This window comes from Salvia splendens, chromosome 11 (assembly GCF_004379255.2).
Source record: "Salvia splendens isolate huo1 chromosome 11, SspV2, whole genome shotgun sequence".
Lineage (NCBI taxonomy): Eukaryota > Viridiplantae > Streptophyta > Magnoliopsida > Lamiales > Lamiaceae > Salvia > Salvia splendens.
In genome coordinates, this window is record NC_056042.1 from 22,984,702 (window position 1) to 23,055,586 (window position 70,885).

The 70,885-nt window shown below is 41.2% G+C and overlaps 7 protein-coding genes across 8 annotated transcripts; 4 read left to right on the plus strand and 3 right to left on the minus strand.

Annotated features, from left to right (window-relative positions):
- Positions 1-3,612: 3,612 nt before the first annotated feature.
- LOC121754610 (MAP7 domain-containing protein 1-like) lies at positions 3,613-4,512 on the minus strand. Its single transcript, XM_042149939.1, has one exon. It carries the CDS (start codon positions 4,510-4,512, stop codon positions 3,613-3,615), a length of 900 nt encoding a protein of 299 aa, XP_042005873.1.
- A 9,119-nt stretch (positions 4,513-13,631) lies between these two features.
- Positions 13,632-21,583, plus strand: LOC121756077. The gene is made up of 4 exons (XM_042151535.1): positions 13,632-13,869; positions 17,910-18,064; positions 18,839-19,027; positions 21,125-21,583. Exons 2-4 carry the CDS (start codon positions 18,002-18,004, stop codon positions 21,335-21,337), a joined length of 465 nt encoding a protein of 154 aa, XP_042007469.1. The 5' UTR covers positions 13,632-13,869; positions 17,910-18,001; the 3' UTR covers positions 21,338-21,583.
- A 13,473-nt stretch (positions 21,584-35,056) lies between these two features.
- Positions 35,057-40,600, plus strand: LOC121754179 (26S proteasome non-ATPase regulatory subunit 13 homolog B-like). Its single transcript, XM_042149534.1, has 6 exons — positions 35,057-35,398; positions 37,502-37,948; positions 38,650-38,730; positions 39,522-39,718; positions 39,822-39,921; positions 40,171-40,600. Exons 1-6 carry the CDS (start codon positions 35,249-35,251, stop codon positions 40,354-40,356), a joined length of 1,161 nt encoding a protein of 386 aa, XP_042005468.1. The 5' UTR covers positions 35,057-35,248; the 3' UTR covers positions 40,357-40,600.
- Positions 40,601-40,749: 149 nt separating this feature from the next.
- On the minus strand, positions 40,750-47,530 carry LOC121754178. Its single transcript, XM_042149533.1, has 7 exons — positions 47,374-47,530; positions 45,654-46,210; positions 45,086-45,249; positions 44,287-44,382; positions 43,031-43,287; positions 41,702-41,922; positions 40,750-41,317 (listed from the first exon to the last, which is right to left on the minus strand). Exons 2-7 carry the CDS (start codon positions 45,957-45,959, stop codon positions 40,940-40,942), a joined length of 1,422 nt encoding a protein of 473 aa, XP_042005467.1. The 5' UTR covers positions 45,960-46,210; positions 47,374-47,530; the 3' UTR covers positions 40,750-40,939.
- Positions 47,531-49,925: 2,395 nt separating this feature from the next.
- On the minus strand, positions 49,926-54,494 carry LOC121756550 (protein IWS1 homolog 1-like). 2 transcript variants are annotated; one of them, XM_042152118.1, is made up of 11 exons: positions 54,358-54,494; positions 53,699-54,176; positions 53,148-53,264; positions 52,733-52,953; positions 52,467-52,596; positions 52,313-52,375; positions 51,933-52,010; positions 50,968-51,056; positions 50,822-50,878; positions 50,540-50,693; positions 49,926-50,329 (listed from the first exon to the last, which is right to left on the minus strand). In XM_042152118.1, the coding sequence occupies exons 1-11, from the start codon at positions 54,372-54,374 to the stop codon at positions 50,231-50,233; spliced, it is 1,503 nt and encodes a 500-aa protein (XP_042008052.1). In that variant the 5' UTR covers positions 54,375-54,494; the 3' UTR covers positions 49,926-50,230. The 2 variants fall into 2 exon arrangements, with proteins under 2 accessions (XP_042008052.1, XP_042008053.1); XM_042152119.1 differs by having other exon boundaries at positions 50,540-50,704.
- Positions 54,495-64,569: 10,075 nt separating this feature from the next.
- On the plus strand, positions 64,570-65,820 carry LOC121754611. Its single transcript, XM_042149940.1, has one exon. The coding sequence runs from the start codon at positions 64,570-64,572 to the stop codon at positions 65,818-65,820; it is 1,251 nt and encodes a 416-aa protein (XP_042005874.1).
- Positions 65,821-68,065: 2,245 nt separating this feature from the next.
- On the plus strand, positions 68,066-68,518 carry LOC121754612. The gene has a single exon (XM_042149941.1). The coding sequence runs from the start codon at positions 68,066-68,068 to the stop codon at positions 68,516-68,518; it is 453 nt and encodes a 150-aa protein (XP_042005875.1).
- Positions 68,519-70,885: the final 2,367 nt, after the last annotated feature.

The window sequence follows — 70,885 nt, forward strand, 5'->3', positions numbered from 1 at the left end:
AGTGTCAAAAATCCGCTAGGTCAAGGAGAATTATCAGGAGACCAGGAGCGTGAAAAATCTGCCGAACCCAGGAACGCACACAATTACCAGGAGCAGGGAAAATGGAGCAGAATAGATTTAAAAGATCCTATTTTAAGGGTACAAACGTCAAATCATGAAGAGCATACCCTAGGGATTCGAGCTTGAAGCCTCCCTATATAAAGGGACCAACATGAATGAAGAAAGGGAACGCTTAACGCTATGGTAGTTTAGGTAGAGAGCTCTCGGTAGCGCTTAACGCTACCGTTCTCGTAGTTTAGGTAGGAAACTCTCATAGGCGCATAACGCCACTGCTCTCTTAGCTTAGTTTAGTTTGGTTGCTGATTTCTTAGCTTAGTTCAATGGTTTCGACGGTGGAATTGACGCCTCCGACGTTGGATCCTTGCTTTCTTTAGCGTTTTTGAGACGATGTAGTAAGATCTCGAGTTTTATCGGAGGAATTGACGACTCCGCCTTTGGATCTCGACCTATTTCTGGTTTTATGAAGCTTTGGTGTTTATTTTCATGTTGATGATGCTATTTACTCATGTTTCTTGGATGCTTTTCGCAATTGGTGGCTTAAATGTTTAGATCCATGATGTTTACATGATTTCCAGTAGTTTAGAGGTTGAGATCTAGTTATTCACGTGCTCGATTTCTGAGATCTGTTAGTTTAGGTGATGCATGCAAGGTTAATTTGTGTTTATTCCGCTTTCTGCTTGATCCAGGAGAGTAGATCTGGTAGTTCTAGCTTGAATTTCGTGTTTACGTTTCGTTTTCGATGTTGGATTGTGGTGGATCTGAATCTGTGTTGGTGGATCTGAAGTTCTCTGTTTCTATTCTGCATGATTATGGCTGTTTACAGTTCGATCTCGCATCTGCTAGACCCAGTAGCGTAGATCTTTTAGTTTAGGCTTTAATTTCATGTTTAAATTTAGATCTGAGATTGCTATGTTTTCATGGTGTTTAATGCTCTGTTTTGTTCTGTATTTCCCGTTGGATTCATGAAGAAGATGAAGTTTGTTGGTAGCTAGAATCAAATCTGCTTTAGTTTGTTAGATTGCAGCTTTCTTGTCAGTAGCTATTTAGGGAAATCTGTTCTGTTGCTTTTCTTACGCTCTGCTGTCTGGCTGGTTTAGGAATCTTATTTGCTTGACCCGGGAAATTTGGTGAATGATCTAAAGTTAATTTTCAGTTTCAAATCATGATTGCAATTACATTTGAAGCATCTTCAGTTCTCTGGATCCAGTAGATAGAATAGATTAGGTTTAAATTCCTAGGTCTAGTAGTTAAAACTCAACCCTTAATGAATGCGTGGCAGCAGCCGATCACTTTTCTGAATGTGTCGTAGAAACAATCTCGAGTAGGTCCCTAGTCTCAGTGGTTCGACCCCGCTCTTGCCGCTTATACTTCGTAATATTTGTTGCATTAGTGGGAAAATTATAAATCTTGTTGAAAGGGGGAACAAGTGCACACGACACACGTGCAAAAATCCTCTCTTCAAATAGGCTAAGTGTTATGAATGGGGTTTGCTCACATACTACACAGCTTATACTACCTAAAAGCACTTAGAAAAACAAATAAAATACGAAAACTAAAACTGAAAAGAAAAAGAAAACTAACTGGTCAGGTGGGGGTGGTGGTTATATGTTTTTCCTGCTCCTCCGCGGGGCAGGGGCTGGTGCAGGTGATTCTTCTGACTCCTCCCTCTCGGATTCGGATTCGCTTCCCTCGGATACTGCCTGTTCCCCGACACCTTCCTCCTCTGCTGCTTCTTCTTTTGTCTCGGCTACCCTTGGTTCATCAGTCTGGCCTCCGTGGACACTCGTTCCAACTCCTCGTACTAACTTCCCTGCCGCTAACTCCTTCAGAATTCCTTCCATTAGACTTGTCAGGCGAGTCAACTCCGCCCTAGCTTGCCGATTTTCCTCCCCTAGCTCTTCCACTGCTTTCTCCAATCTCTCTTGCCTCTGTGCTTGAGCTTGTGTTCCCTGGCTTGTTGTCGCCCGTCCGGTAGGAATAGCTTCTTCTCCCATAGCGTAGAAACGCGATACTCCCTGCCTCATGTAAACAGTATTTGTTCGGACGAAGAATGGTGTATTAAACAGACCAGGAGGGTCGACCATATTCAAGGGAGAAAGCTCGCCAGCCTCCACAACGATGATATTGTTCCTCACAAAAGCTCCCAGCAGGTGGCACAGGGTGAAATTTCTAGCAGGATGTGTAGCGATGAGATGGCACTGATAGGCGATCCAAAATCCCAAATGGACTCTTTTCTTGCACTTGGCGCACCAAAGGAGGTACAATTCTGTTGGCCGAATTCGATTGCCCTAGCAGGTTGAAATCAAGATAAAGCTGAACTAGGTGCAGGACGGGGTTGTTAAAGTGGATGGAGCGGGATATGGTGGATGCAAATTGCCCTGCATCCAGGTGAGTCAGTTCCACCCAAGCCTCCTGGGGTTCAAAGTCGACATGGCGTCTAGGAATTCCCCTTTCTCTATTCCTCCAGTCCGGCCCTATGGCCTCTTCCAAACTACACATCCCCAATCGGACCGTCCACTCAATCAAATTCATGCTTATCTCCCATCCGAACAACCTAAAGCTTATTGACTCCATGTCCAAATCGGTAGTAACCTTGAATTTGAAAGTTGTGAAAAATTCCTTCGCTAGCCGAACAGAGATATTCAGATCTCTATTCTCCAATAACCAATCAAATCCCAATGCACGCACATAAGATAGAAAAGGTTCACGGGCATCCAACTCATCGAGGAAAGGAAAATGGAGTACCTTTCCACACTTAACTTGCTTGCTCTCGTCATCCTTATTATCGAAAGCATCTTGGAGCTTTTGGGAGTCGAACAACTTCATCTCCTCCACCAGCTCATCAGTGAGTTCCACTGACCAGCGCCTGTATCTCAGCCTGTCCACCGGAGGGTGTGTTAACTCCTGATGGTCATGTGGGAGATGCCTCTCGCTAAGTTCCTCGTCTTCTAACAAGATGTCGATTTCTGACCCTGACTCCTTGCTGGCTATGTACTCGCTGTCACTTGTATCTTGACGGTGTGGTGGGATCACTTGCTCTGGCTCTCTGATCTCAATGCCGGTGTTACTTGTGCGCTGTTTCTTACTTCTTGGCCTGGTTGTCACAAGGGCTTTCCCCTTCCTTTTCCTTTCTTTACGGTATCTCTCCTCATCACGATTATCCTCGTCTTCCGGTTTCTTCTCAGCTTGTGTTGAAGGCTGGTCCTGGGCATGAAGGTTGGTCTCTAAGCGGATGCGGGTACTTTCCTCTCCTGGCTCGTCGTGACCGACTGGAGCAGATGCGAGGTCCAGCCCCTCAGCCATCTGCTCAGTCTCTTCGCCCTGGTCACTCGGCGTTGGGGAGACCACTTCGGTTGCCATCGCAGTATCCTCCAAGTCAGTAGCGGATAAGGACTCCTCCCTAGGTTTTGTGAGAGTGGTCCGTTCCTCTTCACTTAAAACCTCCACTGGATCTGCTGCCGTGTTCGCCTTCGCCTTGCTAGATGCCCACCTTCCTAGACATCTTAGCGATACCCTTTCCGGCTTCGGCCGTTCCGCCCTAGGGTCGCTCTTCTACACCAACTTCTGCTTGACGGCCTTCGGTTTTATCACTGGAGGTGCCACTGGTTCTGGTACCTCTGTTCTTGCTACTGCTTTCTCTTCCTCAATCTGCGCATCACTTCCCCTCGCCTCTGTCTGGGGAGTTATTGACTCTGTCTCTTCTTCTCTCTCATCTTCTGGTTGGTTGACTTGGTCTTCCGAGCTATTTCCTGTATTCGCTCCTCCACCCTCTCCTACTGCCCCTGATGCGAGGTCCAGACCCTCAGCCATCGTGGCAGTGTCATCGTCCATCCGAGTCACTTGGCTTAAAAGCGCTTCAAATTCCTCATCGGTCATAAGGCCTTGCTTTCTGGCCGTTTCATTCAGATCTATTTCTTCCCTCTCCATTTCTTGAGGAGTAGACTCCGCTACCGACATTCTTTCTAGTTCATCTCCTCCCTCTTGACTCTTCTGCTCCTCTCTTCTTCTCGCTTCCCTTTCCCCTGGGTCAGAATCATAGTAGGCGGAGATGGGGTCAATATCCATCGAGTCGCTTTGTTGTGGAGTTTGGGTGGGTTCCGAGGGCTCTGGCGGTGTGGTCGCCGAGGGAGATTCCCTTTCTGGTGGAATTGTTGAGGAAGTCGGAATGGAAGTGGGTGGTACTGCCGGGGCTTCTCCGGTCATGCTTGCTCCACCTCCGATTTGGCTAAACCCTGCCAACGCAGCCGCCCAATCCTTGTTCAGGTCCTGCTGTCTGAGGAACTCTGTTAGTGCATTCAAAGAGACCATCGCCGGAGCCTGAGGACTTGGCTCTTGTGGTTGCGAGTTCGACGGCCGCTCTTCTGTTGGCTGTTGCGATTCTGGGGTTTCTTCCCTGCGGGTTGAAGGGGTTTTCTCACCGGTTTGTTTCTTTGCCCATTTCTTTTTTCCCATGGCTTAAATCGACGATTTCGGGTGGTAATATGGGTGTTGGTTTCGGTGGATGACGGCGAAAATTTTTGGAAGAAAGGGATGGAGGTAAGGGTTTGTGAAGTGAAATAGGAGAGACAGTTTGGTTATTAGGATGGAAAAAGGGCAGTTGAGGGTTTGTAACCAGCTACAGGCGGTTTCCAAGTCGCGGCGATTCGTGTGGGAGACGGTTGAGAGCTCTGCCTCCTGATTGGACGTCGTCTATCTTTTTCTGTCCGCCTGCAAAGCTGCAACAAGCCCCCAAATTCAAATTTCGTCTCTTAATGATTTCCCCCTATATTTTCCTAGATTAGTAACAAAGTAAAGAGGGCACTTAAATAAAATTGGGAGTTTCACCAAATTGGCATTCTGGTGATCAGTACGTGCTCCAAATTAATATTTGAGGTCCGAAAATTTTTTTGGGTTTTAAAAAATTAACTTGCATGAAAAGATTAACTACCACGTATTTACAATATTTACATCTTCCTTTAGGAAAATTGGAATTCTACTAGGCCAGCATATGTAAATTACGCTAAAAGAGGCGAGCCCAGTGGAACTCCAAATTCCTATCTACCGGTCAGTATGCATCCCCAGTATGTGGTTGTAGTGGAATCTCATCTACTACACCCACCTTACTATTCTCCATAAACACCTTCAGCCTATGTCCATTTACGATAAAAGGTTCAGAGTTAGAAAGACTCCCTGAAATCTCCACTGCTCCATTAGAGCGGATTGCGGTTATTACATAAGGTCCCGTCCATTTCGACTTGAGTTTCCCAGGCATTAGCTTCAATCTCGACTGGAAAAGGAGGACTTTCTAGCCGACATGGAGGTCTTTGGTCCTCAGATTTCTTTCATGCCACAGTTTAGTTCTCTCTTTATACCACATGGCGGAATCAAATGACTCCAATCTGAGTTCCTCTAACTCCTGTAGCTGCAGCTTCCGTTCCTCTTCACAGGCCTTAGCATTCATATTTACTTGCTGTACTGCCCAGTATGCTCGGTGCTCGATCCCAACGGGTAAGCGGCACATCTTTCCGAAAACGATTCGATACGGGAACATTCCTATAGGAGTTTTGTAGGCTGTCCGATATGCCCATAGAGCATCCTCTAACCTCACACTTCAGTCCTTCCTAGAAGGGTTGACGGTTTTCTCCAGAATGTTCTTTATCTCTCGATTAGAGATTTTCGCTCGACCGTTTGCATGTGGGTGGTAGGGGCTAGATAATCTGTGGTGTACACCGTACTTCTTCATCAAGGCTTCGATAGTGCGGTTACAGAAGTGTGTTCCCTGGTCGGATATGATGGCCCTTGGTACTCCGAACCGGCTGAAGATATTGCTCTTGAGGAACTTGGCCACCTCTTTTGCTTCACACGTGCTCGTGGCCTTGGCTTCTACCCACTTAGAGACGTAGTCAACTGCAACTAAGATATACAAGTTTCCATATGACGAGGGAAAAGGACCCATGAAGTCCATCCCCCATATGTCGAACAGCTCATAAACAATGACCGGGACTTGTGGCATTTCATCTCGTGCAGAGATCCCACCGGTCAGTTGACAACTTCTACAGAATTCATAGGCATCTTTGTTGAGGGTTGGCCAATAAAATCCGCTATCCAAGATCTTCCTTGCCGTTTTCTTGGGACCGAAGTGTCCTCCACAGGTCAAGGAGTGGCAATGTATTAGTACGTCCCTTTGCTCTCAGTCAGGAACGCATCTTCTTATCACTTGATCTGCTCCTACTTTCCAAAGATATGGGTCGTCCCAAAAGTAGTATTTTGCTTCACTCTTGATCTTCATTCTTTGAGCTTTGGTGATGTTTGGCACTTCTGAAAGCTCTCCCGAAACTAGGTAGTTGGCTAGGTCCGCATACCATGGCTCCTGCCCTACTTTTTCTTTCCCTCTCTCTGTCACATTCTGGCCAGTAAGCTTCATTACTTCATCCCAATCAAATTTTCTAGCGGAAAAAATCACTTCACGTAGGTGTTCTTCCGGAAATCGGTCGTGTACCTCCTCGCTGCTCCCATCGTGCACTATCTTGCTCAAATGATCTGCGACCTTATTCTCGACCCCTTTCTTGTCTTCCACCTCCCAATCGAACTCTTGTAACAGAAGTACCCACCGGATCAATCGTGGTTTGGATTCTTTCTTGGTAATCAGGTACTTAATGGCTGCATGATCAGTATAGACGATGACCTTGGATCCCAACAAGTACTGCCTAAACTTCTCGAACGAATACACCACGGCCAGCATCTCCTTCTCAGTGGTGTCATAATTCCTTTGAGCTTGATTTAAAGTTTTAGACGCATAAAAGATCACATACCTTTTTCCCTCGATTTTCTGGCCTAGAACAGCGCCCACTGCGTAATCACTGGCATCGCACATAATTTTGAAAGGATGCTCCCAGTCAGGAGCCCGGATAATTGGTGCAGATACCAACTTTTCTTTGAGAAGGTTGAAAGCAGCCTTGCACTGTTCATCAAAATTGAACTCCACCTCGTTTTGAAGAAGTCTGGTAAGAGGTTGGACGATTTTGGCGAAGTCCTTTATAAATCGTCGATAAAATCCTGCATGCCCCAGAAAACCCCTTATTTCCTTCTGGTCAGTAGGGAAAGGTAGTTTGGAAATGACGTCCACTTTGGCTTGATCCACCTGGATACCTCTCTCTGACACCACGTGCCCTAGGACGATACCTTCTGTGACCATGAAATGACACTTCTCAAAATTCAAGACTAGGCTCTTCGCTTGACATATCTCCAAGACTATATCCAAATGATGAAGGCATGAGTCGAAAGAGTCTCCGTACTCTGTGAAGTCATCCATGAATATCTCTATGCATTCCTCAATTAGATCAGAAAATATGCTCATCATGCATCGCTGAAATGTTCCCGGAGCGTTGCAAAGACCGAACGACATGCGTCTGTACGCGTAGGTTCCAAATGGGCAAGTGAAGGTGGTCTTATCCTGATCTTCAGTGTCCACGTAGATTTGAAAATACCCGTTGTACACATCTAAAAAACAAAAGTACTTCTTCCAAGCCAGTCGCTCCAACATCTGATCGATGAACGGTAGGGAGAAGTGGTCTTTCCTGGTTGCGGCGTTCAGCTTGCGGTAGTCTATGCAGATCCACCAACCAGTGACTAGCCACCTGAATCCCGGACTTCTTGGGAACCATATGGACAGGGCTGACCCACTCGCTATCGGGCACCGAGTAGATAATCCCTAATGACAACAACTTTAAGATTTCTTTCAATATTTCCTCCCGCATGTTGGGGTTCACCTTCCTCTGCGAATCTCGATGTGCTTTCGCTCCTTCTTCTAGCCTGATATGATGCATACAGACATCGAGGCTTATTCCCACCAAATCTGTAAGGCTTCATCCAATTACTTTTTTGTTCTTGCCTAGAACGATCAGTAGCCTTGCCTCTTGTTCTTTCGTCAAGCTGCTGCTAATAATCACTGGGTATGAGTTTTCCTTCCCTAAGAAAGCATACTTCAGTGTTGCTGGTAATTTCTTCAACTCAACTTGTGGGGGAAGTGTGTCTGCTGGTAGAGGCTTCCTTGCAGCATCCCCTTCCTTCTATAACTCTCCATCTGAAAATTCATCTGTACTGACTGGTAGCTTAGCCCCTGCGACTCCAATAAATTCTGATTTCTGGCAGAAGTCCTTAATTGCTCATTCTATCTCTTCGTCAGTTAACCCTTGGCTACTGATCAGATCACACCATGCAGCTGCCTCTACATCAGCCTGTCCATACACATCCAATGCTTGTAGCTTTTCCTGCAATAATTCGGTCTCAAGAAAATCTTGGACTAGGGGGTCAATTACATCAACGTAAAAGTCAGCAGGATAAGTAAAATCATGCACTCTCACCAACACATTTTCTAACACACCCTCAGGATTTATGCATGACCTATCAGCCAGTTGGATTAATACCCTAGTGCTTGATAACGTTACTCCCTTCAAACGATTATAAACTGACAATGGCATAACATTTATAGAAGCTCCCAGGTCACATATTGCATGCTCGATTTTTACATCTCCTATAGTTATAGGCAAAGTGAACATACCTGGATCGGCTCTCTTGGGCGGTAGCTTTTACTGCACAATTGCTGAAGCTATCCCTTCCACCATGATCTTTCCATCCTCCTGGGCTTTTTCGGCTATGAATTCCTTTATGAATTTCCCAAGTGGGGGTAGTTTCACGGCCTGGAGGAATGGTATGGTAACATCCAGTTTCCCAAAAATTGACAAGTAATCCACTGGGTTCTCCTTCTTTCTCTTAGTCACGAAACGGTAAGGGAACGGTTTCTTTCCTTTTGCCTCGTCTACCGTTGCTTCCTCAGCCCTTCCGGAATCTTTCTTGGGCACATTATGGGCTGGAGCTTCATTCATGGACTCCACCTCCTTAGGCTGGTCTCCCCTGGGTTGTATGCCCTTGGTTACATCCTTTTCCACTAGTGTTTCGTCCAACAAAAACGGATCCTGCATCTGGGGTAGAGATCTGTTGAGTTCTTCTTTCGAGACGACGTCTCTCAGTATCTTTGTCCCACTAGGCTCCCCACTGGGCTTCCTCGGTTGGGGTCCTTCATAGGTAGTACCGGAACGCAATGTGACCTTGCTTACGTTTGCCTTTTCAGGTACATGGACTGTAGACGTGAGTTTCCCTGAATTCCCTTTCATTTCACCCATCGAACTTGCTAGCTGGGCCAACTGCCTATTCATCATATCAATGTTCGCCTTATGCTCCTTCTGGGCATTCTGCATCTCATGCACTACTTCATTGTTGGATTGCAACTCACCCTTGATACTCTGCTGCAAGCGAGCAGTTCTCCCATCATGTCCTCCATAGATTGCCTCGACCTATTAGGGTATTGGGACTGACTTGGCCCTTGGTGCTGGTTATACTGGGGGTTTTGATTGGGTTGGAGATTTTGGAAGTTTTGCTAGTTCTGGTTAGGTGAATATTGGTTATACTAGCCAGGAGCGTTGTACTGGTCTTGGTGATATTGATTCTGGTTCTGGCTTTGGAACTGGTTCTGGTTCTGCTGATGTTGTGGACCCAGGTTGGGTTGATTCTGGTAATTTTGGAAGTTTCTTTGGTGGGGTGGTACATAAACAGAGTTCGAGTTCTGGTTTTGTGGTTTTTGGTTGTGGTGTTGTTGGTTGTGGGGTTTTGGTTATGGGGTTGTTGGTTTCTTCCTGACCAGTTGAATTGGTGGTCTGGATTTGCTGGGCCACGGTTGGGATTCTGGTTCGGGTGGGAGTTGTAATGGTTTTGGCCTTGACCCTGGCCCTGATTTTGGTTCCCATCTCCCCATCGAAATTTTGGATGGTCCCTCCATGGTGCGTCCCGTTGACTCCCTTGGATCCAATTCCCACTAGAGTTATAGTACTCTGCAACATTGACTTGCTCCATGTTGACGAAGTAATTAGGCTGATCATAGCCCGGTCCTTGATATCCCTGCTCTGCACCCTTGTAGCTCCCAGTTGGAGAAGATGGTGGTGCGTTCTTTTCGATAGCGCTTAGGAGCGTCTTCTTCAGCTCTTCCATTTTCAAATCCAACTTCTGCTCTATCTTCTGCTCATGGTCAGTAGACGAAGCACTCGCAATTCTTTCTCTGCTGTAGCCATCCCTTGAATTGTCGTACTCCTTCTTTGCGCTCAAAAGCTTCCCCAGGACCTTTTTCGCTTCACTGACCCTTAGTTGCGTGAAACTTCCTCTTGACGAGGAGTTTGCCAAGTCTTTTGTTGCCTTGTTCATCCCCTCAAAAAAGGTATGATGTATCTCTATATCGGCCATACGATGGTTCAGACATGCATCCAAAAGACTCATATACTTCGTCCAATAATTACTCAAGGGTTCATCGTACCCTTGCTTCACACTTGTTATCTCTCTTTTCAATGCGCACGTCTTCGATGATGGAAAAATTCACCCAAGAATGCTGACTTGAAGTAGGCGCATGAACCATGTGTTGGCCTCCCCTTTTAAGACGAATGACAAAGCTTTCAATCTGTAGTCATCCTCGGTTGCCCCCGCTGGCCTTCTCTGTGCCCTACAAATTTTACATAACTCATGAAGGAATTCGTAAGGGCCTTCATAGCTTTTCCCACAGTACATGGGCAGGATTGCAATAACATGGGGCTTCACATCACAAGCCGTCTGTCCTAGGGTGACAACTATAGCTTGCGGCGGTTCTCCTTCGGTATGCGCGTTCAGCGTTCCGATCTCTGGATCATCATCTCCTTGGACATCCATTCTCTTTGGGTTGCCTTCCAATAGTGGTATCTCTTCCGGTATAGGTCCTTCTATGGTGTCTTGCTCTTCGTCACTACTCGTGCCTAGGTCAGACAAGGCTTTCGACATGCCAGAACGAGTGGTCACGAGTATGGTTCCTCGTTGGAGTATCTTCGGTCTCCACTGGTCAGGAGCCTAACTGCTTCTCATAAACTGAAAGAAAAAGAAAAAAAAGAATTATGCACAGTATATACGCAAAAGTATCACTCACAATAACAGTTAATAACGCAGTAACATCCCCGGCAACGACGCCATTTTGATAGAGCAGGTTTGTGTGCAGGTGTCGTGTCAAGCCAAGGATGGATCCTACTGAACAGGATGGAAGTCCCAACTAAGCCTGAACCTGGTATCAATAATTCCTCAACCCACTTTTACTGACTAGTATAGTGGATGTAAGGGTCGAATCCCACAAAGATGAATGCGCTTTGGAAATTGTGGTGATATTCTGGAAAGGTTGGTTAGCTACCACGCTCGAGGTTGAGATTCTAACTAGACTGGAAATTCAGGTGGTACTTTACTGACTAGGAGGGGTGAAAGATGATTGATAAGCAGCTGTGTACGTGAGAGTGGGGGAACATTATGTTTCAGAAAATATGTGGAAGGTACGGGGTTACTATAAAAGGCTAAACGGAATATCAGAGAATAAGTGGTAGTTAGGTGACTAGGCTGACAGATCTGTAGGGTACCAGCAGAAAAAGTAGAGAAAAGTAAGGACAAAAGCAAAAAGTAACTAAAAAGTAAAAGTTGTCCCAAATTTGGATGTGGACATTGTCTTCTCCAATAAGTCTGAACACAAATCAAACAACTCAGATTCCATGAACGAGAAATGCAGATTAACAACTTCACAAAAACAGATCTACAATCTAAACTTCAAATCAAAAGATTAAACTAACGTACCTGAGATTACGCGCACTGTGTAGCATGCAGCGTGGCAAAAATCACGTAAACTAGGCTTTCACACTTAACCATTTCAGATCTAAAATCTAACAGCTATCTAAACTCATGAACTCAGATATATCAATTCGGAAATGAAAACATGCTCGCAACACTTAAAAATTACCGTAACAACTATATCTAAGCTATCTAGGCAGAAAGAAACAAAATCAAACAGGAACCGATGCACAAAAAACGACTTCATATCATAAAAACGTTTGGATCACAACTAAGACTTCAAAGTAAGCAAATATTGAAAATGTAACCGATCCAACGTAAGAAAACAAAGTGCGATTAACTAAGAAAGCAAATAAAGATTGTTTTGCCACTCCGGGCGATGAAACTGCTAACACTACGAAACACGCTGGCTGGAATGAGATAATGCGGAACTCCGACGAACTGATGAAACTCTCAGGTGACCATGGCTGTGGCGAGGAACGAGAATATGAAAGACTAGGCTGAAGGACTGATCTGCCGAGAGAGAACTACTCTAACTAAGAGTGTTTTTCATAAAGTTTATGATTCCCTATGATCGATGATGGTTTCTCTCTCCAAGTGGCTCCCTTTTATATGGAGGTCTGCCCCTTGATTTTTAGGGTAGACTCTCTTTGCGAAATGACCCTTTTGCCCTTACTTGTGGCTGATCTTTCCAGCAATCCTTCTTCTCCATCTCGAGCCTTTTTGGCATGCATACTGGTTAGGATAGCAACATTCTGATGCCCTTTTCACCTGAGTTATCCGATAGCTTCCTTCTGACTGGAACCCTTTCCCTGCACACTTTAGCAACTGTTTTGCAGATATATTCCTATTATGCACGTTATACTGACCAGTAACCAAGGCCTAGAATACGACTTATCACCAGTGCATGCAGTCGACGCTGCCAAGCATCCCGGGGAAGCCATGCACATGTTCGTGAAGGCGGAGCAGGAACTAGCAATCTGTCGTGTTTGGCTTCCGGAGAAATTCGTCGGTGAAGGCTGCCCGGACGCCTTTGCAGAATTGGAGCAAGCACATTCTCCCAGTGTCTCCAATGTGGAAGTATTCGTCGAACACATCTGTCGTTTGTCCAGTCGCAAGCTGACGGATTGCTGCAATACATTTCTGCAGCGTCGTGTGGCTGGGACGGCCGACGGCGTCGAACCTTTCTTGGAAGAACTCTTCCCGGCCCGCCAATGTATTTGCGATGTGGAGAAATAGCGGTCGCCGCATGCGGAAACGACGACGGAAGTAGGTATCTCCCCACACCAGATTATCGCAGAAGTAGTCGCGGACTAACCTTGCGGCGGCTTCCTCCCGGTTACGATGGATGTAAGTCCGGGAGCGTCTTTGGGGCGGCGCGGCTTCCTCCGCTTCCCGGTGTCGATCTTCTTCAAGTGATTCTTCCATTATTTGACGCATTTTCTCATATGGATCCATGAGATCGATTAAATTTGGGGGAAGAATAAAAGAGAGATGATTTGAGATGAAAATTGTAGAGGAAATGAAGATGATTTGGGAAGAATAGATGTGTAGTTGTGTGTGAAATGATGATGAATTAGGAGTATTTATAGAGTAAAAAAAAAATTGGAAACGACTATAAAAAACGGTAACATTACAGTTTTCACAATTTATTTATTTTTTTACTTTGATTTTTTTTAAAAAAAATGAATTATTGCTTCAGCGTGACGAATCCCACTCGCGGCCCGGCGCGTGGCGAGATGTCACGCGATTGGTCATGGCGGGACTGGGGATCCGGCGGGCTGGGGACGGGACGAGACGAGACGCTACAACGCGTCCCGCCCCGGTTCCGTCACGGCGTAAGCGGGTGGCCTAATACTCACATAAATAAAGTGGCTCATATTTATCCATAAAACAGTGGCCATTTTGTTAGGATCCGAAGTGCAGTGGTGTTTTCGTCTTCTTGATCTTCATTACGGAAGCTTCACAATAACGATTATTTAGCGCCACCTATTAAACTTGATTATTCAATCTGCATAGTTTATTTGCTGTGTAAAAATTCAAGTGTGTCTGAGACAATGGAATCCCAGCAGAAAACCCAAATTACAAGCCAAGATTTTATTCCCCACATATATAAATGAGCTCGCTTTCTCTCTCTGAGAAACTGGACTCCTGATAGAACCTTGTTCTATCGGGATTGAGCACGCACGTTTGACACGAGAATAAAAGGAAGATAAACCCTAGTTGAGGTGCTAGGGGGCGATTTCCGCCAGAACCAGGAATGAGAATAAGTTTATACTTTATTTCTCAATGTTTTTGACTCTCTAATGGACTCTAGTATTTATAGAGTCCGGACCCTACTTGATTCGACTGTACGATTCGGGAAAGAATCAAGAAGAAAACCCGAAAAGATTTATATAAATCCTATGCTAAAATACGGTAAATATCTTGCTTGAGGAGCAAGGTTTGTGTTCCAAAAATACTATAGCTAAACAAGGAAATTAAATAATAAACTAACAATAAAAGATGTCGGGCCACGGCTTAGTTGGTCGTTTGGGCTTCGGGCTCGAGGTCCCTATCAACTCCCTCCCCGATAACAATCGCCTTGTCCTCAAGGCGGATATGAAGAAAATGCAGCAGAAGATCAACTTTATAACTCCGTGTTCTAAAGCTCGAAATTGAAGCAACACACAGGAGCCACAAGCCATGTATGCTTCCTTTGCAGCTGATTGCCTAGCTTCCAAGCTTGCCATCTCTGCTCCAATTTGAACTTCTAGCCCTTCATCTGCACTCGCTAAATTAATTGACGACTCGGTCTTGATGCTAGGATTCTTACCTGGATTGTATACTGCTCTTGTACTCCGTTTAGCTAATAAATGGGCTTGAATCATTAGCAGCATAACGTTGAGAACAACCTCTTCAAACTCTCTTGAGATTGCATTTGCTTCCCTACATATGTCTGCTATAGCAGCAATCCAAGTTCTCCCCGTTCCTAGACCAGAACCACCTCCAATGATGACGAAAAGTCGCGGTGGCCATGAGTCGAACTTCAGAGAACCCGTCACACCTATCGTAAACTCCAACAAACACCTGGCAACCCCATCTGCCTCATCAAGCTTAGAAACACCACAATGATAAGCAATCATGCCCTCTCTCGTAGTGAATAATCGAATCAGCGAAAACTGATTTTTGTTAAGAAGCCATGGACGAGAGAAGAACCCATCGATAACTCGCTCCCCATCTATATTGTATCCGAGGAGGAATGGCTCGTCCTCAATCGGAAAGCAAAGGTCTACGCCTCCTGATTCCTGCAAGGCCTTAGTCACATCAAATGCGTGAACTTGTACGGCACTCGAGAGACATGGCCGCATAGTATAATTGCCAAACTCATCAAGCAAGCCAAAACACTGAATGTTCGGCCCAATTATAAGCCTCGATCTCGGCAGACCAATGTTGTAGAAGCTCCTGTTATCAACGAACAGACATCCCTTGTCATTATCCCCACAAGCTGCTATCCCAAAATCGAGTGATAGATCATTCTCGACATGGTCTCCTAACTCCCTGGAGGCTGCATGGATTTCCCCACCTAAGTTTGCTACAACATCAATCCAGCTACTCTCTTCTTCTGAATTGAAACCCTCTACCATGATTACATTATTCTCAACTTCCTTCAAATGATCAAAAATGGTTGCATGAAGCAAAACTAGAAACACCCTGCCTTGTTTCCTTTTCAAAACATCAGACGGGTCAAGCCATATGCATAAAAATAGCAATTGCCAAAATGCAAATTGGTAATATTCATCAGCAAACAAACCTTCATCTCCATCAGCAACTAAATTATTTTCACTGGTTAAACTTGGATCTTTATCAGCTTCACCAGCTCCATTTCCCCCACACAAAATCTCATCTTGACACTGTTCTGTAAAGTCAGGAACGAAGGAAATAGTAGTCTGTAGCTGCTTGTAATCTCCATTAGTCTCTAATCCGTTTCCTTCCTTATCATGAGGCAAAATAGTTGCATCACCCTGTCCAAGCTCAAAAGTAGGGAGTAGTTGTGATGCCACTAAAGAAGCAAATCCATTTGATGACTGCAGAGCTAGAATGAAATCGGTAAACCAGAGAGTGCTGTGCGGAGCGTAGAGCAGAATATATGCCATCTGCTCGAAAACTTCATCACCATCTGCAGCAGAAACTCGAGAATCATCAGATATGTACCATTCAGTGGAGTGTAAGTGAATGAAGCTGTAGTAATGACCAGCCTTAGATGTATCTCCTTTGTGCACTACATTAGCATAGAGCTCGGAATTAGAATGCCACCCGAGAACAGAAAAAGGGGCGTAAAATTGCCTGCTCAGCTTGGTGGAGAGGGGGCAGCTGACAGATATTTGGTAATAAGGCTGTTTCATGTTCTCCCCCTGTTGCTTCGTCATTTTGGCCGTAAAATGGTCCAACAATATCTCCATCTCAAGATTCAGCGGACACGGGGACGGAACTTGAGATTTGACTGATCCCGTCTGTAAGCAAGTAGGAATGCTTTCATCTTCATGTTGAGGTCTCATTCCTCGTTCAATGTCAGTTGCAACAGAATCTTCATCTTGCTTTTCCCGATGAGGAAGCTCCAAACCATGCTTTACTAAGTAGTCCATCTTCGCACCATCTTCTACTCCACAATCTTCACCGTTCACATTCATGATAACAGTAAAACTGAGTACACGCGGAGGGATCGAGCGACCATCGGTGGTGAGTGTTTGTTCCAATCTGAACAAGTTTTGATCACCAACACCGAGCAAATTTTGTTGCTCGAGACATGACTCCGTATAATCACTATCGGATGGTGTAGGAGTAGCCATATATTGTGCATCTATTTGTGCAGATTCAACAGCAAGAAGAGCATCATCACCATCAACCTCGTGGCTAGAAAACTCGCACAACTTAAGAGCCTCGTCGCTAGGATCAGTCACAAAAAGTGAGTCTGTAACACGTTTTGATGCAACGGAGAGAACAACTCCATCAGAGGGAGCGCCGACCTTGCTAGGGACATCATCAGACACCAATTCCAATGCAAATTTTTGTGAAACAACATCGGCGTCCATCACCTCGTTGGGGATACCAACACACAACGAACTGCCACCTAATTGCTCTTCATCGTTGACCTCCACAGTGAATCCCAGAGCAAATTGGTAACGGACTGCCAATAGAAAATCGTCCCACCCTTTGCCTTTATTGTTTGCCTCCCAGTACGTCATCCACTCCGCTGCTGGATGATCAAACAAGAATTGGGTCAGGTATAAACGATCATGGAGCGGCATGTACTGATTATTGTAGTAGTGTTGGATTTTATGAATCCAATCCTGAGCATTTTCGCCGTCAAAGCGAGGGGGATCGACGCGAAGGCTCGGTAAGGGCTCTGCCTTGAATCCCGGCGGCGGCTGTGTGATCGACGGAGGAAGTGTCCAACACCGCGGAGGCTCTACGACTGGCTGCTGGGCCGGCGGCCGAGTATTCCACGGTGGATGTGGAGGTGAGCGCTCGACAAGGCTGTCCGGAGGCTCCTCGGTCAGTGTATGACGTCTGAAATTGGCTAGAAATTCACCATGAGCAGCAACCAGTTGGCGCAAGTCCACGAGGATCTCACGGAGAGCATGTTGTTGTAAAGATTCCTGAATAAAAGCCATGGAAACAAGCGGTGGCTACGTGGCTGTGATGATTGGAGTTTGGATTGAGATTGTGAGGATTTTGTCGTGAGTAGTGAGTTTTGAGAGATTTGGATGGAGGAAGAGTTAACAATGGAAGCACCAATTGATAGAACCTTGTTCTATCGGGATTGAGCACGCACGTTTGACACGAGAATAAAAGGAAGATAAACCCTAGTTGAGGTGCTAGGGGGCGATTTCCGCCAGAACCAGGAATGAGAATAAGTTTATACTTTATTTCTCAATGTTTTTGACTCTCTAATGGACTCTAGTATTTATAGAGTCCGGACCCTACTTGATTCGACTGTACGATTCGGGAAAGAATCAAGAAGAAAACCCGAAAAGATTTATATAAATCCTATGCTAAAATACGGTAAATATCTTGCTTGAGGAGCAAGGTTTGTGTTCCAAAAATACTATAGCTAAACAAGGAAATTAAATAATAAACTAACAATAAAAGATGTCGGGCCACGGCTTAGTTGGTCGTTTGGGCTTCGGGCTCGAGGTCCCTATCAACTCCATCGTTTTTGGTTGACGGATTGAGATCTATAGCTTGGGCAGCTCAGCCCCTTTTTTAAGTTTTGAGCTCAACTTTGTCTTGGGGCTGAGAAATGGTGGGAATTTTCTCAAGATTTTCTGCCAGGGGTAACCATCGCCGCTCTCAAAGTGCTCTTGTGAGCATCTCTCTCCCTCTCTCTCTCTCTCTCTCTCTCTCTCTCTCTCTCTCTCTCTCTCTCTCTCTCTCTCTCTTCTGGTTATTATTATCTTAAAGATTGGATTTTTTGTTATCTTTTCTCTTGGATTTTGGCATAGGGTTGGATGATACTATCTAATTTGTTATGTGATTTAATTATGTTTAAGCTTTTACTTGTTTCTTGGATTTTTGGCATATATATGGCTTGATGATGCTATCTAGTTATGTTATGTAATCTGATTATGCTAAAGTTTTCTTAGTTGTTTGAGCAAGTTTTCCCCTAATTGAATCAAGCTTTTGGAATTCTAGTGGAATTTTCATGATTCTTGCTCCCTTTGAAACTTTGGTCAATTAGATCATCACTTTGATTGAAGGCATACTAATCTTTAAGAGAAAAATGATTACTTTGCTCCTAATTTAAGCAAATAGTCATTATTGAAATACTTTCTTAGATAGTTTGGTTTCTCTATCTGTTTGTGCTGAATTGATATGTATTTTTTTGGATTATTGTCAAGAATTTGCTAGGATTGGATTTCTTTTTTACAAGGTGCCAAGGTTACTTCTCTTAGGTGTATGTTTGTTGTTGATATTGGATTATTGATTGTCCAATCATTCTATATTTAGCATACAAAATCAATTCTCCTCATTGATATTCAGATATTGTAATGATATCTTGGTTGTATTTTTTTGAGCTTTGATTTAGGCATTTCTGGTGTGTGTTATGCTTATGGTAAGTTTCTTCCTTGATGTATAGGATGAAAGGGGGAGAGTATTGCCTTCTAGCACAGATTCTACAACCACTGCTATCTTGTCGACAGCTACGTCTTCTGCCCCCCATGGGATTGAACTAGCAGTCGAGTTTAAGCCCGTTGAACATCCAAGTGAGCCTCTTGACAGTGACCAGCCCATCCTGTGTCCACAACCCGAGCCTTCAATTCTTAATGTAAGCTTGATCTCCTTCGCATCAAGTAGAACATAGCCTCAAGTGATTTGTTGTCGATCCTTGCTGGAGGATACTGCCTTTTTAATAGGAAATATGAAAGCAAATTTTCTTACTTAAAGTATTATATGAACTCATTTGGGTATCTTGAGGTATATAAGGATGAACATGATTGAGTTTTCTAATATGATATGATTTGTAATAATATCCCAAAAATTAATGTCACATGAACATTCTGAAACTATATTAATTTCCCAATGTTGCACCTTTTGCTTGAGTTGTGAATGAGCTTAGCTTATTGTTTCTGGTTTCATTTTTCTTTGATTTTTTACTTATGATGATTCCTCCTTTTGAGGGTTGCTTGAGAACATGTTAATCAATCTTCATTCGGAATATGATCCTATGTAGGCATGCACAAGGGTCGTAAACCGCCGGTTCCGGGCCCGAACCGGCGGTTCAAGGGTCGAGAAATTGCCGAACCTGAACCGGCCCGCCTAGCTCCCGGCGGTTCCGGTTCCGGTTCAAAAAACCGGCGGGTTACGCGGCGGTTCAAAACCGCCGGTTTTCGGCTTGAACCGCCGGTTCCGGGCCGGTTCGGCGGTTCGACGAATTTTTTTTATTTTTTTTTTTGCATTTTTCAACTTTTCAATTTTAATCAAATTAAATTACACTTTTCAAGTTTGTTTTTGTATGCAATGTGAGTAAATAAAATTGAAAAAAATACGGCTAAAGTTGCAATTTTATTGAAATTGCATGTTTACAAATTACACGTTACAAGTTACAACAATTACAAATTGAAAACATATGGCGGTCTTGAAGTCTTAAACAAAATTTAAATACAAATGAGACTACTAGTGAAGAACTAATTACAAATGACAAGAAATGATGTTGAAGTTCTTAAACGTATAAGTGTATTATATATATACTCTTAACCGGCGAAGAAGATCTTTCTACATAACTAAATTAAGGACACCTTTAGCAATTCAACTTTAAATGTTGAGTTTCGTCTAACAATCAACAAATATAGTAGAATTGTCAAAAGTTTCCCTCATTTAGCCGTATAGAGAAATATACTTCATCGACTAGAGTATATACAAATACAATTATGTAATTGTTTTTGCATATACAAAAACATATGGCGGTTCAACCCTAAACCGGCGGGTTGTCCACGGTTTCCGTCAGAAAACCGCCGGTTTCTGACCGAAAACCGGCGGTTTCTGACCGGTTTTGCAGGCCTACACACTGACCCTACGGCCTAGCCTCTGAAAAGTTGCCGGAACCGTTAGAAACCGGCTCCCGAACCGGCGGTTTACCCCGACAAACCGGCGGTTTACCCCGAAAAACCGGCGGTTTACCCCGCGAACCGCCGGTTCCAACGGCTACACTAAACCCCTACGCGAACCCTACGAACCCCTAACCTACGAAACACTATTTAACCCTTTGAACCGGCGGTTCGAACCGCCGAACCGCCGGTTTTGAACCGCCGGTTCAGGTTCAATATATTGCCGAACCTGAACCGGCCCTTCCGACCCTTCAACCCTTTTGCCGGTTCAACCCGCCGGTTCCGGGCCCGGTTCCGGTTCATGAACCGGCGGGCCCGAACCGGCGGTTAACCGCCGGTCGGGTCGGTTTGTGCATGCCTAATCCTATGGATATACTCATAGTGAAATTTATTATGCTTGCAATCTCAATAGTAGCTAATGATAATCAAATCGCGTCTGATATACATTGGTGTCAGTCACATAATCTTTGATCTAAACTAGGAATCGAGCTTTGCTAAGCAGTCGGGTTTTTGTCTTCTTGCTGACAATGTACTTTTAGGCCTCCCATCTTGATGTATGAAGCCTTTTCTCCATCTCTATCCTCTTTTTTCCTGAATGTGCTATGTTAGCCTTATACCGAAGAACACGAAAAACCCAGTCATGTTAATTTTGTGAGGTACAAGCCTTCCTACGAGCCTTTCCATGGCGACCTTGTACATATTCTGGAATGTTCCTCTAGCTTTTGTCTATTTCTTGCATACTTGTTTGGTTTTGTTTGTTTTATGGATTGAATAATTTTGAGCTTGTTTGACCAAGTAATAATTCTGGAAATTCCCAGGATGGAAGGATCTGGAAGGAAAGAGCATTGTCAGGCGTATCCCGGAGGGGGGAGATGCCGGTTTTGGAGGATCGGATGGCCATGGAACCCGAGATTCCAAGACCAAAACCCCAGCCTCCTGGACGGATTATGCCGTCAATGAGTGCCCCGGAACACAACATCCTCAAACTGCTGGAAGAGTGTAATGCATCTGGAATAAGCTTCAACACCTGATCAGTATCAAGATTTGGTGTATTATTTTTTGTATTACCCAAACTTATACTGTTAGATCGGTAAATGAAAGTGTGCTTGTGTAAGTGTCTTTATTAGAGGATAGTATAGTTTTAGCTTATGAGTTTGGTCATTTCCCTATGACTAAATCTGTTGTGTGACTTCCACAGTAATTTGAAAGATACCAAAAGTGCTCCCTCTGTGCCTCATTAATTGACATCAATTTCACTTTTCGGCTGTTCTAATTAATTAATGCCCTTACTTTTTACTACTTTTGATAGTGAACTTCACATTCCACTAATTTGTTGCACTCATATTTTATTATAAAATTAATACATAAAAGTAGGACTTATGTTAAACTAACTTTTCCTCCCTTATTTTCCACTATATTTTTTAAAACTCATGCTAAGTCCAACGATGTTAATTAGGATAAAGGGAGTAATCACAACTTCCCACTGACATGCAATAGATCTGAAAAAAAAACAACAAACTAAACACACACAAGTAGATCTTGTACCAGAACTAAGAGATGAAAAGCAAAATAGGCAAGATGGCGAAACTAATACTCCTCCGACTCATAAAAACGTATGTATTTGAAATGACACGATAATTAATACATAATTGATAAAAGTAAGAGAGAAATTATGAAGGATAGTTGAAGTAATGTTAGTGGGACCCACATTATTACTAATGTTTAACGAGTTGTAATGGTGGGTTATAGTGGTATAAGTTGTAAATAAATAGATGTACAAGGGTAATGAGTTGGGGTCAACTTTCCATAAATAGAACGCCCATATTTTTACGGAACGGACGAAAATGGAAAGTAAACATATTTTAATGGGTCGGAGGGAGTAAATGTCTGCACAAAAACATATACTTATTCCATTATGCTAAAGTCGTTTCTATTTTATTCTCTCTTACTTTATGTTAACTGATTTTACATAAATTAGGTGCATAAAAGAATGAGTTTTGCTTTTGTCTCGTTTGTATAGTGTCGGCTTGGCGCTCCAATGGAGATTTATGATGCATAACTGCGTCCTTTGAGGCTCTTAGGCAAGTGATTAGGAAGGAGTCCAGCTCAATTGCAGCACTGTGATACTCTTTCTCACCAATTATCTCACCGACTCACCATGTGTAACCTAAAAAAACAAACTTTATCGTGCGAATTCATCCATTATTATTTAAAATAATGAAAACAAATCATTTTTTTTATATAATCTTAAATATGAGCGCAATTAAAAACCATAATAATTATCATTGTTACGAAAAATATACACCAATTCAAAGTAAATAAGGACCCATATTAAGACTCCAAAACCGATGTACCGTTAATGCATTAGTAACTCACCGCATTTAAGTTGGATCGTTGCGTTTCATATTTATAACTTGATCTGATTAATTAATTGAATATATATAAATCTTTAGGATTGTGTTAAATTATGAGTTAAAAATCAGATTTATTTTTGCCTAATGAAATCAATGGGGTGGATTATTTAATCATCTCACTCTCTCTAAATATCAACATGTTCAAGATTTAAACGTTGTAATAGCAATCATTTTGCAGTCATTTGGTTCTCATGGCTACCTCGTCGGACGTAAGGATAAGAGGGTTCGCATCATAAATCTTCTCCCGAAAAATTCCCAACCTTTGACGTTGCATTGTGCATCACACGATGACGATTTAGGGTTTCATAAAATTGTTGTAGGTCAAGATTATGAGTGGAAGTTCTGCCCTACTCTTTTTGGCACTACTTTATTCTTTTGTCATTTTTGGTGGGGTACGAAGCAAGCAACTTTTAATGTTTATAACCAACATGAATACAATCTTAGAAGGCACTTAAATGTGTTTGCAGTGAAGAGCGATGATATTTATTTGGCACACGATCAGTCTCAGTCATCTTTGAAGAAATATGTTTCGTGGTAGCTTTAATCAAATTGTATTATGGAGTATTATGTGAATAAAAAATAATGAGAATTTATGTGCAACATTACTAGTGATTAATTTGTATTCCAATTTACCGTTCATGCACTTTTGGATACGCCAATATTTATTTTCTTTGATGCGAATTTAAAATGGTCTATGGAATTCGAAGTGTTAAAATAAGTAGTACAATATTTTCTCATATAATTACTTTGCCTTTTTGATAAAGAAATGAAGAAGATTGAAAAAACGAATTCTTGAATAATGCAAGAGCAAATTTGGTTAAGACAAACCAAACTAAGTGCAAGTAACAAAGGAAATGACAAGATAAATCGAAAAGTCAATGAAGTTTTGTTGACGTGTATAAAGTAAAGTCAATGGAGTCAATGAAGTTTTGAGCTTGAAGCTTCAAGCTTATATTTTGAAATTGGAGGCAAGTTCAAGAGATTTGGAAATTGTGGTTAGCAGCGTGGGCTGCATGTGACATGGCAAAGCTGCCGGCGAGTGCAAGGCGGCTATCTGGTGGTCAAATGAATGGAATGGGAGGTGACATTGAAAGGGAGAATGATAAGGATCGTTTCATGCATTTTTTATGGGGTAAATTTGTGCGTTTTCGGGGAGCTAATATGTGTTTCCGAGTTCAGGCGCGTAGAATCTGCCAGGTCCAGGAAAAATATGCAAATAGACCAGGCCGACGCAAAAGTGGCAGAATTTGAAGTGAAATCCGCATGCCGCCAAACTGACATGGGAGAATCACGAGGACAGCGGTAGGAGTTGAAGTGGAGGAAAGGAACAGAATTCGAAGACACCCTTATTTAAGAGTACAAATGTCAAATCATGAAAGGCATACCCTAGGGATTTGGGCCTCAAGCATCCCTATATAAAGAGGTCAACATTGAAGAAAAGAGCAGCCTCGACAGATATCAAGCTCCATCCATTCTTAGCTCACTCTCCCGAAAGTTCACTTCACAATTCTGTTTAGTCTCTGCGTGCTTGGTGATGGGGTGAAGTTCCGTTCGCTGTGGTGGTGTTTACCGTTCGTTTTAGCTGTGTTCCACCGTCCCAAGTGGGTGAAGAAACAATCATTTACTTTCCATTTTGGATGATCTCTCGTTTTAAGTATTTGCTAGCTTTAACTTCGTATTTTGTGGATCTCGACATTGGATCTTTTGTTTTGAACCCATATCTGAATCCATGGATGTTTTTGATTTGGATCTCTTGGAGTTGATGTTGGATTTTTACTGTTTTGGATGCGTTTAGCATTTGTTGGTTGTTTGGAGTTGGAATCGGTTGGATTCAAGTTAGAATTGTGGATCTGAGTCGAGGAGGATGGGTCTGAACGTGGAGATGTTAGGATCTGGTTGATCCGTGTTGAATTTAAGTTTGAGTTCGTGGATCTGATATGCTCTGTTCCGAATCTGCATGGTTTTTGCTTGTTACTGTTCGTTTTCAATTCCACTAGGTCAAGTAGATTAGATCTGGTAGTGTCGTGCTTGATTTTTATGCTTATGTCTGTTCCGAGGTTTGATCTGTTCTATGTTTTGTTTGATGCTCTGCTCTACTCTGTTTTTTCATTGATTTCGCAAAGAAGATGAAGTTTGTTGGTAGTTAGGATCCGATCTGCATCTAGCGTTGTTCTATTCTGCTTTTCGCAGCTTTTCCGATCACTAGGTTAGTTAGAGAAACTGGTCCCCACTTGCCTTTGCATCTTGTTTGGCTATTTTGGGAAAAGTTCGAAATGATCGTTTTATTGCAGGTGCTTTCTGTTGCTAGTTTAGATTGAAGTTTTTTGCTCATGTTTAATGTTCATGCATACGTACTTTCTCATCCGCTAGGTCAGTTAGATAGGTAGTCTTTCAATTTCTGCCAAGTCTAGGAGTTTTAACCCACATGCGTTACATGGCAGCAGCGAAAAACCTTTTCCAAAATGTCTAAAACGCATTTGTAACACATTCTTCCTTGTGGGATCGATCCTTGCTTCCCTATACTAGCCAATAGTATAAGTGGGTTAAGGTTTTGATAGCAGTTCTGAAAGTGCACACAACGACACTCGAATAGGTTTAGAATCTGCTAGACCCGTTGGTTTAGTGAATTTCCTATACCTGTTTGCCTGCTTTACATTAAAGTGTGCACACGTAGAATTATTTATTCAGTCAGATACTCGCTCATCAGAGAAATATGGCATGAGAGAAGGTGAGAGAGAGAGATACTCCTTTATTTTTTCAATTTCCCTTTCAAAAATTCCGTTCCCTTTTCTTTATCCCTTTTTATAATTTTCTATTTCTTTCTATTTTTATTTTCTAATCTATCTAATTTATACAATTAAGTATATATATTTATATAGGGAGATGATCAAAGTATAATTAATATTAAGTGCATAACTAGAGAATAAATTTCAGCCATTAGATCAAAACGATCTAGTTTACTATATCGGAGTTTTAGCTCACAATATGAATTTGAAAACAAGAAGTGAACCAAAACACTATTATAGTGAAGTATTTACTCCGTGAAGGATTTAGTTGACTGTAATGGCATTTAGGTTCACTCCTTCGTGTAGTGAACTAAATCGCTCTTATAGTGAACTAAATTTGTGTTCTTTGGTTATGCATTTAAGTAGTGATTTCCCTTGATCACCAAAAACTTGATGCACTATTTATTAGCACTAAAAATATCTGCAAGCATACATGGCAGATCTAGTGTAGCTAAAGGTCAGTACCGGGATATTGAACACAAGGAATAAGATTGCAACTGACTACCATATACTAAGCAGCATATACTATATAGAGACATGGGATTTTTGGGTTTGATTTATAAAGCTAGACTGAAATAAATAAACAAATAACAGAAAGCGTAAAAACATATGATACAAAACAGGCGAATGAATGTTGAATTTTCAGATCCAAAACACAATCGACTTCCTTGAATTATGGTCTCTAGAGTTATTAAGTTAGTCACTTAACTAGATTAAACCCCCTCCCGAGGTGAGAAATCCGTAGATTAGATGTTGAAATCGAAGTCTCCTTTGAATCTCTAACATCTAACTCCCAAAAGATCGTTAAGACCAATGACCTCACGAGAACCGTCAACTCTCCCGAGTTCTATTGAATTAAAGTGTGAATGATGAGGCTCGTTTCACGCATGTTTTCTATCTTAAAACTACATCAAATTCTGTGAACTAATGTCTAAATTTGAGCCAGGTGTGTATGAAAGTCCGCCATTTTTTAGAAAATAAGTTGATCAATTGGGCGGACGGATGGATAAAGAAACGAAGCTGAAAACCTGCGTGATTGAGCTGATCAAGCCAAAATTTACTAGAGCCAGCAGCAGTTTTCCACACAAGAAGAATGAGCTGATGACCCCACCAAAAGCCAAAGGGCAGGAACGACAATTCGAGAGGATGATACCCTAGGAATCAGAGCCCTACGCCTCTACAAATAGAAAGCCCAGAGCGAGTAGATGGAGGTTCTCTTTTCCACAGATTCACATGAAGAAACATCTTAGGAATTCAGCTCTCTCTGGAGCTGAAGTGGAAGCTGTTTTACTTCGTTTTACGATCCCAATCACACACACACTTGGTTCCCATCTTAGTCTAGTTTAGTGGCAGTCTCGGGTCTTAGCTTTACTTTTGCTTTGTAATTCAGCTTCGAGAAGAAGCGATGAATCAATTTTCTGCTTTCTTAGTTATTTCCAGTTCATGTTTTGTTGCTACTGATGATCTTCTCACCTAATAATTTCAGTATTATGATTTCATTTTCATCGTTGGTATTTTCTCTTGTTATGCATGATCACTTAGATTTGTTTCTGACTTCTCTCTTGCGATGTTGATGCATAATTCCATTCAATTGTCTTGTTGCTGTTTAGAACTGAGTTCGATTCATGTTTGTTCGACTGCTAGGAAGGAAATTATGGTTGAAATGTTTTAGGATGTTTAGATCTGATAGATTAAGACGAAGTTTTGCATGATCATGGGTTAGTCTTTTATTTACGTGAATGAGGTTTAATTCTAAGGAGCAGATTTCAATTTATAAGTTGTTATGACGTTTCTTGCTCGTAATTGTTCAGATCTGCTTTTACTCTGTTTTCATGTTGATTCTGTGAAGAAGTTGAAGACGTTAGGAAAGTGTTATTTTATCGTACGTTTTGCAGGAGACTGACAGTCATTGCTTTATTCTGTTTGTCCATTTCAGGAAATGATAGGATGAGTTGATCAAGTAGATTTATTTCTTCTAACAAGTGGATCAATTTAGTTTGGTTAGTTTAGTCTTTCAAGTCAAATGTCCCAACTTAACCCACCGTAGTGAAGCGTGGCAGCAGCCAACCCCAACGTGTCCGCAAACAATGTTAAACACATCATCTCTGTGGGATTGATCCTTACTTCCCTGTACTAGTTAATAGTATTGTGGGTTTTGAAAGCGCTTCGAGCTCTCCCTCAAGTTGAGTCTGAATTAAGTTGACCAGTCTGAATTTCCACTAGATCCACTCACCCGCATCTGCAGGAAGAAAGCATACGCTTGGCCAGTCGGATCACTTTGACAGCTTGACTTGAGCAATCCAGAACGACAAATAAAAGCAAGTGAAGAATGACGCGCTCTTTCAGTGAATTATCCATTTCCCAAGTCAACTATTTCGTCTCCCGAGTACTCTAATCAACTCTAACATGTATTTAAGAGGTATCTAATCAATTGAATATAGAAGGAACAAGGATAAATCAAATAACCACATGAGCTAACAAGGAAAAACAATTGAATACCTTCACCAAAAATTCCACAATTGATGTTTACTACTCATAGACAAGTAAAAAGAACAAATAAAAGTACATCACTTGAAAGAAATTGATAAAACCTAAGGTTGAATCTTCAATCTTCTTTTTCCTGGATCTGCAGAGCTCCGCTCCAATGGAAGATGATGAATTATGTGTGGAATATGAGATGAAAGCAGGTGTAGAGAGAGAGAAGGATTGGAGGCTCTGAGATAAAGATTATGAATTAGGTTAAGATGTATTTATAGGTTGGAAAAAGGTTTATTTTTGATAATTTTCGTGGCCTTCAAGGAATGGGAGAGATTTGGGCAATTATTTTCTTCCCTAAATTTTCGCCTAAATTTCAGCCAGCTTTGACTGCACTGCGCAATGTTCGTAGAATGATCATAACTTTCTCCACAGAACTTCGATTGAGACATCCAAGATATCCATGCGAAACTATTTCGAAGAAGAAGAGAATAGTATGCAATAATCACTAATTGGATTTCAAAACTTCTGGGAAACTCGGCTTGAACTGAGGCTGCTGCACCTTGGCCTTTTTGCACTTTTTTCTATCTTTTTCTATCATTTATCAACAAATACGTCAAAAATACCAAATGTATAAAATATCCTATTTAAGAACATAATTTGCATGATTGACAGTTAAAACAAGTCAAATATAGTCCTTAAAAACATGCAAAATCTGTGTTTGTCAATCACTACTCTATTTATACATATATATACACATAGTCTGATTATATGCAAATCTACTACTTATTGCAGAATCGCAGAACTAGACCAAATGAGGGTTTTTAAATCTAGTTTTTATGGATAAGATGCGTAAATGTATAAATTTTTTTCACCTACATCACGAGCCTATTTTACTTCAGCCCTGGGCAAACAAGTCATAAAATATTATGAGGATTTAACTTTATTCCAGAATATATTACTTCATTCCAATAAGTTTGTACTTCATTCCAGTACATACAGGTTGTTTCGCGGACGGAGATGTCAAGACCATCCCGCCGACGCTGTGATAGTCCAGAAATTCCAGCTATGACAACAAAATGAAGTGATAGCCTAATTAAATGGTGTAATAAGCACATTGAATAATCTAATAAACTATTTGAATGAATTATGTGTAGAGACATTTAAGTCCTACTGGAATGAAGTTAATACTTTGTCCAATGAAGTAATAAGGTTTTTGAGTGAAGTAATAAACCTACTGGAAAGAATTGTATATTTTATAGTGAATAAAGTAAAAACCCAGTTCAATGAGTTCGAATGAAGCTTGTCTTGAATCATTTCAAAACCTTTTGGAAGTAAGTAAAAACATATTGTGGTTTCAAGGTATTACGTATCGGAATGAAGTAATAAACCTACTCCAATGAAGTAAAATAGGCTTGTAATGAAGACCAAAATAATTGCGCATCTCATAAAAAAACTAGATCTAATGACCCTAAATCTTATTTTTATTTTTATTTTTATTTTTATTTTTATTTTCTACTTTATAATTTTGGGGCACTAAAATAGGGACAATATGATGGGGTTGGCCGCGCAAGCTCAAATAAATCAGAGAACTAGATCTATTTAGCAGATTATTTTGACAAGAACTATTCACATAATTATCACATGTATCATGCTCTACACTTGAATTAAAACATGTTTTTATTAATTGAAACCTAAACATGTTTTCTACGGAGAGGAAATTATACCTTCTTTATTTTCTAAAGAATCGAAGATGGCTTGCTACTTCTCTAAGGATGAGCTTCAATACTTTACCACAAATCTTCTAACTGGTTCCCGAACTGTATTTCGATATCAGGGTGGGTTGATCTTATCAAAATACTACTCCCTCCATCCCGGCTAAGATGACACATTTCTTAGTCGGCACGAGATTGTAGGAGTTGTTAGTTAATGTGTTTAATTGGAGAGAGAAAATGTGGGTGTAAGTATTAAATGGAGAGAGAAAGAGAGTTGAATATTTAATTGGAGAATGAAAAAGATGGCCGGGTCTTTAATTGGAGAGAGAAAGTTACCAAAAATAGAAATGTGTCATCTTGGTTGGGATAAACTAAAAAGGAAAGTGTGTCATCTTAAGTGGGACGGAGGGAGTAGGACTTAATTAAAGAAGACAGAACTCCCACACAACGTAGGAGAAGAAAATTTCGAATATAAATACTCCACTTTTCATCTCATTTTATTCACCCCTTCACATATTTCTTTCTATTTTTTCCACTCTCTACTCGAAACGAATCCCGATGACGATGACAAGCTTACAGGTGCTTTAGAGAGGCCATGTTGATATACGGTATGCGGTATTACCAACATATATTGCAACAAAAACGAGAACAACGGGAAGAATAGGTACCTAGGCCAATCCTCCACCGAGGGTCGGTCTTCCGAAAGCATGACGTAACAGTCAAACAACTAGTCGCTGACTACTTTCCATCGAACCACCGTGGGGCCTAACTATTTTTCACCGGTGTTGTCTTTTAGTATACAACACAGACACATTGGAGGGATGTGATGAATACTTCTAGCAACATCCCAATGCCAGCGGCAGATCCAGACTGTCGATGCTGCAGAAGTGCACGACTGCAATAGTGATGCACTTTTTATTATCACTAAATAAACCTGCAAGAATACAAAGTAGATCTAGTATAACTAATGGTTAATAATGGATATCGAACACATGGATTACAAATTGGCTATCCGCTACTAAGCTTTACTCACTATTTGGAAACACATTTGATTTTGGTTTTGAAAAATGGTTTTGAAAATTATAAACTTGTAAAATAAAGTAAGCAAATAAACAATTACAGATAAATAAAACACAGAGAAATAACAGATGAGATAAAGGAATTCCAGGGATGTGCTTTCACAGCTTTGGTTTATGTAAGTTCCAACTACAATACCCTAGAATAGTTCATACTTTACTAGAACGAGTCACATAAATATTGCCCATGCGGCACAAAATAGATCACATACACTAGGGTCGTCAATCCTAGATTTGTAACTCTCAAAAGCACTTAAGACTCCTATAGTTCTTGCTCTCAATTAAAAGTACCATTTTAAGAGGAATTAATTGTAGCGTCAACTATGCTCTTCTAACATGCAAGCCTCCTCTCACGATTATGTTGCAAGTCAATAGATCATCACAGAATGTGTCACTCAAACATGAAGCATTATCCCACACTTAGAATTGAAGCAAGTAATGAACAAAACGGATATTAAATAAATAGGAACTTTATAAACCAAAGTCGTTACTACCACATCCCTAGAATTCTATGAATTTAGCTACTCATAATGAAATACACTAAACTCATAGTTTGTAGGGAAAACATAGAAACATAAGTACTAAGATAATAAAACCCAAAGGTTGAATCTCGTAGCCTTGATCTCCTCTTGATTCCACACTTCAAACTCCTAAAACAATGATGAACAGTGGAAGGAACTCTCATATATTATGCTCTGGTGTAGAATGCAGTAAAAGGTTCATTTGATGAAGCTTTAGGGGGTATTTATAACCTTCAAGTCGTGTACATGATATGATAAATCTTCAGCATAGTATGGTAAGTCTTGGAGAGGAAATAGGACAATTTCTGTGTGCCGCGTTTTCCCAGCGGGCTGCTACACAATGTTCAGCGGTCGTTGGTCAGGGTTTCGTAGCTTCTGGATCTAAATTAGTCGTCGCTGCGTACACTCCAGCGGTAGCTGGGCGTGTTCTTCTTTTCTCCTCAAATTTCCTAAGTGGACCACTACATGGGCAACGGTCTATGGTGGCCAGCGTCGCTGTGTAAAGTCCAGAGGACTGGCTAGACTTCCAACTTCAATTTTTTAATATATTTTTAGGCTCTATTTTGCACATTTCTCATAGAACACGTCAAAATACCAAAATAGATCAAATATGCAAATAATGGACATGTAATGCAACTTTGACACTCAAAACGGACCACATATTGGCCTTAAAAACAGTGCAAAATCCAAGCGTATCAATTAGGAAGTAGCTAATGGAGGCACGATCTATTAAATGAGTATCTCAACGTTGCTGACACAACTGGGCGCGAGTGTCTTCAGCCTGGGAGTTTTGGAGGCTTTTGACAACACATATTTGCGAATATCGAACGCTGCCGATTGTCAATTCTTGCTGAATTCGCACGAGAGGGCTCACAGATTTCTGGTTATGCTGGGAAGCATAGATTGTATGTACCGGGCGTCAAAGAATTGTCCGACCACGTAGAGAAGCCAGTACACGAGTGGGTACAAAGGCACACACCCCACGCTGGTTCTCTAATCTGTAGATGACCAACGACTCTAGATATGTCATGCTTACTTCGGCGTGTCCGAGTCAACCAACGACATCAACGTCTTGAACTCAACGTCTCTCTTTAACGAATTTGTCGTGGTAAAGGCCCGGCCATCAACTTCACTGTCAACGGTCGGTTGTATCGTATAGGGTACTACCTTGTTAATGGCATATACCCGAGATGACTCGTATTTTTGAAGTCTATCCTTGCCCAACGGATGAGAGGAGAGTTTTATTTACTCAAAGGCAAGAGGATGTCGAGCGGACATTTAGTATGTTGCAATCATGTTGGGTTATAGTTGAAGCCATGACGCTCTTCTTCTACAAATCTTGTATCGCTGAAGTCATGTATGTATGCATCATCATGCATAACATGATAGTTGAGGATGAAGGTGAAGGAGTTACCAATTGGGGCGAGGAGGACGTTGTACATAGCTCCGGTGTAGCCCATGCGCCCCAAAATCAGGGTTGCCGGCCGACTTCAATGAGGTTCTTCGTGTACAGACTATAATGCGCGAGGAACAAACCCATGATAAACTCCAACGCGATATGATTGAGAAATTTGGTCACATCACAGTTGAAGCATATTTGTACTTTTTTATAGTTTATTTCTCGTTGTACTTGTTCGACATTTTAATATCACAAAGATTTTCACATTGTTTTTTTTAAATCTATGTTATTTTACTATTCTACTTTATTGATAATACAAAAAAAAATAAAAAATGAAAATGGTGGTGAAAATGAGAATGGGCAAAATTTATGAGCAAAATTTAAGGGTTGTGAGTGCTATTAAATCCCTGGGCTTGTTTAAGGGTATCCACAATAGGGGCGGCGCGCTGCCCGCCCCGGAGTTACCGCAGCCGCGATGATCCATAGTGCAGGAAACGTCCGCCCCGGCGTGGACGGATGGGAGGGGGCGGAAGGGCCATTGCCGACTACTCGGCGAGGACGCGGCGGGTGGGGAAAGCGTGGCCATAGGCACGGCGAACTACTGTGCAGCGATGGCGCCGCAGCGGTGGAATTTTTTTTTTATTTTTTTTAAAATTTATTTTAATTGCCTATAAATACACCTCAATCTCCTCATTGTTTTCACACCATTCCAACTCTTTACCTACTTTGTCTCTCTAAAATTTGTGGATCCCATTGCTATTAACAAATGGATGATTTGTGGAATGAAGCGTGAGATTCTCTGATTCAAGAGGTGCAGAGGGAAGCCGGCGAGGAGGATGCGGCGGCGGCGGCGACACTTCCTCGTGCGATTCATCATCGTCGGACAATCCCACGAGACCATACCGGAGCGCACCAGCGGCTGATGGCATACTACTTTGGCGATAACCCCCACTACCCACCAGAGATTTTCCATCGGTATTTCAGAATGTTGCAACAGCTCTTCACCCATATAGCGACGACATTGGCAGCGCGGTACAAGTGCTTCACCCTCCGGAGTGATTGCACTGGCCGGATCAGGCTGTCTACTTTTTAGAAATGGAGTGATTGCACTTGCCTATGCCAGACCTGCTGATATGTTCGACGAATACCTACAGATGGGTGAGACGACTAGCCTAGAGGTGCTCCGGCAGTTTTGTAAGGGCATCCGAGAAATCTTTGGTCCGGAGTTTCTACGAAAGCCAACCTCTGATGAGTGCAGAGACTGCTAGATATGCACGGTTCAGTGCACAGTTTCTCAGGGATGATAGGCAGCATTGATTGCATGCACTGGGAGTGGAAAAACTGCCCGGTGGCGTGGAAAGGCCAGTTCACTACTGGTTTCAAAAGCAAACATCCATCGATGATTCTGGAAGCCGTTGCTGACTACCGTTTGCGGATCTGGCATGCGTATTTCGGTGTTACAGGTTCGAACAACGACATCAATGTTCTGCAGACATCGCCTCTCTTCAATGATGAGTACCGGGGGGAGGGTCCAGAAATCAGATTCGTAGCCAACAACATGCAGTACCGTAGGGGATACTATTTGGCAGATGGGATATACCCTCGTTGGCCCGTATTCGCCAAGACAGTTCGCCAACCGGTTGGAGCGAAGAAACAATATTTTGCGCGAAAACAAGAGGCTGCTAGGAAGGATGTTGAGCGAGCTTTTGGTGTGCTCCAAGCGCGATGGGCCATTATACGGTGCCCGGTACGAGTTTGGCACAAAGATGATGTCGCGAATATTATGTTAGTATGTATCATATTGCACAATATGATAATAGAAGATGAAGGATTTGCTGCAGAGCGCTGGACACCGGAAGATGGTGCAAGTACAAGTCACGGTGTTGCCTCCGCGCCGATACAGATGGGTATACCACGTAGTAATGAATACCTGCTCCAACGTTTCACTGATATGCGTAGGAGCACAGTACATACCCAACTCCAGGCCGATTTGATTGAAGAGGTCTGGCACGCAGGGGAGGGGGCGTAGCGTGAAGAACATATGTGATTTTCCATAAATGAAATTTTCGTTGTATAATTTTCCCCTTACTTTAATACGACGAAAATTTAGTTTTCAGTTTTAATTTATTTAATTATTCATTTTTTTCTAATTATGTATAGTCCGATAATTTATATCTTCATTGAATTAAATTATACAAAGAATAAAATAAAGTGGAATGTGGCCAAAAAAAATGTCTACTATTGCTGTGGAAACTTTTTTCTGTGGCTGTGGACAAATCAGAAATGGCTGATGACAGAAAAGAAAGTGGCTTGTCCAAAGAAGTGTCTTCCCAATTGTGATTCTGTGATAGCCTAGCCCAGAATAGCAGTCTACTCAAATTCAACCCAATTATAATTCGTTTCTTTGGGAAAAAGAAAGAGAAAAATAAAAAAAAACTCAGGAACATTTAAATTTCCATATAAATCTCCAATCCTTCATTTTCTCTTTGACTTTCTAGAATTTGATACCGGCGAAGCACCACTGTCTCGTGTAGATTGGACGGCGGAAACAATTCGATGGCGGCTTTGCAGTATTTGGAATCCCTGCGTAATGCACACCCTGAGCTGGGCGAGTGGTACACCACGCTTTCAGATCTGTACCAGAGGAAGCTCTGGCACCAGCTCACGCTCAAGCTCGAGCAATTCGTCACGCTCGCCGTGTTTCAGGTGCCGGAGCACTTACCTGCATGCGAATTCAGCTTTGTTAATCAACAACTGTTGCTGTTTTTTTCGTTTAATTGTGTTATTGGGTGTTTGTTTTGTGTTGGTTTTGGTTTCTGTTTTGTTCCGCTTAATAAAATAGTGAATCGTACCTTTTGCTTTGCGTTGAAGAAATTGTGTTGAGTTTTGGGATATTGGGATGGGGTTTTGGTGTTAGGGTTTTTGAGGGGATCGAAAATTTACCATGTGTTGAATTTTCACTCACCTTCTTTCATGTCAAATAATCTGAAGTTTTCTAGAAATAACCCAGGGAAATGGACCTAATATTAAGGTTACGTATGGGAATGCTTTGGTATTCATCTATATTAGCTTAGTGCCTCTACATTTTGGAAATTTCCAAGGAAAGTCCTAGACTTGCTTCAGTTGATATAGTTGAAGTAATTACTACTCCTAATATATTATGTACTTATTTAAAATACTCAATTGGCAAATACTACTACTCATGTCCACGAAAAATAATCTTAGTAGTGGATGACATGAGTTTTCATGCAAAATTGGTAAAGTAAGAGATATAAAGAGAAAAAGTGATTGATGTGTTGCTAGTGGAAATGGAACCAACTTCATTAGATAGAGATATTTACCATAAATGGATAGTCTACTTTGGTGCACGAACCAAAATGGAACACATGACTGATTTTCGTGGACGAAAGTAGTATTTGTTAATTGACTTATCATTTCCAACTTAGAGATGCCCTGTTGGACAGGGTCTTTGCCCATGCTTACTGATTTGGAAACAATTCAAATACATTCTATCAAGTTTCAAGGGTTCTATGTATAAATTACCAAGAAATCCTTCCATGTGTTTCTTGTGTGTCTACTGCTTTGCATGCTATTTCATTACCCAAGGATGATGGAGTGCTGATACTGCCAAGAGCTCTAGAAGGAAACTGCATACCTTCTTGCTGACTCTGTTCACTTAGTACCGAATTAGTTATACAGTAGAGGTGATTTTACAAAGTACTGCAAGTGCACTGTGCTTATGATGTGGGAAAAAAATATTCTTATGAGTGGTAGTCAGGTGGAATTGTTGCTTGTGTTGTCAATCATCTTTGAATAAAAATATTAGGAGTACTATATTTTGAAAGTTGGAACGTTTTATATTACTTGCCCAAATCCCGACTCTCTTCATTTATGTGATTGTGTCTCTCTCTTGCAAAGGTATAGTTTGATAATACAATTGTACGATAAAGGTTTTCCGACGTATGGCATGTGCTAGAAAATTTGATGATGAACATGAAATGTATATGCATGTAGTTATGTTCATGCATGTACAACTAATTCCTGAAAGAATCAAATTGATCAAAATGTTTTAAAGTCGAACAATTCTTAATTCAGTGGGAACCCATTTGCTATTTCTATGATTATCTATTTGGATACAAATTTCTACTTTTTGGTTTTTCTGTAATATATAACAACATTTACAAGACATTATATTTATTTATATAATTTTGACACTTGTTTAGCATTATTGTATTGTGTGGTGGTGTACTGGTGTATGTGGCTAAACATTTTGTATAATTGCATTGATAAATTGTTCAGGACCATTCTTTACGTATATATGTCATACTAATGGCATGCATAAAAGGTAGTCAATAGTCCCACACTGTATGGATTTTTTTCCTGCGGTAATCAAGATTAAAAAGGAGAAGTAAACTATGTTCAAATGAGCATTTAGTTATCCCGACCCAAGCATCAAGTTATGTGATGTCTGTGTCTTTGTATTCCGTCTGTCCTCTTTGCCTTAGTTAATATGAATGAAAAGTTCACTGGTAATAGGAATCATATCTGGAAGGGATATATTAGAGTTACCTCAGTGTCAGAAGTACTTTATTCATTTTGCTTAGGCATCTATGCTACCGACTGTATCTTCTTTTTTCCTACTTCCTGCTGGTGCTCGGATTTACCTTTATTTGACTGGATAACTGTTCATTCATCTCTTCAAAATTCTTAGTTTGCTTTGATTATTTTTTTCAACTTCTTTTCTGAAATTCCTGTCGTATCTCTAAGTGATTTATATCTAACCCTTTTCTTTCTTTTGCCCAAATTCAGGCTGGGGATTCCCTAATCCAATTGTACCAAAACTTTATAACTGATTTTGAGACAAAGATCAATCTACTCAAGCTTGCCCATTTTGCTGTCATAGTTTCTCGCCAGTATTCAGGGAAAGATGCTGCTATATCATATCTCGAAGGAGTGATAGAGAAGCTCCTAACTACCAGTAAAGTACGGATAGAGGAGTCGATACTTTATATCAATATGCAGATTGGTTTATTTAAGCTTGAGCAGGGAGACCAAAAAGAATGCAAGAAACTCTTAGAAGAGGGAAAGAACACACTTGACAGTATGACTGATATTGATCCATCTGTTTATGCTAGCTACTATTGGATCTCATCACAATATCATAAAGCCCGTCAAGAATTTGCTGAGTTCTACAGAAGTGCTCTTCTTTATTTAGCTTACACGTCAGTAGAGACTTTGTCAGAGTCATTTAAGCTGGTACGTTATTGTTTATTATGTTGGTGCTTGATTCATAACATTTTCTGACATGCAAAACTCGGGCATTATGCTAGGTGGTTGTACAATTCCCGTCAACACAGAAGCCCAAAACTTCCATATTAATGCAATGGATGTTGTGGACTATCAACAATTGTTCATAGTGATTTTACTTTTATTGAGTTTTGATTTTGGTAGCCTGGCTATACTCTCAGGATATTCACAGTGAACCTTAAATGATAGGAGTATCAAACAATCACTTGTTTCACATTATCACATAGATGAGCTGGTATTGTATTATGCTTACATAGTTACTGGAAAATGATAAAAGAATAAAAGTGACACTTTTCACGAGATGCATTGATCTTTCTTTAACTAGTGCAATTCCTCTCATGCTTTTGTGGTCCTTTCTGTTATGGAAATGCCTTGCTCTGTAAGTAGACAGTCACTAGTTTTACATAGACTAGGCTGGTATGTTGTTATGCTTACATAGTTGCTGAGAGTTCACTTGGACCTTCATTTTTACATTCATATAGTATTTAACAGACTGTGATAATCAATAAAATGCATTTCACAGTTTGTCAATCATAATTAGAATCACATGGAAATGCATGCATTTTCTGGTGCTCTAATAGTATGCTTCTTGGATGTTTCCACTAATGATGCCATTACTGTTGTACTAACTGTCTTGTTTTGTTTTTTAGGATTTGGCATTTGACTTATCTCTATCAGCCTTGTTGGGGGAGAACATCTACAACTTCGGTGAACTTCTTGCTCATCCAATTGTAAGTAATTTGTCAGTGCTGGTTCTGTGCTCTTGGACAAAGCTTAATTTTTCTGAACATTAGAGAGGACATGGTGTGTGCATCTATTTATAAATAGAAGTCAGTCTACCTTATAAATACATACATCTTGAATTCTTAGACAATTTCGTGTATATCTAACCTACCAGTCTAATTATTTGCTGCTAGGATGTATCCGAATACGCCTACTGATATTGTTGTGAGTAATTATATGAAGTAACATTGGGTAGTTAAAAAAGTTTTTGTTGATCCTTGTTCACTCCTTATTTTGCATATTTTACTTCTAGCATAGAAAATGCTCTTATTAAACTGTGTTTTTTCTGAAAGAATGACTTTAAGGTAGATAACTAGCTGGAGAATTCTGCTTTATAAAGCTGAAGCAATTTATGATATATCTTTCGGTTGATGTTTGATTGTTTCCACTGAATTATATCTTAGATGGAGTACCATGCCTAAGCAGTCTAAATAATCTTCAATTGCACACACAGACGCACTACAATGATTATGTGCACTTCCTTCATGCTTTGTTATATATGATGACATTGGAAAGTTTTCTAGTTGAGTTGCACCTGATTTGGGGGCTTTATTTGCATTTAAATGAGGAAATTCGAAAGGAGAGATCATGAGATGTTATCTGATTCAATTATGTTCCAAAATACAACCCTCATGTTAATGACAAGACTGGAAAGATCTGAGTATGTACCATTTTATCATTCCTTTGCTGGACACTTGGTTATAAGCTGATATTCTTTCCACTTCCGCAATTTCTGCAGATAAAAAGTCTTATGGGGACTAAAGTTGAGTGGCTTTACTATATTCTCGAAGCATTTAACTCAGGTGATTTAGTGCGCTATCAAGAACTATGCCGTGTACATGGAGCTGCTCTGAGCAGCCAACCAGCACTAGTCCAGAATGAGAAAAAGCTTCTTGAGAAAATCAACATTCTCTGCTTGATGGAGATCATATTCAGGTGATTTTCTTTTGCTTGTGTATACGCCAAAGATTGCTGGTGATAATGAGTTTACCTTGCATCATCTTTTATCCTCTGGTATTAAAGAAACCACTACTTGCAGCCGACCAGCAGAAGATAGAACCATTCCGTTGGTTATTATTGCTGAACGAACAAAACTAACAGTTGCAGATGTGGAGTACCTTCTTATGAAGAGCCTTTCAGTAAGTGGATTCAGATATTTTTTTATTTCTTATGGTGAACTTCCGTGATGTGATCAAGAGTAGAATACAAATTTTCAGTTGACAAAATATTGCTGGAGTATATGAATTTCCCCGGAGTTGGATAGAGTAATTGTCTTGTACTATCACCCAGAGCGCCAAACTTTGGTTGTGAATGTCACATCCGAAATCAGGACGTTTAGTTTATCATCTTGGGGTCTAGAAAGAGTAACTTGTTTAATCTCATTGCAGGTGCATCTGATCGAAGGAATTATCGACCAAGTAGAGGGAACAGTTTATGTGTCTTGGGTTCAACCCAGAGTTTTAGGGATCCATCAAATCAGGTCGTTGCGTGACCGGCTGGACAACTGGGTGGACAAAGTACACACCGCTCTGTTATCTGTCGAGGCTGAGACGCCTGATCTAGTTGCAGCATGATCTTCTTAGCTCTCATTCCTTTGATTTCTTCTCTGACAATGTTTTCAGAAGGCCAAATCGGTTACTTCCACCGGGAACAAATCAGTTGTTGGCCGCTCCGTTTGGTTCTCGTGCAATGCCTGTATTTTCTTTTTCCCTTTTTGAGACGGACCTCTTTATGACTGAATATCTATTTCCATGCCAAAATATCATACTTGTAATTCTCATTTTAATATTTAAAAATCTCTTCTATTGAACATGATTATTTAGATCGTATGGTAACAAAGTACATGACTTTTCCGACCATGATATTGTGCAACTAGGCAAACTATTAGTAATTGGAATGGAAGAATTGGAGCATTTTTTGACATTCAAGTGATATCTATGTCACCAGAATATCAAAGTACCGAACCATGATTTGAATCTCATACATATATATCTATAACTTCGGCAAGCACAAAATCTCATTATTACACTATAAGAACGTCATTGCCAAAAAACAAATGACAACTTTGAATATCATAACAATAACGAAATACATATATACTGATCACACACCTATAATTAGTAAAATAACATTACTTCGCCGCAGGGAAGAGATGCATCAGCGGGTTAGTACTGGGTAACTTTCACCATCGTATATTCCCTCGATAAACGCGACCAACACCCAGATCATGAGGATGCCAATAACAGCAGTCCGTATTATTTGACTGCTGTCATGTTCCATGATCATATCATACTGAACAGTTGGTTCTACTAAAGGAAAACCCTCACCATCGACAACATCTGAAACCGGCTCTGTGGTGCTTGTCCGACTCTCAGCAATCTGGCACAACGTGCCAGCCCCTTGAAGCCTAGCACATCTTATGCAATTGCACTGCCCGCCAAGATATGAAGGAATGCTTCGAAAACGTTCTGAGAGAACCTTCTTATAAGAATCCCCTTCGATGCTCAGTTTCTGCTTAGTTGTCGGTGTGAGAACCTGCAGCAAGGGGGATGACGATAGCATAAATGAAACTTAACACAAAACTTTGACAACAATATGATGATTTGATTGCACGAAAAGACATAAATATAATATATACCACTATTGATGAAGAAAACATCATCTTACTTCTTACAGATCAAAAGCAAAACACAATAACATTTTCAATTCAATATAGTTCCATTATTTACAAACACAACACTATTTTCTTTTCTTTTCATTTTTTCAGATCAAAAGCAAACTTTGATAGAATTTCATTATTGATGAAGACCAAAATCATTTTTCTCATTTCAGAGTATAATCCTGGAATTAGTTATAATGGAAGATGTGAGTTATCATTTGATGGTGACAGTTTTATAGTCTAGTTCAGTAGCTGCTTACTTGTATGAATGTTTGGGCAATAACGCGGACAACTGAAGGAAGCCGGATCACAACCAAAACACCCAAAACATTAGGAAAGTGATCTTGCAGAATGTTGCAGCAGTGTCTCAATAATTTCACGGGAATTCTCAGTGGTGTTAGTCCTTGACAGTCCACTAGAACCGTAATTTGACGATTTTCTCCATCCAACAAGTGCAGGACACCATGCTCCACCTGAGATACTTCATTTACAAGTTACAACACCCCGTGAGTTGAGCATGCTTTATAGAGTAGCTGCCATAGCATGTACTCGCTAAAAATACAGTATATGCAAAACAACAAATATACATATAAGTTAAACATATGAACAATTATGTTATATGAATCTAGGGCTGGCAATTTTTGACACGACACGATAACACGACACGAACCGGCACGAAAATAATGGGTTTGGGTCAGAGCTTATTGGGTTCGTATCCTTATCGGGTCGACCCGTTAAGGACACGAAAATTTCGTGTCGTGTTCGTGTCGGGTTCGTGTTATCCGTTAACAATACGTGTCCGTGTCGTGTTCGTGTCGTGTTCGTGTTATCCGTTAACAAATAATATTTTAATATTATTAATTCTTATTATTTTCATTTTTAATAGGTTTAACCGTTATTAGGTCGTGTTGTTATCGAGTCGTTATCGTGTCATCTCATGTACGTGTTGTTATCGTGTCGTGTTGACCCGAATTGGTTCGTGTCGTTAATGGGTTCGTGTCGTGTTCGTGTCATGTTCGTGTCTGAGGGTTTCGTGTCGTGTTCGTGTTCGTGTTTGAGGTTTTCTTAACGGGTCGTGTTCGTGTTTGTTGTTATCGTGTTCGTGTCGTTATCGTGTCGACACGATAACGACCCGACACGCACGATTTGCCACCCCTATATGAATCACTTAGATAGCCCTCATTAGTAATACTAAAGTTTCAAATGTCCATTGATCAAAAAGATAACATTTTACGGTTATTAGTGGGAACATGTGTAATATTCTCGTCGCTTTGAATGCACTCCTTTTCAGTTGGTTAAAAGATTCTTCCACTAATTATCACCAAGCCACATATTGCTGTATTAGATGATTGCAGAAAAACTCAAGTTCTCCTAGATGTCAGTGAACGAATCAAGTGGGAGGAAAAGTCAAAGCAATTCAAGCATTGTGACATAATTAAGTTTCTCTAACTCTCCCACCACAAAGGACATCATCCTAACTTGCTCAGGCCTTGTGCCATCAGAAGGTAATACTCCTACTAATCATGAGTCATGAGAACTTCAACATAAACAAAATATGGACAACATAGACCAGATGTACAAGAGCTTACCAAGAGCCTGGATAAAGCGCGGTCTATCATCAGATGGCAACTGGACACAAGCAAGGCCAAGTCGGACAATGAGACACGGTCGATGATTCACATCTAGTCCATGCCAGAAGATCAAATTTGACCACAACTCAAGTTCCTCTCCAGAGAGAATTCCGTAATTCTCCCTCCATTTTATCGTCTTCTTTATAGATGATAGCAAGGTTGAGAAATCACCATCTGCAGCTACATAAAATCTTTGCAGTTCCTCTTGGTTGATTCTGTACAAATGTGCATATGTAATTAGGGATGTCAGTGCAGCCTCAAACCCATGAATTGGCCCGAATAACCCGCTAAATTTAGAGGGTTAGGATAGAAAATTCTTGGCATGATAAAATTATAACCCGATTAACATCCCTATATGTCATGCTCCAATGGGTGGAGGAAAATAGAAAGACATAAATGTATTGGGTGGTTTATGTGGAAACAGAGAAAAGTCTAGGGCGCTAACTAGAAGAAATCCATTAACAGAATCTGAGTGATTCATTTGGTAACCTAAAACTTAAAGGACTAGAAGGAATCCATTTGTTTCTTTCTTCTTTTTTTTGGATAAGAACTAAAAAAATATAATCCCTCCATCTCAACTAAGATGACAAACTTTCCTTAATAACCTGTCCAAAATAAGATTACACATTTTTATTTTTGAAATAATAAAGTAATTTTCTCTCTCCAACAAATACATCCAACCACTTTTTTCTCTACAATTAAAATATTCAACTCTCTTTCTCACTTCATTTTATACTTGACGCCCGATTTTTCCCTCTCCAATTAAACACATTGACCAACATCCTCAAATCTCGTGCCAATTAAGAAATGTGTCATCTTAGCCGGGACGGAGGGAGTATTATTTTAGATGGTGTGCTGCAAAGGAATGAGTCAGCCCTATTCAATAATTATTGCTAAAGATACAACTCCAGTCTCTAATTAAGTTCAAGACGAAGCCAGGTAAATAACTCCCCCATAAGGCCATAGCACTTGCCTTTCTACCGATAAGCCTCCAGAAAAGATAAAACAAATCAGTAACTAACCACCACAAATTTCTGTACTCTCAAGCATTTAAGGGTATGAAAATAAGCAGAGTATGAGTCTATGAGAGGAAGAGAAAACATGGATGAACACTGAATTTGAGATATCAGAGGAAGGCCGCAAATTAGACCATAGACTTTTAATTTCGTTTTAGTTTTACAGCTCCATAATGATAATTAACAATTAAAATTCACCTTTCAGGCAAAGTGATACCCTGGGTTTCCAGCTCTTGGCAAAGGTGGTTAACCCAGTCTGTAGAGAAAAGGCCTTGAGGATTTTCATCACCAATTCTGTAAAAAGGAAGAAAGAGATGGATAAAGTAGCCCAACAAAAAATAATAAGAAAGAAGAACAAAGAAAGCTAAGGAACAATATCTGATTTTTCAAAAAACTTGATAAAAACTTCTCATGAGTGTATTTCAAGGTCTAGTAGCAAGCCAGTGTAAGAAATAAAGTCCATAAAATGTTTCTAATGAGTTGCAGCCTAAAATTTCACGCACTCATGCTATACCGAGAACATATAAGAAGGATTGGTAGGGACTCCTTAGTAAAGGGAGGCTGACACATGAAAATGGACATAAAACAACCTAGTTAACATAGGGAGCGGATATCAAGATAGTAAAAAGGGAGGCTGACACATGAAAGGAAGGCAAAAGGAAGCTTATACACATAAAATTAAGAACAAATGTGGTAAGCACGAGTATGATAAACAACAATCTAAGCCAAATCAAAGTAGAACTGCCCGAAAGCAGAGTACATGGATATCTTCATCTTATGAGATTAGAACAAGAACAAAGGTATCGTGTTATTCAAGATATGTGCTTTGTTTAGCTGAAACCAATTCAGTTATCTTCCAAGAAAGCTAGAATCAAATTCCGTCTTTCATTATTTTAAACAATTATCTCAGGCATTTTTTCGAGGCAAACCAAGAGAAACCATCACAATATTTTTAGCAAATTAGATGTAAATATGAGCCATAAACTACAACATGTACCTCACGTTCTGATTACACTCTAAAGATGAGGTTTCTGAAAGATTTTCTGCACCTAATTGAGAATCATCATGGCTAGGAGAATTTTCAGCTTCGTCCAAGTCCGAACTGCTGCACTCATATAGAGCATTTGCAATTGACAGAACCAATAATGGCCGTGATAACATCTAAAGGCCCAGATACATTCCAATATGCGAAGTAAGAAAATACGAAATTAGGAACCAGAGATAAAATTAGGGATTGGGAGGTGATGATGCCAAACAATTTGCATTTTAAGAATACTAACGGAATTTAAGGAATGTTAATAAACATGGTAATAAAACTGAGCAGAAGACGTTTAGAACCTCTCTACTGAAGGTTGACCTGAAAGATCCCTTCAATGATTTTTCCAGAAGAAGTATGAACATGGAAAAGCAGATTTAACATTTACTGTATTTTATGTTAGACTCCTATATTTGTGAAAACCATGTATGCTTCCCCAGGAGTAGCACCAAAAGTCCATATATATCTAGTTCAGATGAGCAAGTATGAGTCAACACCCTGAGACCACACCTTTCAGTTGGGAGCCTACCTGAACTCCGTGAACCAAGAAACCAAAAGGTTTCCACCGCTGAACCCATTTGAATGGGGGACAGCAAAGAAATTGTGAGCCTTGCAGTGCAGTCCAGAAAACTGGGCATTTGGCCCTCGATAACCTCCGCACAGTCTCTAATGCAACTGTTTTAGCAATAAAAGTTGCCACCTGAACACCAGTTCCCTTTCCAATTTCCCACTTATGTGATGTTATAGGTTTTAAAGACTGACTTAAAAAGGATTTAGGGCCAGAAGCAATCGAAGACCTTCGTGAGACATTTTTATTACTGAGATCGTTGGCCATGCTAGACAACCCCCGCTAGCCAATATTGTCACTGTACTCACTAATTAAATAACTGTGTTAAACAAACTCTTTCAGACCAAACAAGAATAGTGGAGACACTTTTGTCCAGAGGGGATGGGGTACAAGAGCAGATAATTAGAACTATTTGAGAGCATGAAGATCACATCTCTGAGGTGATGACGATGTTGTAATGTTAGCAAGAAAACTTCACAGATCCAGATCTTAGGATTTCAAAACATAGCTACATAATCCTGTCAATGAAGACACATTGGAATAAGAATAAGAAACGACAGCATGCAAGAGTGAGTAAACTAGTCATTAACTACATTACAAATATGACGGAAAACATCACTCATATATCGAAGTTCAGTACACATGCTGAGAAACATAGTTTCAAACCAAGAAAACTTTGACCTTCTCCAAATATAAGAAAAGTAGAAAAGCAAGAAGCACAAAGCACATTACGAAACAGATAAGAATACTAGTACAACCCAATAGCAGAAAGAAGCTACTGTGGCAACAGAAAAATTATAAAAATGTATTTTCATTCATTGATTCATAGTCACTCAATGCGAGGTCCAATAGTGTTGTCTATAATCAAGATGAAAAAAAACCATGATGACAGGCTGGCATACGCAGATGAATGAACAGTCGACATCTTCATTTATTGAGATTTGAGAGGCTGAGGCATAACGGAAATGTTTATCCTATGTTACACTAGTAAAACACACTATGGAGTTTCCCCCAAATAAACCTATAAAAATTTATTTGGAAAAGATGAACTTTCGAGAAAAGATGAATGCAGGAGCCAACAATCATGAGATGTCATGATAATACCAACAAGGACTAACTTGCAACATGACTAATACTGAAAATTTGTGACCTAAATCAACTGGTATGTTGTGTTTTGAGCTGATCAAATACATCCACTCAGAAAGGAAATTCTGAAACAAATTATCTGATATTTGATTAGTTAATAATTTAACAGAAGTAGGACTAAAATATGATCACCAAAACATCTACCTAAAGATATCCTACTAATGGTGATTACCCCAGCTCAAGCACTATGTGCTTGCAAATCACAATACTTCCTTTACCTTATTTCCAATTTTAGGTCTAGATACATCATCTCACTAAATTAATATGCGGACGCCATCTTCCACTGATAAATTGAAAAAACCACACACCCAATTCGAACAGAATCAAGATCCAAAATTCGTTGAACGCGCATACAGAATCACTACGCAAACAAATATTTTCAAAACATTCAATTGAGACCGAAGATCATTCTAAAACACACACATAGTCCAATTACCAAAAGAAATTCCCAAATTGTGCAATAGCGATTGAGATCACATGCTGACAATAAATCAACAACCACCACCAGAAAAGAGAGAATGAATACAGAGGTTACCTCTATAACAGGAGAATAATTCTATGAAAGCGGAATCGAGGGAGAAGGCGAAGAAAGTATGAACACAGAAGCTGGGGGTGTTGATTACAGTTGGGAAACGGGTATTTATTTCGGCGCCTCTGTCACGTGCCAAATGCGACCAACAATTTCGCGTATTATATGAGCTTAATTAATTACATACTAGTAGTACTACTACTGATAAACTACTATAGCCATTAATTGAATATGAAATTCCAGAACACTTTTGGATTATTAATTGAATATCGAAGCCAAAACCTATCATTGTGAAATATTTAGATTGATATTTTACATTTTGGAAAAATTACGTACTCCCTCCGTCCCACGATAAGAGTTACATTTTGGTATGTCCCACAATAAGAGTTACACTTTATTTTTATCATAAATGATAAGTAGGTCTCACATTCCACTAACTCACTTTACTCACATTTTATTATAAAACCAATATAAAAAAGTAAATCTCATATTCCACTAACTTTTCCAACTCACTATTATTTACATTTCTTAAAACCAATGGCGGATTCAAGAACCAAATATCGTGGGGTAGGACAATAAAATAAATATTTAAATTAATTATTTTTATAAATATACATAGTATTAATATAGATAATTAATGCGAGTATGGATATTCTAAAAACAACATACTCCATATGTCCCATAAAAATATGCACTCTTTCTTTTTTTAGTTTGTTCCATAAGAATATGCACTTTCTAATCTTAGAAATTATCTTCTCTCTATTGAGGTGAGACACATTTCCACTAACAATACTTTAACTAATTTTTTTATCTCTTTTTTACCTTACCAATTGTGCATTAAAACTCATGCGCAACTCAAAATGAATATTCTTATAGGACGGATGAAGTACAATTTATTATGTAACATCCCAAAATTTGAAAATTTAGAAGTAATTTGAATATGAATAATAAGGTTGAAATCTAAATTATAGAATAAAAAAATATGAAATTAAGATTATATTCATTTTTAAATACGTTTGATTTATTGATATGTAAGAACTATATTTAACCTTAATTGAAATTATTAGACGAGAATTTATTTCAAATGGAACTATAAGAATTACTACAAAGAAAGAAAGAAAATTTCAAAGCCTATTTATTTAATGCGCAGAGTATTAACTTTAGTTAAATTGTGGGCGCAAAAATTGTAAATATTGGAAAAAGAAATATTGCAAATATTGGGAAAAAGAAATAATAATGACGATAGAGACTTTTCGTATTCAGCATTTCCATTCTCTCTCCTCATCTCCCCCACAACGCCAAATCCAGTTTCATCTCTCTCTGTAAACAAACTGAAACAATTCTCCCCATCTCTTCATTCTCGATAATCACCGCCTCCCCTGCCGCGAGGCCGCTGCTGGATTCCGGACGTCATCTCACACTATGTTGAGGTGGGATCGAAGACGCGAACGCTGTGGGTCGGAGGCAGATGAATTGAGCTTTCCGGCGGCACTCCGGAGCCGGTGGTGGGGTCGGCCGACCCCACTCGACCCCACCTGGATCCGCCGTTGCTTAAAACGCATGCTCACAATAAGAGTGACTCCTATTGTGGAGCCGAGGGAGTAAATGTTAGATATAAAGAATAAGTAAAGAACAATGCAAAAACTTTTTCTTCTCATAAATGCATAAATGAATAAAATGCAAAAAGATTTTTACATACACAAATCACTCAAAACATGTTTTTAGTACTAACTCTAACAAGATTCCCTTTAAACCATCTATTTTAAACACACTTTCAATATTCTAACAAGATTCCCTTTCTGTTTTTTTTTGGGGGGGGGGTGGTGGAGCAAGAACGTACTTTCAATATTCTTAAAAATGATCTAACAAATGCCCATTGCTTTGCCTAATATTGTAAAAACTTTTGAATTTGAAATTTGAATATGATGCCAATGGAGTGAGAATAGATGAAGTTTTAACATAAGAAGTAAAACTCATAGCTCAATTGAGTTACCCTATTTATGATTAGAAATTATATATTTGTAAGTTATGTTGAGGTGTCTTGAGAATTGACAATGTTATTTGACGCATAGGTTGTTTATGGTATTAATCCTTGTATCTTTCCACGTTAGATTTGTGTATGCCTTCTTATTAGTAATATAGATGGTGCTCAAAAGACCCAATTTGTCAAAGTTATCAATGTTGAGAGAAATGATGCAAAACTAGGTAACTCACATCATGGAACAACCCATTGAAGGACTTAGATCAACCTCAAACTCAATATAGATCACTCACACATCACAAAAAGTTTTGAGCAACGCCATCTGAAGCTTCATTCAACAGGATTAGTCGAGGATCAGAGGGAAACAAGCCATGAAAATGGTTCTCGAAGCAAGGACGGAATGGTCGAGCCTAAACAAGACGCCGAAAGGGCAAAGGGCTAACTAAACCCACGCGGGTAGCTATTTTTATGGGCTAGATCAAAATGGCACAAGTGGCCTATTTTTATGGGACGGGTGAAGTATAATTTTTTTAGTAAACACTGAAATATTCTGTTAAACAATGGAAATTATGATAGATTTATAACTTCAAACATTGATATATTGATTTATGAAAGCAATAATAAAGGTAGCATAAAAGGATTACTTGTCCACGATCCAATTCCAGGATGCCAATGAAACATATCATACAAATAACACATTATGGGAGGTTGATCAACGCAGCAAACACTTCCCCACACATTCAATCAAGGTCACCCAGATTGACCAGATGCTAGCATCCACCACTCAAAACTGGTGTAGCTTATTAGTTATCCATTTCATCCCATGCAAGTAACACGCCACATTCGCTCGACCCCGTCCTGGTTAATACCCAAACGAGAGGATTACAGATATTTCACCATGCCACGACCCTCCACGCTGAGCTTTGTAGCCTGTAGTTGCTTCCGTTTAGGCGCTTTCAGCTGTTGCAACTTCTTATTCATCTGCATATATAAAACAACAAAAGCACTTATAAACTACTATTTCTGAACATCTATTTATGCTATCAAAAATCTATGGGGATTACAAGCAACAATCTCTTTGAGGAAAGGTCTGATATTTCTCATGAAAACTTTCATCTAATCAAGCCCTATATTTTTCCCAAAACTGGTATTCCATCTGAGATATGTCTATTTCATGAAAGAACTACCAACCTTTGCCCTACGCTGATCTTGTACCATTTGTTTAGCACGAGCTCGCACTGCTTCTGGATCAACCTTGGATTGAGGACGGACCATAAAGTCCATGGACATTGCTTCAGGCCTAGAGGCATGTTGCCTCGAAGATGACTGACTAGATTTTCGCTCCCTACCCATTGACGTGTACGTACATAAACAGAAAATTTGATGTAACCATCGTGATAATCATAAACATGTAACAGGTTGAAGTTGCAATGCAAATAAGGAAGTAACAGGTAAACAGCAACTGATTCTTACTGCGAAAAATCCAGATCATCATCCCGTGAAGCTCTTCCTGCTGCATTATTCATTACCCTGTCAAAGATCAACAAGAGAAATTTGTCAGTGCTGATTGACTTTCAAACATAGATTAGCTCTCCAGTTATAGAGTAGATTATAATTACTTTTTAGCAGGTGGCCTTCTGTAGCTTCTTTCTTCCTCGAAGTTTTTCATGTCTTCAAACCTTGTGCTCTTATTGAAAATTGGTCGGCTCTGTATCAATTACATCCAGAAAGTAAGTGAATTGTTAAGCCAATAATAACAAATAACTGACAGAGGATGCAATTTCCTTGAATTGTTTAATTTTATATAGATACAGAATAGTTCAGCGTCTTCTCGGAAAAAAAATATAACTAAAAAGAAAAGAATTTAACTCAAATCAAAACAAAACTAGCAATTATCATCTTTCAAGCACCACAGCTTGTTCACATTTCACAAACAATCAAGATATCCAAGACCGGAGCCAATGTATAGTGAGAAGGGGCAAATGCCCCACCTCAATTTCCAACATACATGTAGAAATATACATAGCATATTATTTTAACATATACTCCCTCTGTCCTGAACTCTTGATGCATATTCCTTTTTGGGATGTCCCACGCTAAATGAGTCATTTTTTGGCATTCTCTCTCTTACTTTTTCTTCTCTACTTTATTATGTCTCTTACTTTATTCTCCTCCACTTAACTAACAAAACCTCATTTCCTTAAATCCCATGCCGAAAATAAATGCCTCATTTAGTGAGGGCGGAGGGAGTATATACTAAGCACTAAATTGCCCCCCTATATTTTAAAATAAAAATAAATAAATACCCTGCCTTAGAAAAAGGCAGTCATAGTCCTAGATAATAGAAAAGATGGAAACTTTTTTTTGCCTCTTTAGAGAACTGAACACGGAGAAAAAAAAAAAGGGTTTAGAGCTGCTGGCGAACAAAAATTAGAGCTTCACCAGGACAAAAAAAAATTATGTTCATATTTTTGCCCCCTCGACTATAATTTCCTGCCTCCGTCCCTGAGGATGTTCGTCCACATCCACAACAGTCGAGGAGCAATAAATTCTTTAATGAATTAAGGGGAAATAGTTAAATTACCCATTTATCCACCAATTCTTTGGCAAGTTTCCGGTTGGCAGTAGTTTCTTCATCAACCTTTGACAAAAACATAATGACCTACCAAAATATGATGCAATGAGAAAATATCATAGGGAAAGATAATTTAGGAATCAACATTTAAGAAATCAAAAGAAAGATTCTCAAGATATAAGACAAGACAACTATTAGAGTGAGTAAGTAAACAGAGGGGAAACACATCAAATGAGGTCGAAAAGACATATTTGACTACCTTGCTATAGAAAATCTTTTATTCCAGATTAATCAATCACATCCTCATAGTTATTAATAGTAATTTTAACCACATGGAAGGAGACAAGTTTAAAGATATAACCATATAATTAAATCAAGCTAACCCTGACCTTGCCAAGGCCGCTCTTTTTTAGTTGTTCTCTGCGGTCATACTGCTCTAAGTCAATTGGGAACTGCAGAAGCACAAACTATTAGGCCCCCTACTCCCCGGATGTTTAAATTCACAGAATGGACAAAGTAATCGAAGAAGAACTAATAACACACATCATTTAGGATCTTCAAAACAGCAGCACGGACATTAATATTTGGTAAGCTTCCATCTGGCAAAGGCTCAAGCCAATTCTTTAAGAGAGTCAAAACTCCATGATCAAGAAACTCTTGCTGGAGTTGCTTTCTGCATGATACTCAATCCTCATTAAAAACAAATAAAACTAGTATCATATGAGCATGGTAATAGGCCAGAAAATTGAAAGAATGAGGAGCTTGTGAGCATAAGAAGATGTCCAAAATGTTTTAGGATAATAACTAACTTTGAGAGAACATCTGTCAGAAGGGACAGCTTTTTCAACTTATTGATTGCAGGTTTCCCCTGTCTATTGAGCTCGGCATCTTCTTCTGCAACCACCTCGAGCTCAGCCATCACATTTTCAACTAGCAATGCAATTTCAGCTGGACTTTTTTCACTTTTCTTCTTTTTCCTTCCTGCCTTGAAGAGTTCCTTGATTTCATCATCCTCTTCTCCCTCTTCTGCCTACAAATTAAGGACGCAAGATAAAAAAAAGTTTTAGTTATGAAAAAGCAAATGAATAAAACAGATAAGAACAGTAACTAGACTTTTTTAAGGTTTAGATTATAGATCTTCCAAAATTAGTTATACAGAAAAGAAACTGCAAATTCACAAAGCTATAAAACAAGTGCATACTCTACACAGGATGTAATTCAAACCTCAGGAGCTCGACTTGGAGAATGTTCTCGGTCACTTGCATAACGGTCAGAAGGATCTACGCCAGTATCATCGATGAAATTATCATCATCCAGAGTCCGAACACCTTCTTGGTCATCCTGAAAAAGTTTGGGTAAAAACCAATCAACATTGAAGATGCATGTCATCATCAGACAATTAATATAACCAACCAAACATGAGAAGATCAACAATGATGTGATTAATACTGGGTCATCAAAAATCGTGAACCGCACTTATTCAAGGCATCGGATCAGATCCTTAAATTCACGGAGCATGATATCATGCGTAAAAGCCAAACTACAGCTTCACAAAATTTCCGTAAATTCAACTTGCAGAATAGAAGTTCAATATCAGATTATTAAATTCACCAATACAATTCAAGTCCATAATTTAGTAGTATGTGCCACTGAACACTTGTCAATGCATTTTATACCAACAAGCAGATGAGATCACGATAACCTACACGGTGAGCACGGATAAAGAAGAGAAACTAATTCGAGAACGAGACAATTGATGAGAAAACAATTATAACCTCAGAATTGTCACCCGCAATAGTGTCCCACATCTCTTTCATCTCTGGATCTGCTTCATGATCCTTCATCCTTCCTCCTCCACTCCTCCTAACCTTAAACTTCTTCTCCTTCTCAGCCTTTCTGTTCTTCTCCAGAATTCTCAATTTCTCTTCTTTGTCCCTCTTCCTCTTTCCGCCATCGGAGTAATCATCTCTCACCAACCCAGACACATCATCCTCCCGGCCATAATCCCCACCTACATCATCATCATCATCATCTAATCCAAAATCTATGGGGCCTGGTTCTTTAACAGCTGATTTTTTAATCAAACGCTTCCGAGGCCTAGAACTCGAGTCATTTAACACCGGAGTTGGAGACCTCGCCCTGCGATCATAGACGGAATCATCTATGTCATCGAAGAGATCCTGGGGCTGTTCCCCTTCAGATCGGACATCATCATCGAAGTCCACCAATGGCTCGCCTTCTTCATCACGGTAGCTAAATTCAAATCATAAAATGCCAATCAAATTCAACATAGAAACTCATACACCCATAAATCCACAGAAGCCCTCTGATTCCCAATCAAAACTCTAGCTTTACAAAAACACGCACACACAAAATATGAATTGAAAACCTAAATCAACAATCAGAAATCGGGGAAATGGGGAGGAGCACTTACGCGGCGTCGTAAGCCATGATTGTATCGTCGAATTACCCCGCGTCACAGTAGAAACGAGAAAATTGGGTGTATAAATACGTTTTATAGCAGTATAAATATCGCGTGTATCCAAGTTGGAGAAAATCGGATAGCTGGGGCCTGGGGGAGTCTACAAATATAATTAATACTCTACAAAATGATAAATGTAAAAAGAATACATATTTATTTGTTATTATTGCAGATAGTATGACGTGGTGTGTCAATTTATATTGGGGTGGAAAGATAATTCATGGAGCAGTTATTTCATATGATCCTCCTTTTTCAAAAGGATTTATTATGTTGGATGAAAGTGTTTCCTATGATAAGCTTGTGGAAAAAGTTTGTGAAAGGATGGGGATAAGCATATTTGAAAACAAAGTTCAAATTATATGGAAACGTACTATATGCATTGGATCCGGAGTCACGTTTATAGGTACTCTACTTGAAGAAGTTTGCATGCCACTAATGTTCAGTGAGAGTGTGACTACAGGAGGTCAAATTGAATTATTTGTTGAGCATTCGGCAATTACTCAACAAATAAGTCATCATGTCATAAGTTATGATGTTGGTACGTCTAAGAGAGCCCAAGAACCAAGTGTCGCTGCAACACAAGATTTTGATGTTGGAGGCGTGCGTTTAGGGGATAGTGACAATTGTCATGTGATTGATGACATTATAGGTCCTGATAAAGCCGACTTTCTTGAGCCACAATCACCTTATGATTCTGAAGATGTAAACAGTGTTAGTACAGACTCAGATGGTGATCCGTCTGATGATGAGCAATTTGTTGATTCAAGACCATCCATTCCAGTTGGAGAAACAACAGTTGAAGAAACTGTGGGTGGAGAAACAAGAGTTGGAGGAAGAGTAGTTCCACTATTCCCACGGCGTGGAATGAACTATTTTCGCACCTTACCAGGTACGTATGATAGTTTTGATCCAAAGAACTTTGAGCCTGCTGATCCGAGTGTACATTACTGGAGTGAAAAAGATCCTAGCAACATCCCGCCAAACCCCATCTCGTCAATTACCGCCAAAACACGAGGATGTATGAGAACATCCCAAATGATTCTTTCGTATATTCTGCAGCGTACATCTTCTGATGGCACTCCTGCCCATTTATTGTTAGAGACGTGTTGTCTCTGCAGATATAATACGGAGGGGTCCTCAGGACCACATAAGAGTCTTCGGCGAGCACTTGAAGATGATGTCATAGTTCACCTACACAACATTCACAATTCAAATGAAACAATTTCAATACTTGGATACTATTTAAGTCAATATCACAAAATGGAACACCAATATCAAATAATGCACAATACAAAAACACACAAATTCCCCTACACAACATTACACAAATTCCCCTCCACAACATTACACAAAATTATAACTCAATTCACCTACACATAATTAACAATTCAAACCAAACAACATACATCAAACTAAACAATTTCAATAATTTGTCATTATTGAACCCAATATAAAAAAATGTAGCACCTAAACCAAATTATGCAACACCACTTTAAAACCCATATAAACCAAATCAAATTGGCCAAATTTTAAGCTAGAACAACACTACGGTTTAGGTGCTAAAATTGCCCAAATTTTAATCAAACATAAACCCTAACTAAACATCAACATCTCAACTATTAATCCACAATAATGCTATTCAAACAAGCCAATATACTAAATAATAATTCAACACAATATTTCAACTCAACTCACAACCCATTACAAACCCTAACTAACTATCCAACAATTACTCTAATAATGTAAAAAATAAACATACTAACTGAAAAGTATACGAAAATGGGGAAGAATAGCACCGATTGATGGAGGGAGAGCGAAATCACGGAGAAGAGGGCGAAATCGCGATGAACAGGCGCTGTTTTGGATAAAATCGCGAGGTGTGTGGTGTGTGAGTTTCGCGATTTGGGGTAGGATAGCTGATATATTGTTCTGTCATAATCCGCTAGCCGGGTTGGCGTTTTTAAATAGAAACACACCACCGACGTTGGCGTTTCAATGTGAAACACGCCAATATCCTAGGCGTTTCTTCTTTAGTAAACACGCCCTCCGCATTGGCGTGATTAAGCAAAACACGCGCTCCGCATTGGCGGGTTTCAATAATATCGTATTTGTTTAAATTCCCAAATTAAAAGCTAAAATGCCAGCCGGGTTGGCGTTTTTACTTAATGAAACGCCAGCTCAGTTAGCGTTTTTCCATTTCTGGAACACTTAGCTAAGTGGGTACATTTTGTAATTGTAGTCGTATACTCCCCGCGGATCCGATTTTCTCATCCAAGTTGTGGTGCGATTGCAGCTTCCTCAATTTGGCAAACAGATGGTATGAATGGAAAACCTATGTTTTGAGAGACGGCAATCGGTGCAGAAGCCGTGAAATTGTTGGACAATAGTACAAAACGGATGTAGATATAAAATTGATAGATTTGGGGATGACAACAGAGAAGAAATTTGACGAGAGATTTATCAAGTTTTCTGCTTTGATTTAAAATCAGGTTTTTATATTTATTAATGAAATATTATCATTTAAATCATCATGATTTTGGATTCATCCTAATATAAATAGCTAGTTAAATCATATTGTTTTGTACATTTTGTAATTATCTCATACAAATAAAATTTTGATAAAATTTATTGATTTTTATATATTTTATCTTTACGAATTACATAAATCTCATCTGAATTGACTACTATGGAATAATGCTAAATTTATTTTAAAATTTTCAAAAATCATGATTTAAATAACAAATTTCATCAAAATTTTAGTTCTATGGGACAATTGATAAACGTGCAAAAGTTATGATTTAATGAACTGTATCATTAATCCCTAACGTTTGGGGTTCTTGCAACACAGATCCCTTATAAAAACAAATATCGCCAAACAATCCTAGACAAAGACATAATCACGAATAAGGTTTTTCAGACAAAACAATCTCAGATCTTATAAGAGAATTTTTGTCACTCCACTTTATTGCTACTATCGTGTACTCTGCATTCCTCTCGACTTCATGTTGCTTGTCATGAAAAACACATAGTTATTGAATGTTAAAATTATTTCTTTTTCTCAACATTTATATGTCCATATTGGAAAAATAAAAATCTTCTTAAGAGGTACTCCCTCCGTCCCATGCTACTCGCACTTTTCATTTTAGGCCATAAATTTGGGATTGATTTTTTTGTGTAATTAAAAAAGAATTTTAGGTGTAATGAGACATCACTTAATAAAAGAGCTCTTAACTTAAACTAACATATTAATTAAATGCATTAATTCTAACTTAAATTATAAATAGTGTAAGGACTTTGTGACGAGCCGAAAAGCAAACGTGCGAGTAGCACGGGACGGAGGGAGTAATATACTTCCTCCGTCCAAGATTAAATGTCTCATATTTAACCGGCACGGGTTTTAAGAAATTGTTTGATTTTATGTAGTAAAGTGGGTAGAAAAGTTACTGCAATGTGGTGCCTATTTTTATATATTGGTTTTAGGGTAAATTGCTTCAAAAGTCATAAACTTTGACAATAGTTTAGTTTTTCCCATTAACTTTAAAAGTTGCATGAAAAGTCATGAACTTTATCGAGTGTTGCAAATTTCCCAACCGACCCAACCCGACCCGTTACATTTCCGGCAAAAACTGATCCTACGTGGCATGCCGAAGGTATGACTTATCCTACGTGGCACTCCAGAGGTATGACTTATCCTATATGTGTAATAAAAAAATAAAGAGGGAACATCTTTTTAGGTCAACGAACTTTGCTAAAGTATCTTTTTAGGTCAACGAACTTTGCTAAAGTATCATTTTAGGTCCATCCCCCTAGCTCAAGTGGTTGAGGAGGGAGGCATGGATACCGCGCCATCCTGGAGGTCACGTGTTCGACCCCTGAGAGGCGCATCTTAGGGATTAATTTCCCCTGGGGCTTATGGATTCACTGGCCTGAACCCAGGCATCGGGGGAGTGATCTGGACCCAGGTATCAGGGGAGACTGGTGACCTGGACCCGTGCCAGGGGAAGGAAAAAGCTGGACCCGTGCTAGGGGGAAGGTAGGTGGACCCGTTGGTTCCCACCCTTGGCAACGAAGCGCAGCTCGGTGGTAAGACGCTTCACCTCCGACCGTTAGGTCGGGGGTCCGAGTCACTTCGGGGGGTAGATGGGGAACCATTGTCGATCCTCCTTTTTTTTAAAAAAAATTACAAGTTAATATCATTTGAGGTATTTTGAACTTTTTTCGGATGAAAATGCCCTTAAGGCCTTAAAAGGGCAACTTGGACAATTCTTTCTCCACTCATCTTGACGACAAATTTTTATATTTAAATTCAATTTGGATGATAATTGATCTCCATTCTAAAATTCATATAAATAATACTCCAAATGACAATCTAAATTAATATAGCTATCTAATTCCAAAATAAATAAACTAAATATAATTCACAAATCACCTATAGTAAGTTCTTAAAATGCAGTTTAGATTGAAAAAATAAAATAAAGTATCAAGTCCCAATTCACTATCCCTAAATAATTAGTCATCTAATAATTTGAAAATTAACACATATTTTTTAAGGCAAATTTTAATTATATTTAAATTCAATTTGGATGGTAATTGAATCAAATAGTAGTAAAAAAAAATGGGACATTTTGGTCTTTGACGCAAGATGAGTGGCGAAAGAATTGTCCAAATTGCCATTTGAAGGCCTTAAGGGTATTTTCGTCCGGAAAAAGTTCAAAATACCTTAAATGATATTAACTTGTAGTTGACGGACCTAAAATAGTAAAAAAAATTGTTGGACTCTTGGTCTTTGACGCAAGATGAGTGGCGAAAGAATTGTCCAAATTGCCCTTTGAAGGCCTTAAGGGTATTTTAGTCCGGAAAAAGTTCAAAATATCTTAAATGATATTAACTTGTAGTTAACGGACCTAAAATGATACTTTTAAAATTTACAGACCTAAAGTGATATTTTGGTAAAGTTCATCAACCTTAAAAATGTTTCCTCGAAAATAAAAAACACCCCAAATCCCAAATCCCTATCTATCGTCTCCTCCCTCTCTCAAAAAAAAAATCAAAGCACCCCAAATCCCTCTCTTCTTCTTCCTCCAGCAACGGTTCCTCTCTCCGTCGTCTTTGATTTGGCGACTGGCCGTCCCCGATGTCCAGCGTCGTCGGTCTCCATCACGCTTCCTCCGCTGCCAGTTCTCCTCCTCATCTCTGCCTCCTTTCTCTCTCCACATCCGCGCGCAGCGCTGGCGTCTTCGCCTATGCCAAATTCACGGCGGCTTCAGTGCCGTCGTCGGCATCTCATCACTACCCTCTGTTCGCCCAAATCCAAAATTAAATCCCTAAACATCACCCCTCTTCTCTCGGCTTTGTTCCTATTTCGTGGCGCTGCCAGAGGTGAGCTCCGTCGCGCTACCACTCTTTCGCTTGCATGCCTCACGGCGTCGGTCCATCGCCGGTGTCCAGTCATCACCCTCGGTTCGCCTCCTCCAATACTCTCGGTACTCTACAACTCGCCACCGAATAGCCCTCAAGACGGGGCTGCTGCCACCGTCGCCCTCTCCATCTATCTCTTCCGGTGCGGAGGATGCAGGCGTAGAAATTTGGTCGGCGGGTGGATGCGGATGAGGAGAAGGCGAATGATTGGAGAGGACGGTGTAAGTGAAGAGGAGGAGCGAGAAGACAGATCTAATTGGGGAAATGGACGCCATGGATGAGATCTGATTATTAGATTGGAGCTTCAAAGTGAGTGGGATCGTAATTGACTATATGAGAGAGTGAGTGATTGAGATAGAACAATTCAGCGTCCTAATCATCCGTCACGTCAGCTAAAATTTACACGTCACCACATGGATGGCCGAAATACCCGACTCTGGAAATCATCAATTGAAGGTAAAGCTCATGACTTTTGAAGCAATTTACCCTTAGTTTTATAATAAAATGAGAGTGGAATTAGTTAGTGGAATGTAGGATCCACTTACCCAATATAATAAAAGTGAAATAAGACATTTATTGGTGGACGGACAAAAAAAGAAAAAAATAGGACATTTAATGGCAGGCGCGAGTAATACAATTCCATGATGGGAAATTGATAAGGCCTATTTCATGCATCGGTTTAGGGGCGAAATGTATGCTACTTGATCAGTTTATCGCATAAAACAAGTGTTAATTGTGCAGGAATGTCGCTTGACCAAGGGCAACAAGGCCAAGCTAATCAAGTTGGTGCAGATGGTGAAAAAGAATTCAATATCTGTTCGGCGTTGTCTCAAGTTTCCGACCGAGAGCTTCTCGGCTTTACTCGTTTTCTTACTTTCTGAAGATGTTAGTTAGCTTAGTTAAATTCCGTGTTTTTCCGTAGTTAAAGAATCGATCTTTTGTATTCCGCATGTTCACAGTACTGTTTTGAGCATTGAGTATAAAAATTGGAGTTATTTTATTTTCTTCATCTTATCTACTGTTCCAGTTTAGCTTTAACTTTAATATCTTTGATCCTGTGTTTAGCTATGTTGAATGAAAACGTAAATTGTAGTTCCGAAGCATGTTTAGGTAGTTAAGTCATTTTCCAGCATGATAAGTTACTTGATCCAGTAGTTAGTTTACATTCTGCCTAGCGTAATCCAGTAGTTTTTAAACTCCCAACTTAAAGCGTGGAAGCAGCCGACCCCTGTTCACTATTCACACACGCAACGCACCGGTTTCTCTGTGGGATCGACCCCGTACTTGCCGCTTTACTGTTAAAATAGTGCATGTTTGGAGAGGATGCAGGCGTAGAAATTTGGTTGGCGGGTGGATGCGGATGAGGAGAAGGCGAATGATTGGAGAGGACAGTGTAAGTGAAGAGGAGGAGCGAGAAGACAGATCTAATTGGGGAAATGGACGCCATGGATGAGATCTGATTATTAGATTGGAGCTTCAAAGTGAGTGGGATCGTAATTGACTATATGAGAGAGTGAGTGATTGAGATAGAACAATTCAGCGACCTAATCATCCGTCACGTCATCTAAAATTTACACGTCACCACATGGATGGCCGAAATACCCGACTCTGGAAATCATCAATTGAAGGTAAAGCTCATGACTTTTGAAGCAATTTACCCTTAGTTTTATAATAAAATGAGAGTGGAATTAGTCAGTGGAATGTAGGATCCACTTACCCAATATAATAAAAGTGAAATAAGACATTTATTGGTGGACGGACAAAAAAGAAAAAAATAGGACATTTAATGGCAGACGCGAGTAATACAATTCCATGATGGGAAATTGATAAGGCCTATTTCATGCATCGGTTTAGGGGCGAAATGTATGCTACTTGATCAGTTTATCGCATAAAACAAGTGTTAATTGTGCAGAAATGTCGCTTGACCAAGGGCAACAAGGCCAAGCTAATCAAGTTGGTGCAGATGGTGAAAAAGAATTCAATATCTGTTCGGCGTTGTCTCAAGTTTCCGACCGAGAGCTTCTCGGCTTTACTCGTTTTCTTACTTTCTGAAGATGTTAGTTAGCTTAGTTAAATTCCGTGTTTTTCCGTAGTTAAAGAATCGATCTTTTGTATTCCGCATGTTCACAGTACTGTTTTGAGCATTGAGTATAAAAATTGGAGTTATTTTGTTTTCTTCATCTTATCTACTGTTCCAGTTTAGCTTTAACTTTAATATCTTTGATCCTGTGTTTAGCTATGTTGAATGAAAACGTAAATTGTAGTTCCGAAGCATGTTTAGGTAGTTAAGTCATTTTCCAGCATGATAAGTTACTTGATCCAGTAGTTAGTTTACATTCTGCCTAGCGTAATCCAGTAGTTTTTAAACTCCCAACTTAAAGTGTGGAAGCAGCCGACCCCTGTTCACTATTCACACACGCAACGCACCGGTTTCTCTGTGGGATCGACCCCGTACTTGCCGCTTTACTGTTAAAATAGTGCATGTTTGGGAGTTATAAATATATTTCGATGGAGCGAGAGAGAACACCTTGATCAAGTGGAAACGACATTTGCTAACTGATCCACTCGGTTTAGTTATATTCCATATAGCTTGATCCAATCCGCGTTTCTTAAATCGCGTCCGACGAAAATGGCGTCGTTGCCAAGGTAACATGATGTTATTTAATGAATGTGTTTAGTGCATAGGTGTAAATAGTTTTATTTCCCTCTTTTCTAATTTGTTTTACCTTCCTTTTATGAGAAGGAACCACCGCGGAGGACACTAGAATCATCCTCTCATCTACAGAGATACAAACGCTCATTGGAGAGTACAGGAAGCCATTGTCGTAACCACCCGTTACAAAGCCGCGTTAGAAGCAGCAGCCGCTGAGCAATTGACCAGCGAGGAAGAAGGAGAACAGAACGCACCATCAAAGTCACCACCACTTGAGCAAGCAAAAGCAGAGATGACCCTCGTCGACAACGATTCAGGAATTGGCTCCCTGCACGCTCATGACGAGAAGGAGCCCACCCATGCTATCGCTATCACTCCAGGGATGCGAACAATCGCGATCAAATCAGGGGTGCTAGCCGTTTTGTCCAATTTCTATGGTCTCTCGAAAGAGTGTCCTTACGCTTTTCTTGAGGAATTTTGCAGATACTGTGATATTCAACCCGTGTCGGATCCACTTCAGAGGATTATAGGCTCAAGGCTATTCCCTTCGTCTTGAAGGGCGACGCAAGAGTCTGGCTGTCAAGGTTACCAGAAGGATCGATCAGGACATGGGCCGAGTTCCGCATGATATTCTTAGACCGCTTCTTCCCAGCGTCGAAGACGAGTGCCCTGAAACGGGAGATTACAGAGGCCAGGCAAGAGTATAATGAGCCCCTGGGCCAATACTGGGATAGATTTCAGGGGTTGTATCAAGCGTGCCCCAACCACAAGATGGGAGATCGTGAGGTCTATTCAACCTTCTATGGCGGACTTACGGTGGATAGCAAGAACTATCTCAACCTAGCAGCCCAAGGGAATTTCTCAAAAACCCCATTCAGTCAAGCAAAGAGTATTCTAGAGAGGCTAATCGAGGCAAAGAGGTCATATGAGACCTCCCGTGGGCAGTACAGAAGAGGTGTCGTGCACGCAGCGGAAGCAAGAAATGACGAGAAGCTGGAGGCTCGATTCGAGCAGATGGAGAAGAAGCTGCTGGAGGCAGTAGAAAAGTCCAGAGCGCCTCCACCGCCTGCATCCAAGGAGAAGCCTTATGTGCCACCACCACCGGAAGAGCACCACTACTATTATTGCGAATTCCCTCCTGAAGTAGAACTGTAACCTCAGGTGAATGCCGTCGGCCATTGGAACCTAAGCGGCAACTGGATCCAGGGGAAGCAGAGGGATGCTCCGTGGAGAGATCATCCCAATTTCAGGTGGAGTGACCAGAACCCAAGCCAACCGACTCAATCGTCCACGTAGTAGATACAACCCTCTGAGGGGCAACCCAATTGGCCCGCTCGGAACCAAGAGAGATCAAACAACGGAGGAAACAGAATGCAGGGTGGTCAGGCAAACTGGTCAGGAGGACCACAAGGGAACTGGTCCAGTGGAGGACAACTTAATTGGTTAAGCAGACAGTAGGAAGGAAATTAGGGCTACAGACATCAGGGCCCCCAGTCAAGCAACCAGGGGAGACAACCGAACAACTAGGTGGTGAGTTATGTCCCGCCACATCAAAGAGGCAACCAACAACACAACCAGCCACAGTACCAGCCAGACCGCTATGGGCCGTCCGACTACGCTCAGCCGAACTACGGTGGGGGCCGTCGAATCAAAGATATAACCGGCACCTCAACGAAGGTCAAGGAGAAATGATGGTTCCACACCATCCTAATGATGCGATGCGAGAAATTCAGGAGGCTTAGAAGGAGCAGAGGGCGGCGCTGGACATGCTTACGAAACAACTGTCTTAAGTTGCAATGTCGCTGGGAGAGCTGAGAGGCAACGAAGGAAAAATTCCTGCCACAGTGCAGCAGACTGGGCGTGAAAACATTAGCGAAGTCTCCCTGAGGTCAGGGAAGGTGTACCAGAGCCCCAGCCCACCTGCAGTGTCCCCAGCGTCTATGCATGGACCAAGCCACCAAGAAGAATGAGAGTCCAGTGGAGCGGATCAAACGAAGGGGAAAGAGAAAGGCAAAGCGAAGGTGGGCAGTGAGACCACAAGAGAAAGTCAAGGTGAAGAAACCGAGAAGGTCAAACCATATCCATACCGCGGAATGGTGACCAGGAAGAGAGATGCCACAATCGACGTGGCCAGTATGTTCAAAGATGTGGAAGTCAAGGTGCCACTCTTGACGGCACTGAAAATGCCCCCAATCAGCAAGTTTATAAAGGACTACCTAGCGGGGAAGGTCAATGAGGATGGGAGAATGATTACAGAGGAGAACGTCTCTGCCGTGATCCAGAGGAGCGACCTCCCATCAAAAAAGATCGACCCAGGAATGTTCACGCTCCCAATTTCGATTAGGGATATTCAAGTGGAGCATGCCATGTGTGATTTAGGAGTGTCTATCAATGTTCTGCCATACTCCATTTATAAGAAGCTGGGAGAGGCCAAGCTAGTCGATACTGATATAATGATACAGTTAGCCGACAGATCTTGTATTCACCCGGAGGGAATTCTGGAAGATGTAATCGTGAAGGTGAATGATTTTCTATACCCAGCAGACTTTTTCGTCATCAAGATGACAGAGCCAGTAGCAAAGAAGTCGAGTGGAGTTCTACTTGGAAGGCTGTTCCTATCCACGGCCAGCACTATAATTGACTTCCGTAATGGGACGATCAGCTTGGATTTCAATGGAGAGCAGTTCACGTTCAATATTGATGACGCTATGAAGCGGCCAGCAGACATCGAGAACGTGTACTCAGTAGATGTGATTGAGCCGCTAGTACAGGAATATCTGGAGGAGGAATTCCTACAGAGGCAGTTCACTGACTCCGCTGCAGATGAAGAGGTCGAGAAAGAAGTCGCCGAATGGTACGAAGCCATGAACGACGGTGAAATGGATGATCAAGCCATCGTGAAAGCGATGATGGATTTTTGCGAGCGCCCGCGACCAGCTGGGTCAAGCGGGAAGGCTCAAGTGTCTAGCCTCGAAAAGTTGCCTGATCAAGGCAAGTCACTGAGAAGAGAAGCAGAAGAAAATCCACTGCCTACTGAAGTAAAGAAACCCGCGAAGGAGTTAAAGCCCCTTCCAGCACATTTAAATTATGCCTATCTGGGGGAAGACGAAACAATGCCAGTCATCATCAACAGTCAGTTGACCCAGGGGCAGGAAGACAGATTGCTGGAAGTACTAAAGCGCAACCAGAAATCCATAGGATGGAAGTTGACAGATCTGGTGGGCATCAGCCTTGACTTGTGCATGCACCACATCAGATTGGAGGAAGGAGCTAAACCGCATCGTGACCAGCAACGCAAACTTAACCCTCACATGAGGGAAGAAGTGCTCAAGGAGATAGTCTAGCTGGTCTCCATAGGAATCATATACTCCATCCCTGATAGTAACTGGGTCAGCCCAGTGCATATGGTGCCGAAGAAAGGAGGAATCCAGGTCGTAAAAAATGAGAAAAATAAGTTGATCCCAACACGACCAGTCACTGATTGGAGGATGTGCATCGACTACAGGAAGCTGGATGCGGCCACGAAGAAGGATCACTTCGCCCTGCCATTAATTGACCAGATGCTTGAGAAATTGGCGGGGAAGCAATATTTTAGTTTCCTTGATGGGTACAATGGCTATTTCCAGATAGCAGTGAATCCAGAGGACCAAGAGAAGACCACTTTCACCTGCCCTTTCGTCACCTATGCCTACAGGAGGATGTCGTTTGGCCACTGCAATGCCCCAGGCACTTTCCAGAGATGCATGATGAACATCTTCTCTGATTTGTTGGAAGACTGCATAGAGATCTTCATGGAGGATTTCACCGTCTATGGGGACACATTTGATCAGGGGCTATATAGCCTAAACAAAGTACTGGAAAGGTGCCGGCAGAAGGACTTGGTTTTAAATTTCGAGAAGTGCCATTTCATTGTTACCGAAGGAATAGTCCTAGGCCACGTGGTGTCAAGCATAGGGATAGAAGTGGATCAAGCAAAGATGGCAGTTATAGAGAAACTCCCGTACCCGACGAATCAAAATGGAGATCAGAGCCTTCTTGAGTCATGCGGGCTTTTATAGAAGATTTATCAAAGATTTTACGAAGATAGCTTAGCCCTTGACAAGACTGCTCCAGAATGAGGTGGTGTTCTAGTTCTCTGATGATTGTAAAGTCGCGTTCCAGCTATTAAAGGACAGCCTGATTAGCTCTCCGATCATACGCGCCCCCGACTGGAATTACCCCTTCGAGGTGATGTGCGATGCAAGCGACTATGCAGTAGGGGCGGTCTTAGGTCAAAAGATCGAAGGAAAGAGTTATGTTATCTTCTTCGCTTCAAAGACTTTAAATCAAGCGCAGAAGAATTACGATACGACCAAGAAGGAAATGCTGTCCGTAGTCTACGCCTTCGAGAAGTTCAGGCCCTACCTACTGGGGGCAAAGGTGATAGTCTATACCGACCATGCCGCCATCAAGTACTTACTGGCAAAGAAGGAGTCTAAACCGCGTCTGATCAGATGGGTCCTCTTATTACAAGAGTTCGACTGGGAGGTGGTTGACAATAAGGGAAGCGAGAATAAAGTGGCAGATCATTTGAGCCGGATTCTGCAAGAAGATAATGGGGAAGCCATCTCTGACGCTTTCCCTGATGAGCATTTATATCTGATCAAGTCAACATCCAGTTTTTCGTGGATCAACCGAGCTGAAGGGATTGATCAAGCTGACCGAGGAAGAGAGACCCAACACAGGCAACATGAGCCATGGTTTGCGGACATGGCCAACTTTTGGTGACGGGCGAGCTGCCCAAAAATGATGAAGTTACAAGGGCGCAGAAGCAGAAGCTCAAGAGTGACTCCCGATACTTCTATTGGGATGATCCTTACTTGTGGAAGATGGGGCGGATCAAGTCATCCGACGCTGTATACCAGATTGGGAACAAGAGGACATATTGGTCCACTGCCACACACTAGCTTGTGGCGGTCACTTTGGTCCAAAGAAGACAGCGCGGAAAGTGCTTGATAGTGGATTTTATTGGCCCTCCATCCATAAAGACACATACGAGTTCTGCAAGAGATGCCTAAGATGCCAGCTGACGGGAGGAATCTCTACAAGAGACAAGATGCCACAGATCCCCATAATAGTATGCGAGATATTCGATGTATGGGGAATGGATTTCATGGGACCCTTCCCATCTTCTGAAGGCAATCTCTACATTCTGATGGCAGTGGACTATGTGTCCAAATGGATAGAAGCGAAGGCGACGAGGACGTGTGAGTCCAGGGAGGTGGCCAAGTTCTTAAAAGCAAACATCTTTACCCGGTACGGGGTACCGCGAGCAATCATCTCTGATCAAGGGACTCATTTCGTCAACAGAACCATCGAAGCTTTGATTAGGAAGTATGGCGTCCACCACCGCCTGTCCACACCTTACCACCCGCAGTCAAATGGCCATGCTGAAGTGTCAAACAAAGAGATCAAGGCGATTTTAGAAAAGACGGTCAATCCCACGAGGAAAGATTGGAGCCGTCGTCTAGAGGACGCGCTTTGAGCTTACAGGACCGCTTGCAAAATGCCAATCGAAATGTCCCCCTACGATTGCAGCTTTCTGGGAAGATGTGTCATCTGCCTGTGGGAGTCGAGCATCAAGCTTTCTGGGGGATCAAACAAATGAACCTGAATGCCGAGTCTGGTGCTGAAGAGAGGAGATTGCAGCTACAAGAGCTTGAGGAGCTCCGCCATGATGCTTACGATTCTTCCATGTGGTATAAGGAAAAGACAAAGATGTGGCACGACAAGAACCTTCGCAAGAAGGAGCTCAAGGTGGGCCAGAAAGTGCTACTTTTCCAGTCAAGACTCAAGCTGATGCCTGGGAAGTTGCGGTCAAGGTGGATCGACCCCTATACCATCATCGCCATCAGAGCAAATGGAGCAATCGAACTCCAAGGAAGCGATCCTGATTCGCCTTCCTTTTTGGTTAATGGGCATAGGGTGAAGCCATATAGAGATGGAATGGAGGCGTGTGTGGTGGACGACATTCCACTGCTCATGCCTAACTCTCGCCAGTGAAGCAGGTAAAAGGGGTGACTGGGTACTCTTGGGTAGTCTGCTTGATCAAGCAATAAATTTCTAAACCTACAAAACTGATCAAGTGACGTCCTAAGGGCACTCAGTCAAGTCCTTGGTAGTTAGTGTAAATATTTTTCGTGTTATTAGTTTTTAACTCTTAGGAAATTAAAAGTTGGAAAAAGGAAGAAACTGATCAAGTGGTTAATATTAGAGTATTCATATGAAATTAATTGTCCACTTGATCAGTTGAAATTTGAATTTAATTGGTGGGTTACAGTGGTTGAATTGATCAGGACAGGGTGATGACATGACGCGTGCAGTCATTGAAACCGTATCGGAGAGCGCTAACTGCTGCATTGGAAAGTCGTACTGGAGAAAGGAAGCGTATCGGGGAAGCTATGCCAGCTGTAGCTCTGAAAAAGCGCGCCTGTACTCGAAGCGTCGCAGGGATCTCAACAGTACGGATCTCAGTATAAAAGGCAGCTTTCTGAACCGTATTCACTTTTGCCTAACCGCCTACAGTACACTGAATTTGCTCTCACCCATACCTCTCAAAGCTTCAAAACCCTTTCCCAAGTTATCATCCCCTCCACAGAAACCACCCACAGCCATCACCAGAAAAAAAATGAAAATCACAAAAATCAGCACTTCCTCCTCATCCTCAAGGGCCGGCACCAGCAGTGGTAACCGAAGTCCCTCGTCCCCAACCCACACGATACCAGAAACCCCCGGCCCATCCACACCAACCACCACAGTCCCTCTGTCATAACCTAGCGCCGCCGCTCCACTTCCTACAGTGGACCCGGCCGCCATGAGGCGCATAGAGAATATCCTCCGTAGCATACCCACCGAAACAGATCCGTCGGCGGCTTACGCCACCCTAAAAGCCCATCTCAGAATTTTTCGGTCTAAGGACCCCGTTCCGACTCCCGTACCCCAAAACCCTCCATCTTTTCTTCCCAAAACACAATCTCCCCCTAATGCCCCTAAACCTACTCCCATTTTCCCGCTGGTACAATACAGCGGAGACGACACCGACGAAGAAGAGGAAGGAGCGCAGCCTGTCGCCGCTCTGGTCGAGGGAGCGAAGTCCGTGCCGCCACCACCAGCAGAGGGCACACCTGCCCAAACCATCCCGTCGCCAGCGAGTGGCGGGGGTTCTACTTCTGCCCATGGGCCACAGCCGATAGAGGTTGTGGACATTTACGATGATGATATGGAAGATTTTCAGCCGCTTCCCAGCGACTTTCTACTTCAGCAGAGGGAGGCTGACTGGAATATTCTCCACACTGTGGAGGACGAACCAGAGGGGGGTAGAGGAACAGCCGCTGCGCCGCCGGACGCGCCGAATGACAATGGACCAGTTGTTGGAGGAGGCAGAGGCCTTGAGGTCCAATCGACAGAGGGTGGAGGATGAGACGATAGAACAGAGACTCCGCGTAGTGCGGCGACTGGTGGATGAGAAGGAGCCAGTGAACCATGGGGCCGGTGAGGCCGTTGATGAATGTTAGGCTGTTGAGAACATTCGTGTGAGAGCTGAAAGAAAGAGAAAGAAGAAGGGGAATGAGATAGCTCACCCTCATCCTAAGAAGATACGCCCTGCCAATGTGGGGATTGTGATCACCGACGCCTACCAACCTGCCTCTTCTCAAGAAGGAGACGAGGGCAATGATACCGGGGACCGGGAGCTCCGATGGACACGGACGTCCCGGAGGTAACAAGGAAGGCCTGCAACACCCCCTCCCGCCGACTACTCCAAACCGACTGTGGCATTGACCGCAGACCTCCTCCAGCAGATGTTGGAATTCGATAACCCTAAGTGGCAGGAGGAGGTCCACCAGAGAGTGACTACCCAGAAGCCACCGAAGGTCGCGAAGAGACTCCACCAACCATCCCTGGAGACGATCCAGGTTGAGGAGAAGTTTGCCGAGTACATTACCGGCATTGGATTTATCGGCAGTACAAACTTGAGGTTCTGGCCAAGGAGTTTTTCACGTCTTTCCGGTTTACCGGCAGTACAGACTTGAGGCCAGGAGCGTCTCCTTCAAGGGTGTTTGGCCGCGGGTTCTGGCCATGCCGGAGTTTTTGGCCAAGGAGTTGTTCACGTCTTTCCTGTTTACCGGCAGTACAGACTTGATGCCAGGAGCATCTCCTTCAAGGGTGTTTGGCCGCGGGCAAAAGATGAGCTTAAACGAGTTCTCCATTAGGATGGAACTCTATACAGATGCCCAGGTAGCCAACGAGGAATGGTTCGGGCGTGATATCGGCCTTCCTCAAAGGAAGCCTGACTTCGATCAGCTGGCCGTCTGGCTAGCCTTATGCAATGGACGTGCCCCAGCTTTCAAAGCCTCTGAATCCAGAGGAAAT

Excerpts from the sequence above, each read along its gene's own strand:
- LOC121754612 (XM_042149941.1), top strand. The coding sequence starts at position 68,066 with ATGTGTCATCTGCCTGTGGGAGTCGAGCATCAAGCTTTCTGGGGGATC.
- LOC121756077 (XM_042151535.1), top strand. The coding sequence starts at position 18,002 with ATGGTGGGAATTTTCTCAAGATTTTCTGCCAGGGGTAACCATCGCCGC. Across the intron at positions 18,065-18,838 it reads GCCGCTCTCAAAGTGCTCTT|GATGAAAGGGGGAGAGTATT; the intron begins GTGAGCATCTCT and ends CTTGATGTATAG. Across the intron at positions 19,028-21,124 it reads CCGAGCCTTCAATTCTTAAT|GATGGAAGGATCTGGAAGGA; the intron begins GTAAGCTTGATC and ends GGAAATTCCCAG.
- LOC121754178 (XM_042149533.1), bottom strand. The coding sequence starts at position 45,959 with ATGGCCAACGATCTCAGTAATAAAAATGTCTCACGAAGGTCTTCGATT. Across the intron at positions 44,383-45,085 it reads GAGTGTAATCAGAACGTGAG|AATTGGTGATGAAAATCCTC; the intron begins GTACATGTTGTA and ends TCCTTTTTACAG. Across the intron at positions 41,318-41,701 it reads TTGCCCAAACATTCATACAA|GTTCTCACACCGACAACTAA; the intron begins GTAAGCAGCTAC and ends CCCTTGCTGCAG.
- LOC121754611 (XM_042149940.1), top strand. The coding sequence starts at position 64,570 with ATGGTGACCAGGAAGAGAGATGCCACAATCGACGTGGCCAGTATGTTC.
- LOC121754610 (XM_042149939.1), bottom strand. The coding sequence starts at position 4,512 with ATGGGAAAAAAGAAATGGGCAAAGAAACAAACCGGTGAGAAAACCCCT.
- LOC121756550 (XM_042152118.1), bottom strand. Across the intron at positions 52,376-52,466 it reads TTTTGAAGATCCTAAATGAT|TTCCCAATTGACTTAGAGCA; the intron begins GTGTGTTATTAG and ends GTGCTTCTGCAG. Across the intron at positions 50,694-50,821 it reads GATGATCTGGATTTTTCGCA|GGAGCGAAAATCTAGTCAGT; the intron begins GTAAGAATCAGT and ends GTCAATGGGTAG.
- LOC121754179 (XM_042149534.1), top strand. The coding sequence starts at position 35,249 with ATGGCGGCTTTGCAGTATTTGGAATCCCTGCGTAATGCACACCCTGAG. Across the intron at positions 37,949-38,649 it reads TGTCAGAGTCATTTAAGCTG|GATTTGGCATTTGACTTATC; the intron begins GTACGTTATTGT and ends TTTGTTTTTTAG. Across the intron at positions 38,731-39,521 it reads AACTTCTTGCTCATCCAATT|ATAAAAAGTCTTATGGGGAC; the intron begins GTAAGTAATTTG and ends CAATTTCTGCAG.